Source organism: Rhamphochromis sp. 'chilingali' (assembly GCF_963969265.1).
Source record: "Rhamphochromis sp. 'chilingali' genome assembly, chromosome: 17".
Lineage (NCBI taxonomy): Eukaryota > Metazoa > Chordata > Actinopteri > Cichliformes > Cichlidae > Rhamphochromis > Rhamphochromis sp. 'chilingali'.
The window spans coordinates 5,814,438-5,884,678 of NC_137944.1; the positions used below are offsets into that span (position 1 = coordinate 5,814,438).

At 40.5% G+C, this 70,241-nt stretch overlaps 3 protein-coding genes across 3 annotated transcripts; 2 read left to right on the plus strand and 1 right to left on the minus strand.

The window, feature by feature from the left end:
* The first annotated feature begins 13,464 nt into the window (after positions 1-13,464).
* On the plus strand, positions 13,465-17,648 carry LOC308384855 (uncharacterized protein). The gene is made up of 5 exons (XM_080863488.1): positions 13,465-13,584; positions 15,069-15,137; positions 15,250-15,298; positions 16,298-16,390; positions 16,664-17,648. The coding sequence occupies exons 2-5, from the start codon at positions 15,115-15,117 to the stop codon at positions 16,973-16,975; spliced, it is 477 nt and encodes a 158-aa protein (XP_080719614.1). The 5' UTR covers positions 13,465-13,584; positions 15,069-15,114; the 3' UTR covers positions 16,976-17,648.
* An 18,549-nt stretch (positions 17,649-36,197) lies between these two features.
* Positions 36,198-37,754, minus strand: LOC308384684 (uncharacterized protein). Its single transcript, XM_080863253.1, has 3 exons — positions 37,360-37,754; positions 36,992-37,274; positions 36,198-36,900 (listed from the first exon to the last, which is right to left on the minus strand). The coding sequence occupies exons 1-3, from the start codon at positions 37,449-37,451 to the stop codon at positions 36,253-36,255; spliced, it is 1,023 nt and encodes a 340-aa protein (XP_080719379.1). The 5' UTR covers positions 37,452-37,754; the 3' UTR covers positions 36,198-36,252.
* A 14,939-nt stretch (positions 37,755-52,693) lies between these two features.
* LOC308383939 (uncharacterized protein) lies at positions 52,694-60,081 on the plus strand (the record flags this gene model as incomplete). Its single annotated transcript, XM_080862197.1, has 5 exons — positions 52,694-53,854; positions 57,435-58,457; positions 58,700-58,855; positions 59,173-59,325; positions 59,758-60,081. The coding sequence occupies exons 2-5, from the start codon at positions 57,441-57,443 to the stop codon at positions 60,079-60,081; spliced, it is 1,650 nt and encodes a 549-aa protein (XP_080718323.1). The 5' UTR covers positions 52,694-53,854; positions 57,435-57,440.
* Between the last annotated feature and the right edge of the window lie 10,160 nt (positions 60,082-70,241).

A 70,241-nucleotide genomic window follows, 5' to 3' on the forward strand; every position in this document is an offset into this window, starting at 1 on the left:
TTGTCCAGGGTGAGAAGGGTCAGCTGAGATCCGAGCTGCACGCCCCAGTGTCCTGGAGGTGTACAGGTCCTGCAGAGATGGGAGTCTGCACCCAATCACCTTCTCAGCAGAGAGAACAGAAAGCAAAAACACTCAGATTCTGTTTGATCTTTATATAGAATGAATGAAGTTAAACAAAAAAAGACCAGAATGACATCTTCTCTGCACAATAAAATGTAATATCTCAATGTGTGAGCAAAAGGGTTCTAGATGATAAAGAATATAGAAAGTTTTCAAAATAAAAGACTAAACACGTCAATTTGTGAAGTTCTGTTGATGTGAATTTATATCACAGGCGCGAACTCTGTATAAACCTGTATAGTCCTTGTGCACAAATTCCTCTACCGGTCTTGTAATACTTTGCAGTGTGCCACCACTTTGTGTGCTTGACTGCACAGCTGAAACCAGTAGAGAAACTGGTCCAGTTGTGTTTGGTTTCTTTTACAGTTTTTTACAGATGCTAGGACACATTTCTCAATACTTAGGTCACTTTTGCAAAACTCCTCACACAGTGAGCACAACAGAAGTCTATGTGGGCTAAACTGAGGATCAGTTATCATTGTTTTGGCACAAAATGCATTCAATGACTACATCTCTCAAATTTCATGAATTATTTTCTCACTCAGACACAACAACTGCCAAAAATCTTTGTAAGTACAGGACATTTTGCATGTGCTTACATACTGTTTTCAAAACTGTTAAACTTATGGCCAAAACAATAACACAATGCAAAACTTAAAAAGACAGCAAAATGCAACAGCAATATTTTATTGAAACATATTTTAAATCTAAAAATCCAGTTTAACCAGTCACAGCTGATTCTCATTGTAGATGAACATCTACACAGGTGTTACTCCTTCAATTTTTCAACTCCTTCAATTCTGGCATGCCAGAAGATTCTTTCCTAGGTGTATTGCCCTAGATGACATAAGATGTGATGTGGATGAGAACCTGTGGCCAAATGGAGAAGACCGAGTAGATTAGCATTACTATTGTATGAGTATCAGTGGGTGGTGTGTATACAAATTCTTGTATTTTGGGATTACTTAGTGCAAAAAAATAAAAATACATAAACAAATATTAACCAATTCTGCATGATGTCTGATTCATTCCAGTAACATATATTGAAATTATAAACAGAGATGTGTCCTTGTTTTACACAAGAAAACACTGTGTAATGCTACATGTTGCTAGTGTTTTTTAGGTCATTGTTTTGTGGGTGACAAAGTGTGTTTGTCGGCTGTCAACCTTTGCTAGTGTTCTGGAAGAATGAGTTTATTTGAGACCTGAATAAAGTGTTTTGGTAGTTGTAGTGCATTTTGAATGTGAAATGAACTGCTTTGCCAAGCTGAAGGTCAGTTAGGAGGATTGTGTGAAGAGTTTTGCAAGAGTGGCCTAAGTATTGTGAAATGTGTCCTAGCGGCTGTAAAAAACTGTAAATTAGTGACACACTTGGAGCCTTCTGGACAGCGTTGAAGAGATGTGCTCTCTTAAAAAAATGTGTATCTTTGTCATATCTTAAATATGTCTGAATGATTCAATGTTACTTATGTTTTTCTTACATCAGAAGTAGAGAGTGCAAAGATGTCCACATTAATGCTGTAGTTACATTAGGGAAGACAGCGGTTGAAGACCACAGCATGACCAAAGTTATTGCGATTAATAAACTGCTGACTTTGAAATAGTTGCTTCCAAAATCTGGACCACATCTGCAGCCTGCCCCAGTGAGTTCTCATCTTCAAAGCAACTTTGGTGCACCAAGGCAGTGATAAAATGGCAATCACACAGTCTTATATTCACTCGCTGGGCCCATTTTAGGTTTGACAGCATTTTAGTAGGTAAAGGTGAATGGCTTGGACATGAATTGAGCTGTGGTTTGGGGAAGACCTCGAAGGGGACTGGCGACGGCTCCCGGGCCTGGCAGGTCCCCATTTACTAAATAGAAGTGAAGAAATAAAAGAATTGAGAACAAGGAGGGAGGGTGGGGCAAGCAAACGAGAATGAACAGCTTGCAGAACTGAGGGAACCTATATAGATGACAACCAGAAGGAGTGTGTTTGGAGGCGTGGTCCTGCTCCTGAAATTCCGATAGATACAAATCTCCAATAATATATATTTTATATAATATAACCCTGATATATATTATAAGTCTGCCTTCAGTTTGCTATTGAACTGAATTAGGTTGGTAATTCCATGCAATCTGTTGGTGGCGGCACAGCAAAACTCCAAATCGGTCACTGCAAGTCACACTGCAAGTGTTTGGAGACAAACTGCGCAACTGTCTTGTGATCAAAAGTGGTCACACAGAGGTTATGGGTGTGGCACACTTAGCCTCTGGGTGACCAGCCAGGTCACTGCAACTACTTGCAACTGATCACTGAAAGTGAAAATATTCAATGTGGTCACTGAACAAACACTGATTTTTTTGCCAGTCACACGGTGGTTACCATCCTATTTTTAATCAAATGTGACTGAGGAAAATATGGAAATAATGTCAGGTTGACTTGAAACACCGAGTTGATTGGATCACAGAACAGCAGAATGCTGCAAAGTCAAAAAGTCACATTTTCCAGCTGACTGTCAAATTTAAACACTTTTAAACATTCTTACGATTAGAAGAGTTCGATTACTTTGTGGTTATCTGTGGCTTGAAAGTGGCAAAGGATCGAGCTTTGTCAGGAGCTGACATCCCCATTTCTAATCCCACCTATTACTGTAAGCTTTGAATGCTCATTTGTTTCTCTAATTAAAGGAATCAAAATCCAGCGTGCATCAAGTCTACTTGAATAATTTAATCATTACATCGTTTAACAAATCATGCAATTAAGGAATTACCAGTCCAAAAAAAGGACAACATAGATTTAACTTGACCTACTAGAGGCATCTGCACCTGGAAGCAGATGTCTGCCCCTCCCTGATACAGTTGACCACAACATATTACTCAAACGACTGGAGAACTGGACAGGTCTTTCAGGAACTGTACTAAACTGGTTCAAAACATACGTAGAAAACAGGAAATACTTTGTATCAATAGGTAACTTCATATCTGAGCAGACAAGTATCACATGTGGAGTTCCCCAAGGTTCCATCTTGGGACCCCTTCTGTTTAACATCTACATGCTCCCACTGGCACAGATTATAAACAACAACAAAATAAACTATCACAGCTATGCAGATGACACACAAATATATATCACAATGTCACCAGGAGACCGAGGCCCTGTACAGGCTCTTGGTAAATGCATTGAGGAAATCAATGACTGGTTGTGCCACAATTTTCTCCAGCTAAACAAAAACAAAACTGAGGTAATAGTCTTTGGCGCCAAAGAAAAACGATTACAGGTCACCAGAGAACTTCAATCTATACATCTAAAAACCACAAACCAGGCGAGAAATTTGGGTGTAGTGATGGATGCAGACCTAAACTTAGAAAAACACATTAAGACAATAACAAAGTCAGCTTACTATCACCTCAAGAATATATCAAGGATAAAAGATCTGATGTCTCAACAGGACCTGGAAAAACTAGTCCATGCATTCATCTTTAGTAGGCTTGATTACTGTAACAGCATCTTTACAGGTCTACCTAAAAAATCAGTCAGACAACTACAGCTCATTCAGAACTCTGCTGCTCGAGTCCTCACTAAGACCAAAAAAGTGGACCACATCAGTCCAGCTCTGAGGTCCTTACACTGGCTGCCTGTCCGTCAGAGGATAGACTTTAAAGTTCTGATGCTGGCCTATAAAGCTCTGAATGGTTTAGGACCAAAATACATCAATGACCTCCTGACCCAGTATGAACCATCCAGATCCCTCAGGTCATCTGGATCCGGTCTTTTATCAGTTCCCAGAGTCAGAACCAGACACGGAGAAGCTGCATTCAGCTTTTATGCTCCTTATATCTGGAACAAACTCCCAGAAAGCCTCAGATCAGCTGAAACACTCAGTTTATTTAAATCCAGGTTGAAGACTCACCTGTTCTCAGCTGCATTTGAATAAAGCACCAAATCCACACTTTAAGCTTAAATTTCAAAACTTACATTTAACTACTGATTTTATCTACTGTTCTGATTTTATCTGTTTTGATTTTATATACTGTTTTGTTTGTTTGTTTGTTTGTTTGTTTGTTTGTTTGTTTGTTTGTTAATTAGTTAGTTTATTTGCTTGTTTTAATCAATTTTAAATCATGCTTTTTATTTGTTCTTGTTTCTAATGTCTCTGTAAAGCACTTTGAATCACCTTGTTGTTGAATTGTGCTATACAAATAAACTTGCCTTGCCTTGCCTCCCTGAGCCTGGTTCTGCTTAGAGGTCTTTTCCTGGTAAAATGGAGTTCTTCCTCCCCACTGTTGTTTATGAGTGCTATCAGAGTTTTTTCAGTTACATTATAAAGCAATTTGAGATGAATGTGTAAATTCAGAATGCATGAGAAATGACAGACTTAAGTAGAGACTTGAAGGGTGAAAAATAGAAACAGAGGAAAACAGGTGGGGAGGGATCAGCAACTACTCATGCAATCAGCTGGCAGGTCCAGTATCATAGCTGTCGGTTAGAGCGTTGATTCTTACCCTCCTAGTACATGACCCAGAAAATTTAGCTGGGATGGCAACTCTTGAGAAATCTCCTCGAAGTCTTAGGATTGTTTATCCAGGTTTTGGCACCATTAGAAGTGCCAATCCTCCGGTGCCCTGATCCCTGATCCCTGTTCTGACTCTCACCAGGCTCCCCTAAGATCAGCTGAATGGATATGAAAAACAATGGAAGCTTTTTGTACACAGTAGCGCTAACTTGGCAGACGGGGACACAAACGAGTAAAGGGGATCGTGAACAGTAAGATATGGCACTGCACTCATCTATCGTTTCTCTGTGTGTGTGTGTGTGTGTGTGTGTGTGTGTGTGTGTGTGTGTGTGTGTGTGTGTGTGTGTGTGTGTGTGTGTGTGTGTGTGTGTGTGTGTGCGCGCGCATATGGGCGAGTCTGCATCCTACAAATTATGTACAAATTCCTAAATCCGCTTTACCGCATTCCCAAACGCGACCCTTGTGCTTTAAGTTAATTTAATCATCTCAATCCGACTTGCTTTCATTTGCTTACGTGTTATAATTCACTTTTTCTATAGTCTATTTTGAAGTTTTTCATTTGGCATTCTTTGCTTTCTTTTCTCCCCTGCCATTCTTCCTGTGTGGGATTTTCTTTCCTTTTTCTTCATCTTCTCTTTTTCCCTTTCTGTTGTATAAATTCCATAAATTCCGTCCTGTTTCCCAGTGAGGTTTGTTGTGTCCTGCCAGGGGGATATACAGACTGGACATTCCACAGGAGGGGGAGGAAGGAAAGATGATGGGATGTGTACTGAAAATGCAAAAAACATTTCTTTCTTTTTTAACCCTTTTCATATATAAATTAAAAAAAATATAGCTTTGCTTTTCTTGTTTTTTTATGGGATTCTTGTAGCTCTCCGTTAAAGTGTGTTGTTGTGCTGTAAAGCACAGATACTACTATCTTGTGTTCTGAGGCTGACAGGTTATTGCTGATCTTTGAGACAGCGGGGCAAAACAGTCTCAATTCAAGTTTTAGTTTTCTTAATTGGGAGCTTTTGGCCATTTCACACATAGCAGATAGAGGCCGCTTACCCAGCATCAACACAAAACAAGGTGGGTACATTTGTAAAAGCATCTTGTTCTCTATGTTTTAGCACTCCCTCCAGACAAAAAGGGCAATTTTCTTCCCTAAAAGCAAATGTTTCTGAAATACTGAGTGGTATTATATGTTGTGTTGTGTATGAGGGAAAAGCAGCTCTATAGAAACACTGTCACTGTCAACAAAATGTGGCTTTAAATTTAGGTTGATATCTGGTGGTTCTCCGTGGATTTGGTCTGTTATTCATTCACTGAAATCGTTGTGCTCTGCTGGCAATAAATAATAAGAATCAGAATACTTTAATAATCCCTAAGAAAATAATATGGGTTACATTTCATCCAAGACAAAATGCACTCATGATATCAATCTATAGAGTAGTCACTTCTTCTTCTATGGTTTTCTGTGCCCGGTTTGCTGGCACTAGGATGAGAGTTACCCATTGTGGCGTTTAAATGTGTCTAAGCGTGACCATCAACAGTCTAAAAGATGGATGCAGCTACTGTGACGTCATCCACTGGTTCCTAAAGATGAGCATTTTCACTGTCACCATCTTGGGCAGTGAAACTGCCTGCTCATTGGCTAGCAGCTTTCCAGTCTCCCATAGACTTCCAAAGAACCAGAAGACTTTCCACAACTAGATAGGCTGAGCTTTTAAGATACGTCCACATTAGTTTAATTTTTTCTACCCAGAAGCTATGTCCATGTTTTATACCGTTTATGGTGGGTGCACTGCAGTTATGCAGTTTGTCCGAGGACATGCAGATGCACTAAGGAGTGGGTAATGCTTTCTAAGATTCCCATACAGCTATGGGAAAAATATATGGGGCGTTTGCCTCAAAAGCTTTCTGCCTGTCTGATAAGCAGTTCTAATAAAACATACTGGCAGCTTAAGAAGACCTTGACTTGATATCTACCAACTGCTATCAGAGATTAACTCAAAAGCTTAACACTTTACTTAAGGTCCTACAAAATCCTTTAATGAAAAATTCCAACATGCTTACAACTTAGCAATCTACTGCTATAACAATGGACTGTACATAAAAGATGGAACTGTGATCTCACCAAACTTATTCTCAGTGCTTTTGATAACAAAGAGTATCAAATTTGTATACATTTAGCAATGCGAAGTTTTTCACTTGCCAAAACTGAAACATAAATTTCTTGTTCAGGCTGCGTTATTGGCAGGAAAAAAAATTTCTTAAAATGGTTCTAAATACACTTCAAAGACTGTGGATAGGTCAGATTTAGTGAGTCAAATGAACAGTGGTTAGGTCTAATAGACTGACTAATACAATGGCTACAGTTCCCTGTGTCCAGACACCTGTTGGTCAAAGCATCCGGTGCTAAAGTGAGGCGATGCTTCTAGCTTAATTTTTCCATTCTAGCATCATGAGAAAGTTGTCATAGACAATAAAACATATATGAAAGATATAAAATACAACACAGAAAGACTGAAGCTATCCTTTTGGTCATTGTTTGCAGAGTTTGCAGACAAATCAACCTCTTCCATGTAAACTATGGATGACCTCATCAGTCTTCTAGTGTTTTGTTGCAACCCCTTCTTTGCGAGTAATTTTACCCAGTGAGAGCGAGGGACCTCCACCACTCATCAACTACTCAAGGAATACTGGTTTTCCCCCAGCAACTGGAGGCTTCCAGAGGTCACCAACCAATCTCTAAGTCTGTGTGACTGAAGCCAGAGGGACTTGGGGGGGTTGAAGCTTAAATATACTGCCAAATTAGAAGGATGAGTTTGATATGCGACATGAGGAGGGTAAAACAGTGCAGCTTACAGTTTTTGCCCGTTGCCTGAACACATTTTGCAAAACTTTGCTCATTGTGCCAAAACCCTAAACACAAGTACACATGACACAACACTGGGAAATATACCATTGACATCTGCACCAAATTGAAACTCTACTCTCAAAACCTAAACTCTGCTATCAAAACCTGACATTCCTTTGTCAAAATGTAACTCTGTTGACAAAATGACACATACTTGCATCATATGCAAACACTTACAGAGCAGGGGGAACACACTAGTCTACTTTATATAAAGCACTGCAGTCTTTGATTTCCATTGTTCATTCAGAAGGCATATTTTCAGGAGACACATTTGCAAACAACCAAAAAAGCAAATAGGCCTACTCAATATTGTACATTGCAGCACTGTACATTGCAGTACCATGAATTCAGATAAAGCAAAAAAACAAAACAAAAACAAAAAACCCATAATACAGTAATAGAAAAAACACTATACTGTAAACAAAAAATCATGACAATTGTGCATACGTGGGCTCATGGATCCCGCCGTCTGTTGGGGTCTGGCCACAGGACCTCATCAACATCGCAAGCAATGTCTTCTCCCGCTAGGCACTGGGGAAAATATCCTCTTCCATGTCAAAACCATCCATGGATTGCTGTCACCTGAATGTCGCCGCAGGCCTGTTCCATTGCCTGCAGAAGAGGCATGCAGGCATGTAGTTGGCGGTCATATACACGCCATCTCCAAGCCTAAAAAAATTCCTCTATAGGGTTTAAAAATGGTGAGTAAGGGGGCAAGCATACCACTTCAAGTTGACTGTGGTTGGAGAACCAGGCCTGGACCAGAGCAGCCCGATGGAAACTGACATTATCCCATATCACCACAAACCTGGGCTGATCTGGTCTGTTCTGTACAACTATATCATGGAGAGCATCTAGAAATGTGAGTATATGTTGCCTATTGTATGGACCTAGTTTTGCATGATGATGCAGAAGCCCTCGAAGGCTTATGGCGGCACACAATGTGATATTTCCCCCGCGCTGCCCTGGAACGTGCACAATTGCCCTTTGGCCAATTACATTACGACCCCGTCGTCTTGTTTTGCACAGGTCGAATCCAGCTTCATCAATGAAAATGAATTCATGAGGCTGTGCAGCTCCATCCATGGCCAAGATTCTCTGTAAAAAAAAAAAAGAAAAAAGAGAACATATTACTGTACTACAGTGCTACACATACAGAACCCTCACCCATCACACAGGTACCTGTGTAGCTCTCAGAATGTATTCATGTGGTACTGATATGGTACATATTCAGCTCGAAGTCCTTTGACCCTGTCACTGTTCCTCTCAAATGGGACTCTGTAGAGCTGCTTCATGGTGATGCTGTGTTTTCCCAAGATGCGTCTGATGGTGGTGATGCTCACATGGTTTATGTTGTTGAACACTTGCCTGTCTGCAAGTATTTGCTTTCGTAGCTGGTGGAGACGCATAGCATTGTCTGCCCTCACTAGGTCCACAACGGCAAGTTCCTGCCGTTGTGTGAACAGGCGTTGGCGTCCTCCCCCAGAAGGTCTTCGAGTCATTCTAGAGAAATACAACCACATATTGTCATCGGTTTGCTTATTTTTCTTACAGTACTTTACTGTATATACTGTATCATCCACTGTACAACACTGTACTTCAATATAAGTAATCATGGTATGTTTCACAGAAACTACCACTTTGGCTGCAAAAGGAGCATTAGCACCCTGCAGTACCCTGCACACTTGATATGGTAACTGTAGAACAGTACTATAAAAACCATCTGAGTAGAGTAGAAGGCAGTGAGATGAAGACAGACCTGTTTTCTAGTCGGAATTTTCTTATTACAGATGCCACTGTGAAGCGGCTTAGATGTGGGTGGACTCTCTGCCCAGCTTCCCTCATAGTCAGGCCGTGGTTGATGACATGGTCCACCAAAGTTGCTCTTATATCATCAGAAATATAGGTCCGTGCATGGCCTCTTTGACCTCCTCCTCCTCTTCCTCTTGCTCTCCCTCCATCCATGCTTGCAAAGTTCTTGAAATGGCTAAACTGAGGGCTTTTTGCGGTTGGCTAATTGGTGTTCAGTTTTGCAAGTAAGTGCCTTCAGGTGTATATTTGAGTGGTTGCAATTACCCGATGTGTTTTGTATTTTGGATACATGTGTTTTCCAAATGGCACCCTGAAATTTCATTTTTGAATGAAGTGTCTTATGTATGAAATAGAGTGTAGTATGCAGGACCATGTGTGTTGCATAAAGGAGTAAGTGTGTTGCATAATTGCAACCAGAGTGCAAAGCAGCACTTTTGTTTAAGGTATGGGTACATGTGTTTGGGGTATGGTAACAAAAGCTTCAAGTTGTGTTACTTTAGTCTAAGCATGGGTTTATAGTGTTCAAGCAACGAGCAAAAACTGTAAGTTGCCTGCCTTTACTAGCTTGGATCCTTTGTCCTTTAAAAATGCACATCTCTGTTTATTTAATCAGCAGTTATTGATCTGATCTGATCTGATTTGATTTTTCAGATGCTGAGTGAGTTGTCTTACATCACATCAAACACATTTCATTGTGATCTTGGTCCTGTGTTACAGTTTTTTCTGATTGCTTAAGCACATTTTTTGTAACTATTGGCTAATTTTGCAAAACTCTTCACACAAATAAGAAAACCTGTCACCCAATCATCAAAACATTGTAGTTCTCTTGCAAAAGCAAACACAGCTAGATTAACTCTTCACACCTTCGTAAAAATGGTGTTTCCGTATCAAACAGTACACACAAGCCATCATCTACTAAGCACACAATGCGCCAACTGCACACTGATGGTATGAATACAAAACACATCTGGCTTTTGCTTTCTCTGTGCACAAGGTAGGCTATGTCAGTTTGAGCTCATACTTCTGTCATAGATCCATAAGCATAGAGGGATCCAAACTTCAAGTACTGGTGTTTATTCAAACACATCAAAACAAACACAAGTGTTTATTTCCAAGTATAGGATTATTTTCAATCGCCATAATGACTATATGGGTTACTTGGTCTGCAGTGAACATGCTTCCTCTGCCCCAGCATCTGGTCATCTAGCAATTCTGTAAAGTAACAATTTCAGTATTTTTACATCAATGGTATTGGTGTGTTTCTCATTGGCATATAGCAGTGCTACAGATCTTTGTGAGAAGTGACTGTACTAACCAATTCTCATTTCAAGATGTCCTTATGGTACTTGCTACAGTGTAGCGGCTCGAGTTAGGCTGGACCCGTTGGCCAGCTACCCTCAGGGTCATTCCACGGTTGATTACATGGTCCACTATTGTAGCTCTGATGTCATCAGCAATTCTATTTCTTACTCTTCCTACCCTTCCTCTCCCCCCTCCTCATCTTCCTCTCCCCCCTCCTCGTCTTCCTCTTGCTCCTCCTTGTCCTTGTCGTCCTCTTCATCCTACTTCTTCCCCTCCACGTCCTCTTCCTCGGCCTCCTCTACTTCTCACTCTTTCTGCTCCCTCCATTGTACTCCGCACACACAGCTTACCTGTATTATAGTGCTTAGGCTGATTGCAAAGTGAACTAATTATCTAAAAAAGTTTTCACATGTGAAAGTGTGCCAGACAGTTGGCAAATTAGTGTTACAGTTTTTCTCAAATGTTAAAACACAAAAGCCAATCCTGTAACCCAAATGACCAGTAGTCTAAACACATTTACTATATGTAGCCACCATATTCCAGTACCATAAACACATGTCACATGAAGACACAATTCACAAAACACAACCCTCTGTACTCATAAATCTAAACACATTTTTCCTTGCTAAAACACATGTTGCAAAACAACTCTGCTCATATCCTCAAATGAAAGCCCATGTGATGCAAAATGCTTGCCACAGTCACCAATCTTTGAACACAGGGAACACACCTGGCGTCAGTCACTACACACAATGACTCAAAATTGAAGACACTTGTTGCTAATGCTGTACCCACATGTAAAAGCAAGTTCAGAGTGCACAGTATGCTGAAGGTTCCAAACAAACACAATGGATGAAGGCAGAGTCAGGGGAAGAGGAATTTGATGCAGAGGAGGGAGAAGAGCTGGCCCTGGAAGAAGAGGAGCAGGCCAATGAGGAAGAGGAGTTCAAATGAGAGGAGGAAGAGGAGCGACCAACGAGGAAGAGGAGAAGGCCAACATGGGAGAGGAGAAGGTCCAGGAGGGAGAGCAAGACAACCTCGCACCATCATTACGGACGAGATGCGAGCAACAGCTCAGCGACATGATGCCGCACAGTGATTGTGGTGTGTGTGTGGTGTGAATACAGTTTTTCCCAAATGCTAAAACACATGTCACAAATGTTACCACCATGTTCCCCAATGTCCAAACACAACACCCTTCTCTAAAGCTACATAAACACAACCACACCTTCCCACTGCAAAACTCAAACTCCCACACCAAGAGAGCAGCTCGAAGCTGTCAAAACTGTAAACACTATACACAGCATTACACACTACAGCAAAACAATTGAAAACACAATGCTCAATTTGTGAGAAGGTTCTTTGTTTCATAACTGCCAATGCATATTTTAGAAACTATACAGTAACGGATCGTCGTAGATCTCTGCAGAGGATTAGGCATTTAGATTTGTGAGTTTCATATGAGTAGTATAAATCTATAGAAAATCCTGCATGTACGTACACTACTGTAACACAACTCAATGCAAAAACAGAATCAATTGCACACAACAGTAATCTTGAAAACATGAACAGGGTGTGAAGTTTTTTTTATTTACGTTATTCACACCACACACACCACAATCACTGTGCGGCATCATGTCGCTGTGCTGTTGCTCGCATCTCGTCCGTAATGATGGTGCGAGGTTGTCTTGCTCTCCCTCCTGGACCTTCTCCTCTCCCATGTTGGCCTTCTCCTCTTCCTCGTTGGTCGCTCCTCTTCCTCCTCTCATTTGAACTCCTCTTCCTCATTGGCCTGCTCCTCTTCTTCCAGGGCCAGCTCTTCTCCCTCCTCTGCATCAAATTCCTCTTCCCCTGACTCTGCCTTCATCCATTGTGTTTGTTTGGAATCTTCAGCATACTGTGCACTCTGAACTTGCTTTTACATGTGGGTACAGCATTAGCAACAAGTGTCTTCAATTTTGAGTCATTGTGTGTAGTGACTGACGCCAGGTGTGTTCCCTGTGTTCAAAGATTGGTGACTGTGGCAAGCATTTTGCATCACATGGGCTTTCATTTGAGAATATGAGCAGAGTTGTTTTGCAACATGTGTTTTAGCAAGGAAAAATGTGTTTAGATTTATGAGTACAGAGGGTTGTGTTTTGTGAATTGTGTCTTCATGTGACATGTGTTTATGGTACTGGAATATGGTGGCTACATATAGTAAATGTGTTTAGACTACTGGTCATTTGGGTTACAGGATTGGCTTTTGTGTTTTAGCATTTGAGAAAAACTGTAACGTAAATACACTTCACACCCTGTTCATGTTTTCAAGATTACTGTTGTGTGCAATAGATTCTGTTTTTGCATTGAGTTGTGTTACAGTAGTGTATGTACATGCAGGATTTTCTATAGATTTATACTACTCATATGAAACTCACAAATCTAAATGCCTAATCCTCTGCAGAGATCTACGACAATCCGTTACTGTATAGTTTCTAAAATATGCATTGGCAGTTATGAAACAAAGAACCTTCTCACAAATTGAGCATTGTGTTTTCAATTGTTTTGCTGTAGTGTGTAATGCTGTGTATAGTGTTTACAGTTTTGACAGCTTCGAGCTGCTCTCTTGGTGTGGGAGTTTGAGTTTTGCAGTGGGAAGGTGTGGTTGTGCACTCAAAAAAATCAACTAGGGCATGTGTTTGATTAACAAAGTAGTAATATGTTTACATCACATGAAGAAATCATTTTTATGCTCATTAAATGATTCATTCTTTTTTGTTGAATATAAATCAAAGAAAACTTTGATGAGTTAAATTCGTTCACGGCAATCCAATGAGAATGAGGTCCATCAAACCAACGGCTCTGATAGCGTCATGTATTGCGCATGCTCCACGCCCACCGGATGCGGAAAGGTCCGTTGAGAAGTTAACGAGCGCACGTGGAGTTACTTCTTTGGCATACCTGATAGTGAGGTAAGTAATATTTCTTGATATATTTATTTAGGTTAGTGGAGTGAGAGATAAATACTATTAGTTAAATTTTTTTACCTGTGTAGTGTGGAGATTTAGAGGAGTTTTATATATAGCAGGGAGGTTGTAGACCCAAGCATTTTTCAAATGTAAGTCGGTGAATTTAATGTTTTTTTAAAAACTTAACCGGAGTCGCTAATTGTTGCAACAGAGCAAAAACTGATGAGGTTATTTTGGTAAGTTCGGTTTTTTTTTTGTTTCTGTCGACTTTGAATGAGGTTTGTTTCATGGTTATCTGCGTTGGTAGGACTGTTTTTCTTCTCTGGAGTTAGCTAACTTTGAAGAGCGGGAAAGCCGCGTAGAGCCGTTACGTCTTCGCATATAGCTCCGTGAATGACAGGTTACTTTCTGCTTAACCGGAGTTGGTGATTGTTGGTAGTAGTGGTAAGACTGACCGACATGGTTTTGGTGATTTTATGAGTGTTTTATGATGCTCTATCTAAAATTCCTGTTTTTGTCAGTGGAGTTTAGTCGCGGGCAACCGCATTAACTGGATTGATGAAAGGTTTAATTCAACTAAACCAGCGTTTAGGGGGGTTAATAACAAGGAGTAAGATAAAATCTGTCACAATAATTGCATGTGCATTTTCTTTTTTTGTAATATATTCACTTAGTTTTCGAATTCAGAATGATTTAGGTGGATAATTGTTCGGGTTATAGTTTCTCTGGTGCTCTGCATTAAGGCTGACTAACGGTGCGTTCACACCGAACGCGATAGACGCCCCTAGCTGATCGCGTGCACATTTGCACCTCGAAGCGCGTCCAGCATGAACTGGTCGAGCTTTATATGCAATTTTCACGCGTATGAAGAAGAGATCTGGGAGGAAGTAGTGCCAGACGGTATGTTATTAAAATGGCAGCTGTCAATCTAGCGTTTGAAGAAAGAGTCTCCCTTCTCTATTTGCTGTGGAGAGCAGAGCAGTGCCTAAAGGACGTCCTCACCGTACCTGGGTCCATCAGGTCTTCCACAAGCGTGAGCAGTTTGGTGAGTTTCACCACTTGCTCCAGAAGCTCCGTCTGGATGACGGCCGCTTTCAGCTGTACCACCTTCTGTCCCTTGCCGAGTTTGAGGAGCTGCTGTCCCGCAGATTTTACCAGCTGGAGCGGTAGACGTGATAAGCGCGAATGCACAAAATGCACCACACAAACTGCAGCGCGTATTTTACTTCGCGCTTCAAAGGCGTCAGTCGTGTGAAGTAGGCAGAAAAGCGTTTTCTCAATGCAAATCTGCTTCCGAAGTTTAGCTGGACCTCCAGTCACGCTTCATCGTGCTCCTCCATTGACTTTACATGTAAACCTGAAGCTCTGGTCGCGTCTATCGCGTTCGGTGTGTACGCACCGTAACAGTCTTCACATTTCACAGTATGTAGATATTAACACAAATTTGTCAGAGTAATAACTTTGTTTTAATTAATTTCTCTCCCCAGAAATACATCACAAAATAAAGCCACATTCCCATGCTCTGAGATTCTTATGCACCTCCTCAACAATACATGGTAAGTTCATGTTTGCCTTATTATTATTATTATTATGTTATTTATTTTTTTTGGATGATGCAGAAGTTTAATCTCCTTGACGTTTTCTAATGCATATTTCATTTTTTATCAGTGACGTGTATGTGGCAGTGCAAGCATTGTGTTACCAGAGAGAGCAGCAGGTACAAATTACTTCAACATTATAAACTACATCATCATTACGGAATAGGTCAACATTATCTGTGCATATATGTTAATTGTCCGTGCACATTTAAGACTTGGAGTGGACTGAACACTCATGTCTATAAAGCTCATTCATCTCAGTTTACACAGACAGCTTCAAGTTCAGTAACTTTTAAATGTGAGTTATGTGACTGCAGTGACGTCTTCTCTGAGAGAGATTTTTTTGTCCATATTGGAACACATCTGCGAAGTAACGAGACAGTTAGTTGTGTGTTTCTTGGTTGCCCTTTCAAGACAAATATTTACAATACATTTTATACACACAAGAGGAAGCATCATCCACACACACTTAAAGATTTTAAAGACAGGGTAGTTACACGTGTGGACCCAGTTCAAGTGATAGAGTCCTCTGATAACGTAAGGGCTAGCTGTTCTGAAGATGTATCCTATGGTGAATTTGAAAGTGAGTCAGTGACAGAATGTGATAATAGTGCTGTTGAAAATCAGCCCGAACTAATTGAACGGAAATTAGCAGTAATATTGTTGAAATTGGAACACATATTTCATGTTCCAGCAAAAGGATTAGATGAGTTCTTAGAGGAGTTAGTTTTTCTGTTGAGTTCAGCTAGTGTACCTCTGACAAAGCGTACAATTAGAGAAATTTTTAAGAGCCTTAACCTCCATATTAGTCAGGCTGTTATTGAAGAGCTTGCAAATTCTGTATGTGTTTCTAACCCTGTGGCTAAAATATTGGGAAAGTGTGGCCCTCTTGCCACTCCTTATAAAAGAAAACTATACTACATACAAAATTTTAGGGTTGTAGAGCCTGTTTAGTATTTTTTATCGATAGACCAAAGGAAGTCATTTCAGTATAAACGCTATATAAGAACCAGTCTATTTACCATGTGGCCTTTTGGACTCTTCCAAACTAAGTATTCCTTTTTCAAACTGCTGCCTAAAAGCTAAATATTGTCATTATGGATTCCCTTTTTTCTTAGGATGACACAATACATACAAGACGAGCATGCATCCTGAAGTCCTTGTGTGTCTACCTGAATGAAGACCATGAGAAACTTGTGAAGGAATATACGGTCAGTTACATTCACAAGTTGTTCTGTGTTATGTAATTTGCTCCAGGAGTTATGGGTAATTTCAATATATGAAATGGTAAAATGTGACACCACGTGTGAATAAAAGATATTGCAATTGGTCCTTGTTTTGTTTCATGTCAAATTTCTGAGGTGTGAAACCAGAGACATAGAATTTAGTAAATATATCAGCATATATTCACGCTGATTGCTGAATTCCTTTATTTTTTTCATATCTAGACTCAAACAAATGTATTATTGTATTTTACGTCACAGAACACTGAGGCCAACACTGAAGCCATGGAACAAACTGTGATGGGAGTGTATGTCATACATCAGGAGGGTGCGGAGCCTGGAGATGACCCAGGGAACATCGGTGTCCTGATTGAAGGCGTGGAGGTTCTCACTGGTTTGAGGAGCATTGCAATTGCTTGTGCTCTGTTATTTGGACTGATATACTGTCTGAACCTAAGCTACCCACCGGAGCTCAAATGCACTTTTGAAGTCTTGCAAAAGATTATCATGAAGCTGGATGGACAGAGGTTGTCATCCAAGGCACAGTTTCTAAAAAACAAGCTAATGGGGTGAATGAGCTTGAAACAGACTCAGGCAAGCCAGATATTTTTTTTTCAAAGTTTTTGCAATGCAAATATGTGTTTACTGTTTTAAAGTTTAAAATTGTAAGTTATAAAATGTTCATATAAACTATGTGGTTTGCTCTGCGGCTATTATACAAAGATTGTTTGTTCATAACTTAAAGTCTTATACAGTTTAAGTGTAAACACTGATTTTTGCCAGATGGCAATTGTTACAAAGGCAAATGCACACTGGTTTTCACAAATTGTTTGAGTGGAGCAGTTATACTCAAAATTGAATGTTTTCTCCACACGTTAAATAGCATAAAGTCACTATTAATGGATACAGCCTGATTAAATGGAGGACTAATGTATGCAAGCAACATAGTAATGTTGAATGTTATGTCTGAGCTTTAAATTGTGTTAAAATTCATATTGTTGTTTGCAATGCATATTTTACTACATTTTACGAAAGTTGCTTTGGGGATAATATTTTTTGTCTGCAAACTATTCAACAGACTTATTTCATTTTTATTATTAGGGTTAGGGTTATTTTATTGTATTTTTTCTTTCAGTCAGCATGTCTTGATCTGGAAGTTCTGTGGTCTTAGTATGAGATGGTTAAAGGGGAGAAAGCTAGGCTGAACTGGGATCCTGCCAACTGTTTTAAGAATGTTCAAGCAAAATAAAAGATGGTTTTGCAAGTTATCATTTATGTATGTTTCATTAATTTAATTAAAAGTAATGTTTACATAAGCAATACAAACACTAACTGAAACATGATTGGTGTAAGTACTACAGACATAAATTACATTTGTTCATTCAACAAGATTAACATTGGTGTAACAAACAAATATTTTACTAGTTCATGTAACAAGACTGACTTTTGATGTGCCAAGGTGTTTAAACAATATAACATGAATTTAAATTAATTAGACTAACTTGGTACAAACATGTTAACTGAATAAAAATCAAATTAACTGAATGTTAATGTTTAAATTATGTTACACTTACAAACATATTTAGTGTTGAAACAACACAATCAAGATGGATTGATATAACATGATTTGTTTAGATGGAATATAGGTGGCAAGATGAAATTAAGTTCATCCAATGAATTATTTTTTTGAGTGTGTTTATGTAGCTTTAGAGAAGGGTGTTGTGTTTGGACATTGGGGGACCTGGTGGTAACGTTTGTGACATGTGTTTTAGCATTTGAGAAAAACTGTAACTTAAGTCAGCATAGCTTGAGCTCAATTAGCACACAATTAACCAGGTGGAAACACTAGGAGTCAAAATTTAGCACACACCAATCAGAACCTGCGATAGATAGATAAAAGGGCCAAAGTCAGCTCATTCAGGTTTGAAACAATGGATCCAAAGAGATGCAAAGGAAGAGGACGTGGTGGAGAAAGAGGACGTGGTGAAGGAGGTGGAGAACGACGGCGACAAGGAAGGGGAAGAGCAAGGGCAAGAAGACAGTCAGTCTCGGATGAAATTCGAGCCACTTTAGTTGACCATGTCCTTGTCCATGGGATGACTATGAGGGAGGCTGGGCAACGAGTACAACCAAATTTGAGTCGCTTCACTGTTGCCTCCATCATCAGAACCTTCAGGGAGGAAAACAGGTAGGTGTACTTGCAGTAAGACTGCTTTGTACAGTAACGTTTAAGTTACTGAACTTATGTGTCTTGAGTTTCAGTATGTTTCCATTATTTGCCTGTAAAATGACTGTGTGACAGTTACAGTAATGAGTGCTTCTATTTTTGTAGGACACAGAGACGACCACCTGGTGGAGGCAGGTTAAGGCTTTTGTCGGAGGAGCAAGAGAGGGAACTTGTAAACATGGTAATTGCAAATAATGTAATCCGCCTGCAAGAGATTCAAAGGAGAGTGATTGAGGATGATCATCTTTTTCGAGGCATAAATGCCATCAGCCTCTCCACAATTGACCGCATCCTCCGAAAGAATCAATTCCGGATGAAACAGGCATACCGAGTCCCTTTCGAACGAAACTCTGACAGAGTGAAAAACCAACGTGTGGAATATGTTCAGGAATGAGTTTTGATACTGTATAAAGTATTGTGTACCATCACAGCATGGCAGTTTATGCTGCCATTTCAGCACTCTTGAACTGTGGTTCAGGGTACCGATTGACTCTACTGTGTTATGTGTTTTGCAGAGAATCTTTGAGATTGAAGGACGGCCTGTTCCCCATGAAATAATCTTTGTGGATGAGGCAGGTTTTAACCTGACCAAAAGAAGGAAAAGGGGGAGGAACATAATTGGCCATCGGGCTATTGTAAATGTCCCTGGTCAGCGTGGGGGGAATGTCACTATGTGCGCAGCCATCAGCCAACGAGGGGTACTCCACCGCCATGGCGTACTAGGACCCTATAACACTATGCTTCTCCTTGCTTTTCTTGATGGTTTAAGACAACATATGTTCCAGCTGGACTACAGGGAACCAGCACAGCCAGAGCAGCCTCACTACGTTGTTGTGTGGGATAACGTCAGCTTCCATCGCGCTGCTCTGGTTCGTGATTGGTTTACCAATAACCCAAGGTTTTCTAATATCTTTCTGCCTGCATACTCTCCCTTTCTAAACCCGATAGAGGAGTTATTTTCGGCATGGCGGTGGAAAGTGTATGACCGAGAACCTTATGTCCATGTTCACCTCCTTCAGGCCATGGAAGAGGCCTGCCTAGACATATCAGTAGATGCATGCCAGGGGTGGATCAGGCATGCAAGAGGATTTTACCCCCGCTGCCTGGCTGGGGCCAATATAGCCTGTGATGTGGATGAGATTCTCTGGCCTGACCCAGACCAAAGACAAGATGCTGAGGTGGGATAATGTTTCTGGTGTGTGTTGTACTGTATAGTACATGAATGACAATGTGCCACTGTACATACATTGGTTGCGTCTTTTGTGTTTATCATGTGACAAGGGTTTTGAAGGGGAGAACCATAAGCAACCTATTTGTTTTGGAACTATTGTTTTGAATTAATTGTACCAGTGTGCAAAACTCTGTTGTAGTGTGTGTGTTTTTGAGGGCTTGTGTTTGATGTCTGTGGGCAAAGTTTGGTTTTTCAGCAGGAGTGAATAGTTTTGGGTGTAGAGCTTCATTTTGACCTGGAAATAGGATGTTTGGGAAATTGAGTGAGATGTTATGGATTTGTGTTTACTGTTGTGAGGATATGAGGCGTAGTTTCAGGAAATGTGTTTTAGCAATCGAGAAAAACTGTAATTTAGACACAACCGATGTAGACGAGACCAGAGAAAATAGCTGTTGCATTAATGTTTTAAATGCTTCTAGTGCTTCAAATGATAACTTTTTTTTCTGGAGGAATGAATTAGTCTTTGAAAAAATAAGAAACAAACAACTGATCTGACCTACTGCACTACAAAAATACTACTTAAATGCCAGTAGTACCGAGCGTGCTTCACTTTCCCCCTAGACTTCCACATCTTTGACTGATACTTACAAGGTCTGTTCCCTCCAGCTTTGAAAAACACATTCCATTTTAATGCAGCCGTCGCTCACAAGGTCATTTGTCACTTGATAATGACAAAGCAAACCCAAGGGCATTTCACCGCTAAGTGTGTGTATGTGAGCGTGCGTGAGAAGGAAGCAGGAGAGGTGAGGGACTGGCGGCATCCTTGTGAGCCCATCTATTTGTTTAAGGTTTAAAGACATGAAGAAATCCTGTAGACTGCTCCTGTTTTCATGTATGTGGAGAAAAACATATTACAGTTTTTTCTGAATGCTTAAACCCTAACTGTGATTCCTGTAGCACAATCTCTAAAACTATTCAGACTTATAGCAAAACCACTCACTGAGTTTGCAAAACTAAAAGCACAAAAACTGCTTTGCACTCAGTTTGCAATTTTGTAACACACACTTTGCAAAACTGTAGGCACAATTCACTGCACAACACTCAATTACCAAATTTCCAACACACTCCTAGCAAAAGTATACACATGTATGGCTATCATTAACACTAATTTGCCAACTGTCTGGCACACTTTCACATGTGAAAACTTTTTTAGATAATTAGTTCACTTTGCAATCAGCCTAAGCACTATAATACAGGTAAGCTGTGTGTGCGGAGTACAATGGAGGGAGCAGAAAGAGTGAGAAGTAGAGGAGGCCGAGGAAGAGGACGTGGAGGTGAAGAAGTAGGATGAAGAGGACGACAAGGACAAGGAGGAGCAAGAGGAAGATGAGGAGGGGGGAGAGGAAGGGTAGGAAGAGTAAGAAATAGAATTGCTGATGACATCAGAGCTACAATAGTGGACCATGTAATCAACCGTGGAATGACCCTGAGGGTAGCTGGCCAACGGGTCCAACCTAACTCGAGCCGCTACACTGTAGCAAGTACCATAAGGACATCTTGAAATGAGAATCGGTTAGTACAGTCACTTCGCACTAAGATTTGTAGCACTGCCATATGCCAATGAGAAACACACCAATACCATTGATGTAAAAATACTGAAATTGTTACTTTACAGAATTGCTAGATGACCAGATGCTGGGGGCAGAGGAAGCATGTTCACTGCAGACCAAGTAACCCATATAGTCATTATGGCGGTTGCAAATAATCCTATACTTGGAAATAAACACTTGTGTTTGTTTTGATGTGTTTGAATAAACACCAGTACTTGAAGTTTGGATCCCTCTATGCTTATGGATCTATGACAGAAGTATGAGCTCAAACTGACATAGCCTACCTTGTGCACAGAGAAAGCAAAAGCCAGATGTGTTTTGTATTCATACCATCAGTGTGCAGTTGGCGCATTGTGTGCTTAGTAGATGATGGCTTGTGTGTACTGTTTGATACGGAAACACCATTTTTACGAAGGTGTGAAGAGTTAATCTAGCTGTGTTTGCTTTTGCAAGAGAACTACAATGTTTTGATGATTGGGTGACAGGTTTTCTTATTTGTGTGAAGAGTTTTGCAAAATTAGCCAATAGTTACAAAAAATGTGCTTAAGCAATCAGAAAAAACTGTAAGCAGTATTATATGATATATATATTTTTATGCTAGTATGGTGGATACTCATTTTAAACATGGCCAAGTTTCAAACATTTAGGTCAGAGTGTTGTCAAGTAGCCAAAAGGTCATCCTTTGACCTCTCCAGATACTCCTTTGAAGACAGTTTTCTACTTCTCACTCTATGATGTCAAAGACAGTGGATTTCTACGGTGGCCCTCTAAGGTCAAATGCTGTGCAAACGCTCCAAAAGCACACACATTACAATGGAAGGTGGATAAAACACAAGAAATCTTCACTGTTGTGAGGCAGAAAAAGATGCAGGTCCTGTGTGTTTTAATTAATTAAATTTTTTTGTTTTATTCTTTTCCTGTAAGCTTTTGCAATGATTATTCCCACTGTGTGTGTGTGTGTGTGTGTGTGTGTGTGTGTGTGTGTGTGTGTGTGTGTGTGTGTGTGTGTGTGTGTGTGTGTGTGTGTGTGTGTTTAACTTCCGTATTCTTTTGACCCTAGATTTCCCTAATTTGGTCAGCTCAGAGTCCCTGCTATGGTTGTGAGCGCAGAAGCTCCACCCAACTGCTGCTCAAACCTTTTGATTTTCAAGGAGAGCCAATCAGAAGAATGCTGACCTGAATAAACAGTAAAAGAAGCTGAACTCAAGCTCATTTCAGACAGTGGAAGGTAAATAAGAATTATTTTTGAACTGGGAATCAGTTCAAAAATGTGTGTTGAGGGTCTTTAGCTTCTGCACATAACAAATCTGCATATCCAAGCTTGTAAGAAGTAGGTGTCATTACAATCATGTGTTTTTAGCATGCAGAGGATTTGACATCCACGAGCCAGGTCTGCTACTTTTAAAAGTAGAAAACCAAAGAATTTACAAAGAAAACATCTTTTTATGCCTTTATTGCATTTTTCGCGCATTTATCCTGAGCGTGTCGTTCCACTGCGTCCTGATAACTTACATAACAATGCTGAGGAGAGAGATGTTTATATTTAGACCATAAGGCCTCCAACCTTCAAACTGTATCCTCTAATTCCTTGGGTGCCCGATGTTGCAAAACAGTGTGTGAGATTGTGTGGGCGGCTGTTTGTGTTTGATCATGAGTGAGCCTGTGAAAACAGCCATGTATGAATTCCTGGTGTATTGGTGCAAGCATCATTAAGTGCATGAGTGTGTGTGTGTGTGTGTGTGTGTGTGTGTGTGTGTGTGTGTGTGTGTGTGTGTGTGTGTGTGTGTGTGTGTGTGTGTGTGTGTAGGTCTTATTATGTTAATCCTTGCCAGTCCTATTTGCTGGCCCTTCTGGTAAGAGGGGTATGTGGATGGAGGGGACCTTGGTTGGCAGGACTGGCATAAAGACAGATTACAGTAAAGCAGAACAGTTGCCACATGGCCTGAGCTGCTCTGAATATGCCCGCTGCTGCTTATGGGCACTGGCTTGTTTGTACAGGTTTGGGCTGGTCTGGCTTTTTTTTCTGGCTCTGCTATTAGCTGGTCAAATTTGGTTCCGGTTTTGGGTTGATGCAAAAATTTAAATGTCTATCTTTTTTTCTGAGTGAGGTGTGTTTAAGAGGTGATCACAGACAGGCAAGAACTACATCAACTCTTTGAAAGATGTTATAAAGTTAAATATTAGAGTCTCCTTGGATAGTGAATCAAAAATTTCCCACCTCCACCACACACACACACACACACACACACACACACACACACACACACACACACACACACACACACACACACACACACACACACACACACACACACACACACAGAGACTGTATATAAATGATACATGTGTCATCTTTCAGCATATGAATCTGAAAAGAGAAGACAAAGTTGTAATTGTCGGAATCCTGCATTCTCTTCCAAGGTCAGCAGTAGGGGACTCCTCTGGTTGCAAAAAAGACTTAAGTTTATAACTAGGGATGTTCCTGGTAACTACGTTTTTAGAAAACTTAGTCAGACTGAGTCGTAGAAACTAAGATAGCAAATTTGAAAACTGTTTAATGTAAAATGTCAGAAACTAAAAACAAAGATATTTTAAACCATTTATCAAATTCTTCACTAATGAATTATGCCTCTTAACTGTGCAGCACCACGAATCATGCATTATGGAGATTACCCCCTATACTGCAGACAAACCGATGTTAAATATGATATGAAACCATGTGTCTAAAAAAGATTTTCACGTATTACTAAAATATGACATATCAACATCCGAAAAACTAAAACTGCGATCGAGGAATGTGGCGCGTTTTTCCGTGCACTATGAATGATGCATGCTGTTCGAAAACGCATGACAGCCACTCCAATAAAAGTTAAAATCTAAAACAGCAAAAAAATAAATTATCCAGGGGCAGCAGCAGAGAAGCCCAAACCTCCCTGTTGCCACATCCTCCAGCTGATCTGGGGAAACACTGAGCCTTTCCCAGGCCGTCGGATAGATCTAAACTCTCCAGCATGTCCAGGTTCTATGCCCGGGCTTCCTCCCAGTAGGACAAGCCCGCCCACCTTAGCCAGGAGGCAAAAGCCTTAGTTGTTATTTTTCAATGTGGAGCTCTAATTTAAACCCCTTGTGAATGACTGAACCTCTCAGCCTCTCAGCTAAGGCATCCACCTTTCAGAGAAAGCTTATTTCTACTTGTGTCCGTGGAAAGATGATGCCTAGATTAGGATTGCGATGATGCGCAGTCTGGTGGCAGATGGCTCCATAATATTTAGGAGTTAACAATTTAGCAGTATTGGGCACTAATTAAAAAATTAATAACTGGATTAAATAACTAGTAAGTCTGTATCAAATAGTGAAAATAGCAACAATTTTTCAGCTAGTCGACTAGCCGCACACACCCCTATTTATGGCATAGTATAAACACTTCCCTGATGCCTTTTCAGGCTAGCTGGTAGCCTGACTAATGTGTTGTTAATGACCATTAATTAACCAATAAGCGTGATGTGACCCTAGAAGTCAGATCCATACCAACCTTGTGATGGCAAAAACACTCAGCTTGAGCCTTAAGTCCACATAAAGAGTGATTGGTGTAATTGGTGTACTATACTGTAAAGTCTCTTTAGTCACTGGTGATGGCCAGAGGGGCCGATGGCGCGAAATGGCAGCCTCGCTTCTGTCAGTCTGCCCCAGGGCAGCTGTGGCTACAACTGTAGCTGCCTCCACCAGTGTGTGAATGTGAGAGTGAATGAATAGTGGCATTGTAAAGTGCTTTGGGTGCCTTGAAAAGCGCTATATAAATCCAATCCATTATTATTATTATTATTATTATTATTATTATCACAGTCAAAACTACGGACATCAGCACAGAACCGCTTGCTCAACACGTGATGCCGAAACTGTTGGATGCAAGCAGACGTATAAACTATAACACCCTAAAAACAGCTCAAATAAAAGCCAAAAAGGTGATTAATATATTTATATAGCTAAATATCAGCTTCATGAGTTTTAAAATAAAAGAGACAAAACTTGAATTAAATTTTATGTGTAAACTTAGACAATCAAGATGGAATTAAAGTTGTTTACCCACAATGTTATACTGCCGAACTCAGATTTCCAGGAACCAAAAAGGTTCAAAATAGTTTTTCTTTCTTGTCAAAACCTGTTGTGTTATGATGACGCTACAGTCACACTATGGTTGCTTCAAAGATTACATCAAAGTCTGTGACCACTTGCAGTCAGTCGTCTTCAAAGCAACTTTAGTCCATCGAGACAGTGGAAAGAAGATAGAGTCAGTCTGTTTGCAAGTGAATAGGATCAAGTGGGCAATTACATGCAATCTACAGTATTTGTCATAACGTGACAACTGACTATGAGAAATCGGCAAACACTGCAAAATTTTCCTGTCTATGTACACAGAAATTACATTAAACATGAGCTCTAATTTAAATTAACTATTTAAATGAAGAGTGCAGCCAGAAACTCATTGGTATGAATCAAAAATTCAGAAAAAAGACTGAGTGAGATTGAGTGCAATGTGCTGGCAATCTCCTTTATGAATTAGATGGTAGTTATTTGCAAACCAAGCTGGATAGTGATAGGTTGCCTCCCACCAGATGATCAGTGCAACTGCCTTGGTACCCTAAGCAACAATGAGGTTGGGGGAGTTGACCAGTTGGTCACCACAACTACATCCAATCAATCTCTGATCTAAAATTAAAAATTAATGAAGTAGTTGGACTGAGCCATTATGAAGTAAACAAACCTGGGTTCAACAAATAAGTGACACTTATCTTTAAATGCGAAAGCCTCTTTAGCCTTATCTCCAGTTTAATTAAAGAAAACTACAGTTTTCCTTCCACCTAATCAGAAGTGTAAATGAAAGGGTAAACAACAGCCAAACGAATGAGTCAGTGAAGACCGATGTTATTGAACCTGGTCTAAAAATTCTGAACTGAAACTGAAAAACAGAAACGAGGCACAGAAAACGCCACTTCCATTTTAGTCACTGTTCCACCAGGCGGCCCGTTCGGTGAATGAGCCATACTCGGCAACCTTCATAAAAAAAGGCACTTGTTGTGTGCGTGTGTGTGTTTTTAAATAACAGTTATTGCCTGGTGAAGTGTGAGACTTCTCACTACAAAGCAGCTGCAAAATCTGAAAGAAAACTCAACGACAATAACGTCAAAATGAGCGGATAAGATAGCAGAGCTTCTTGGAGTTCACTTTTAACAAGTGCAATGTAGGAGTATAAGTGATGGAGACTCCCACATTTCGCAGAGGCTAACAAATGTGCATAATGAAGATGATCACACAGATATTCCCTGCAAATTTACAGTAAGCTGTTGCATGCGCAGTGTAGCAAAGAAGGATTTGGGAAGCTGAAACATTATCTTTCAGTCACTGCAGATGGTTTTTCCTTTTGTTGTTTTAAGACAAATTACAAAACATATCAAATCAGATGCTGAAAAATCACTTTAAAACACTATCAGATGTCTCAAATAACTTTGTATGAATCCTAAAATATTCTTGAGCACATTTTGAAATGGGAAGTGAGTAAGCTTGTTCATTTACATTTAAGAAATGTAAGTTTTTTAATCTGATCCTTTTTGTCATTAATGTGATTTTTCATGGGTTTTTGTAAGAGGTTGTGAATTTCAAGCAACGTTTAAAACAATACATTATCAATACAACTCCCACCATTTGCAAATATAAAGATCCTCCACGGCTGAAAACAATGTTGTGATGTTTGAATGGAGACATTCCTTCAAACACACACATGCACACACACACACACACAGTGTATTAAATGAGGAAAAGTCTATATCTATACCAAACCCCCTCCCTGAGAGTTTCAGTCCCTAGATACGTGAGCGCCATTTGAAGCGCTGCATCCACACAAGCTCACATCCGCCTGGATACGTGAGCGCCATGTCGAATTCATGACGGTTGTCATGGTGCCCACATAGCAACCAGCTATACATGTACTGGCTGCTGCCTCCGGTCGACTCAACGATGGGGTGGGGGAGGTAGGGGCACAGAGGGGTGGGAGGTTGGGGGACACAGAGAAGAGAAGGGTGGGAAATTGGGGGGTGTGCATGTCAATTTGTGCTTTTTTTTAGTACGTGTATGTGTCTGTGTATGTGTGTGTTTTTTCGTTGGAAAGGAAGAGGCAAAGCAAAAAAAAACAAACAAGACAGACAGACAGAAGAAAGGGGGATCAGCTGGTCTGTAAACCTCAGAGAGATGGGGAAAAGACTGAAGAGAGGAGCGAACTTACACTTGACAGCTCTCTGAAAAGCCACGAGGCTTATATGAAGAGACAGACACCTAAAAAAAAAAAACAGCACTTACTGTTTCACTGTAACAATAGTGTCTGAAAGACTGAATAAATGTGATTGTGTTGAAATGGGAAAAACCACTGATTGAATGTTTTACCGCAAAGACATGTAATCTATCGTCAAAATGGTGCTTCTCTACAAAAACATGGCTAAATCGAAATCTTCCAACATACTCGCACGTGTATCAAGATGATTCAACTGCTGCTTTTGTATTTTGATTTTCAAAGTGAATATGAGGCCAAAAAAAGGGATATCTGTAAGAGGCAGAGTGCACTGCATATCATTAGAGAGGAGAAGAGAGAAGCATGTTCCGCTAATTCCTCCTCCTCGGTGGGTCGGTCGGTCATGTGAGCGTGTGCAGAGCGTTTCATGGGTAATTGATGTGCTGAGTTTTATTTTGGGAGCCGAGTCAAACGACAGGGCTGTGTGCATCACCTGGCAAAAAAAGAGAGAGATAAAAACAAAACAAAATGCTGGACATGCATAGCTGCATGCAGAAGTATGCATCCCAACATACAGAACTCTTTACGCACAGTTCCACTTCATCCTAAAGACTCACATATGTAAACACGGACCAAGAAAGGGTACACGTGAAGTCGCGCTCACACAGAGACACAGGCACACATACATGAATATTTCAGTTTGATTCAAAACGTGCAAAGCAACCGCTGCCCATCCCCCCCCACACAAGGCTTGGATAGCAGTGCTGGAACAGGCCATCAATGATAGAGAAAGGCAAGGAATGAGGGAGGTGAGAGGACATGAGGGAGAATATAGACGTCAGAGTAGAGTGGCAGCTCTGACAGCTCAAGGGGAGCAGCGGAGGAGGGTGCGTTTACAATACAATACACCCTCTTTTTTGAGGAAGGTTGTGGTGTTATCTTGTTGTTGTTGGTGGTGTTATGCAGGGAGAGTTTATTTTTTAGAGCTCTTTCAGGTGAGCGACCATGTGTTCATCCAGTGTTTCATGATTTAGTTGATCCCATAAAAATACTCATCTCCTGCAGAGTAAAGCAGTTCCTTCTCTGCTATCAATGCTCTGACTGACCAAGACCTGAAAAACTATTTTTTAAGTGCAGAATACAGTTACCGATGATGGCCCAGGTCTAACAGGGTTAAGAATATTAGTGCACAGTCCATGGGTGAACTATGGTGAAGGCACCATTAATGCTAAATATATTACTGTTTGATAGACAAGATTTGGAGCACCATGAAGTGCCCTCGTTTGCAAACTGAGTAAAGTCTTTTTTTCTAAGAAGATCTTGCTTATTTTAGTATTTCAAACCACATTCTAACTGCACAGCTCCATAGCAAAATAGCCTGTGTGCTAAATGGGCCTGCCTCTCACTTCCTTTAAATTATGTGGCACAGCGCGATCTTAAAGTGACTCTGTTTGCACTTGCTAGGATGTTTCTTTGTAAAAGGGGACATTACTCACCTAAATCAGCTAATTAAATGCTGATTCTTAGTGAAAATTGGCTAACTTGGCATACGCATGTTATAAGGCATCAGTATGCCTTGAACTAAGTGCTTCTCAAAAACATTCCAAAATTTTCTTTCTGCCTTTCTGACATGAAACTGTATCTGAAAGGCCAGAAAAGGAGACCAATTAAATCCCAAACAGCTTATTATGCTCTTGTTTAGTGTCATTTATTGGATTGGATCATTCAAGTCTGATGAACCAAGTCGTATTGGTGATTTTAAAATTCATTTAATAAACAGGGGCCTCAGTAGCATGTGGAAGAACCATACACAGCCACAACAGCCTAGCACCTCCTCCTCCACGCTGGTCACCAGCTTGGTCACACCCTGCTTTAGGCATGCATCCCATTCTTGAACCAGCACTTGTAAGTCAGCCAGTGTGGTTATGTTGGTCACTCGGACACGAACAGCAAGTTGATCCGACGTGTTCAGTGAAGCTGAGGTCAGGACTGCAGACAGGCCATGTGATGCTATGCAGTTCCAAGTTCTGGAGGTAGTCTCTGAAAAACCCTGCTCTGTGGAATCTCATCTGGATATTTCTCTGGATAGAGATTACCTCTAGTATGACAAGCCATGTTTGTCGAGTGAGATACTGCTCCAGACCATCACCATGCCTCCACCAAAAGCTCTTACACTATCATTGCAGCAATCACCACTGCTTTTCACTTCTTTTGCACACTTTTACCCTTCGATCCAACTGCTGTAAGTACAGTCTGGACTCATTGCTGAAGATAATGTTCCTCCATAATAGCAGGTTTCACTGCATGTGTTGCCGACACAAGTGCAAACAGGGGAGTTGGGGCTGGCCTCCTGGCAGTCCTATGAGACCGGAGATTGATTATGTGCATTTGAACTCTACCCAGACAATGTGTTCCGGGTTGTTTGGGTAGAGTCCGGCCATGTCATATCAGCCAAATCTGCAGAACAGTGCCTTCAGTTCTTAAGTGTTGATAGGGTAAGAAAATGGCCCTGTGGTGTCGTCTTCCTGGGACGGGACTAGGGATGGGTACCGGTGTCCGGTGCCATGATGGCACCGGTTCTGACATAAACGGTAGTAACCAGACCGAAAAGCAGCGCACATTTCAGTGCTTTTTTTTCCTGAGCTGTGATACACTTTAGATTCTAGCCAATCATTTTACATTTCCAAGGATAGTAGGCGGGGCCAGGTACGTACGTTCTTTTAGAGCAGAGCTACAGATTAAAAATGACCAAGGCAAAGCGGTCAAAAGTCTGGCTGTACTTCACAGCAAAATATGCAAACTCAGCAGCCTGCAACAAGTGCTTTAAGCTGATACTGTGATACTGTCAAAGGAGGTAACACCTCAAATCTGATGAAACACCTGGCGACGCATAGCGTTTTTTTTTTTTAAAGCCGAGAAATGCGCCGTATTTGATAGCTTGCTGCGAGACCTCACACCGGGCACATCTAGTGCAGGTGGGTTGCCTGTTATCAGACCCGGAGTTAGCAACATCCCCCAAAAACCCGAAGAGGAGAGTCCTGGCCCCTAGCCCTGCCAGTGTAGCAGAAATGATGACGGATGATGATGGCAGCAGCAGCTGTTCTTCTCTGCGTGAGTAGCTTAATGTTGTTCGTGTGTAATTTACGTTGAGTAGGCTAACCACGTTATTACATTAATGCATGTAAGATGAACTAGCAAACATCATCATAGCTACATGCGGCTGTCTTCTTGTTTGACGGCAGATACTCCCTTCACCCTGGCCAAAAAGGCTAAAATGACCAAAGACAAAGTGGAAAAAAGCTAAACATGAGAGGTTTTTGGACAAAGTTTGTGTTTTTTTCCATTGTTTAAGCACTGCTTCCAGCCAAGAGTGATACCATATATGCCCCATAGCTGCAGAAAAGGCTAACATTGTTATCTTTTTACAAAAAAACAGTTGAATATGAGAGGTTTTTGGACCAATTTTGTGTTCTCCATTCTTTAAGCACCGGTTTGAGCACCGTTTAAGCACCGGCACCGTTTCAAAAGTACCGATTTGGCACCGGTATCGGATAAAACCTAAACGATACCCATCCCTAGACGGGACCTTTGATGGAACTAGATGTTAATAGGGTTCACTCCAAATAATGCTGCAACTTGATGTTGCAGACCACAAGCTTGAAGTTGCTATATGGCCTGGGCCTTATCCAAATGTCAAATGAGGCATGCTTGGAGCAGATGCCAACTGGGCGTTGTAGCAGGGTTCACCCTCACAGGTGCTGCTAATCAGGCACCTGATTGTCAACACCTGGGTACCAGATGCTCAAAACAAGAGTCAATAGCAGTATAAGAAGTTTGGCACTGCCAGAGAAGATTTGGCAAGTTTTTAATGGGCGTAACCGACAACTCTACTTAACCCACAAATACATTTTCTTACAAATGTGGCACCATTCTAGGAGAAACAAACATGCTTTAGAACGGCATAAGATTTATTGCCAAGATGCATTGCAACAACAAAGAAATAATCAACCAAACACAAAATTAATAAGTTTACTTTTGGTGGCTAAACTTAACCAAACAGTCACATATAGCAACAATTTAAGAAATGGTCACTCCAGCCTCAGTGTAGGTAGTTTGATATGCCTCTACTCTAGCTCCCTGTAAGTGTGGACTCAGGGTTTATCAGACACTACTCCAGAATTTGAGAGTGTATAGAATCACGTGCCCTGTCTGCAGTCCTGACCTCAACCCCACCGAACACTCGGATCAGCAGGAGAATTGTAAAAACTCCTGTCATTGTCATTTTAGGAATCCTTGCATTACATCACATTGGTTCCTTGGGTTTCCCTACATGAATTATTGTTTGGTGTTTACCTTACCATAACTACTGTTAGTATTTACAAAGAGAGTGCAGTGACAAGACCACAGCATATGTATTTCTAGAATTTCCATTCTCAAAGCACGAGGAAGGAGCATATTTAAATCGTAAATTTTATTTAATTCTATTTGCGACATGTGAAACTTTTTTTGTGTGTTTGACATTAAATCAACTGACATTGAATCACTATGAGAGCTATTTGGGGATTCTGCTCGCATGTGATTTTGTCCTGTTTAGTAAATCTGGCTCTTAGTTGGACTTGTCACTAAATCGGGCAGCTACAAACAAAGTACAGTCACGTCCACCTATTTCACGGCAAACGCTCTGACTTGTCATAGAAGGAAAACTACAAGGGGAGGAAATCACATTATCAATAGCTCAGTCCCATTAAATTTTCTTATAAAATATGTGCTTGCTTCAGAGCACAAGTGGATATTTTGCAAGTGAGAATTCTAGAAACATCTGAAACCTTACCACACATGATGGTTGTGGAACACCTACTTGTGAACTGCAGAGACCTTTATTTGCGAGTAACCCATAAAAAGACCCTAGAACTCACTTAATGGAATGATTATAATTTTTATAAAGCATACCATACTCCTGTGGTGATATGCTTGGAAAGTGGCATTAACATACAGACATATCACTAATTCAGTGGTGAATACCATCACCTATACTTTGCTTAGGACTTATATATGAGTTTGATACCATGAAACTTATTATATAAAACGTATGCAGATCCATTTCCAAAACCTTTCCTGGACTGATTTCCTAAAATCTTGCTGTGTTCCTTTAAGATGCTCAGCTTTGGCAAGCGAGATATTTCATTTGAAGAGGAGTGTGTAGGCCTACATGTGTGGGTGTTCATGATGCAAGCCCGTGACAGCATGAGCTAAATGATAAAAGCCAGCAGACCCTTCAGCCGTGGTGGCATTTAACTCACACACCATGGATTCGGATGGATGGAAGTGAGCTTGTGGCATGAACGGGACAGCTGAGATTCAGTTGGCGCGCACAAGACAGAGAAATGTTTTTTAAAATGTACTCAGTGTGTTTAGAATGCAAATATCCACACATAGACTCATTAGCCCCCTGGGGGAATTGGTGTTTCTTCCTGTGAGGTGCTCGGTATGCGTGGGAGGAGGTCAAAGTTCAAGGGGAAGTCAGGGTGCGCGCATGCACACGATCTTCCTCGCAGAAGACAGAACGACCCATTCCAAGACATCTCACTCACACATGTGCCGGTGAATCCACACCTCATTCTCTGTTGCATGGGTGTTAATCTCTCGCTCTATTTGCACTCATCAGGAGATAACGGCATCATTAGCACACATTAACATGTCTGTATTATCATTCCCTCAGAGGCCCGTAGTCCCTGTGCAAACTATACGTATGTGTGCGCGCGCGTGTGTGTGTGCGTGTGAGTGAGTGAGAGAGAGAGTGAGAGAGAAGACAAAGAGCTGTGAATGGGGATGAGGCGTGAATATGGCTTTTTCAACAATTTCAGTCTCTCACAGTCTGTCACTGAGATACGAATGTGTAAGCCAACACATCCATTTACACATCAGCCAAGATTTTCAACAGCAAAAAGTACTTGCTAATTACACCATTATGTGGACGGTTGACATAAGCTTTTTGTCAATGTTGGAGTGGGAGAGATTTTCTTTTTTTAACCGAATCATAGTGGGGAAGTGTTTATTGGCGCTTTTTGTTTTCAAGCGTTTAGAAGTTAACAACGTAGGAGCTATACAAACGTCACATGGATGTAAGAGCCATTTTGAACCCCTCAAACTGCTTCGTAATTTCATGTTTGTGAATTTTAAGAGTGCAAGGAAAAGAGAAGGACTAAAAAATAATTTTTACTGTTTTTTTCTTTGTTTTTGGATTTTAACAGTTTTCTGCCTATAGCTGCTTTGGATTGATCTGTCCAGCTTGTAAATATGTTAGAGGGTTAGGCAGGAAACCAAATCCTGAAAGGTCTGCTAGCAATCTGCAACAGGACAAGCAGTCACCCCCTGTGGACGCAGCATAAAACTTAACAAAGTCGGGTGAGTTCAAGAAAAAGTCACCCGCTGAAGTTGTGTTTTGCAGAGAAAATTAGCTCTCGAGTCTAAATTACCCCCTTTTTTCCACAAGGCTTTTTCCTACTTTACAGTTTTTTTCTGATGGTTTGAGCACATTTTTCGTAACTATTGGCTATTTTTGCAAAACTCTACACACAAATAAGAAAACTCTTCACCCAATCAGCAAAACATTGTAGTTTTCTTGTAAAAGTGAATAACCCTTGCTTATCTCTCCACACCTTTGTAAAAATGGTATTTTTGTATCCAACAGTTAACACAAGCCATCATATTACAGTTTTTTCTGATTGCTTAAGCACATTTATTGTAACTATTGGCTAATTTTGCAAAACTCTTCAGACAAATAAGAAAACCTGTCACCCAATAATCAAAACATTGTAGTTCTCTTGCAAAAGCAAACACAGCTAGATTAACTCTTCACACCTTCGTAAAAATGGTGTTTCCGTATCAAACAGTACACACAAGCCATCATCTACTAAGCACACAATGCACCAACTACACACTGATGGTATGAATAAAAAAACACATCTGGCTTTTGCTTTCTCTGTGCACAAGGTAGGCTATGTCAGTTTGAGCTCATACTTTTGTCATAGGTCCGTAAGCATAGAGGGATCCAAACTTCATGTACTGGTGTTTATTTACACACATCAAAACAAACACAAGTGTTCATTTCCAAGTATAGGATTATTTGCAATCGCCATAATGACTATATGGGTTTCTTGGTCTGCAGTGAACATGCTTCCTCTGCCCCAGCATCTGGTCGTCTAGCTAGCAATTCTGTAAAGTAACAATTTCAGTATTTTTACATCTATGGTATTGTTGTGTTTCTCATTGGCATATGGCAGTGCTACAAATCTTAGTGCAAAGTGACTGTACTAACCGATTCTCAAAATGTCCTTATGATGCTTGCTACAGTGTAGCGGCTCGAGTTAGGCTGGACCCGTTGGCCAGCTTCCCTCAGGGTCATTCCACGGTTGATTACATGGTCCACTATTGTAGCTCTGATGTCATCAGCAATTTTATTTCTTACTCTTCTTACCCTTCCTCTCCCCCCTCCTCGTCCTCCTCTTGCTCCTCCTTGTCCTTGTCGTCCTCTTCCTCCTACTTCTTCACCTCCACGTCCTCTTCCTCGGCCTCCTCTACTTCTCACTCTTTCCTGCTCCCTCCATTGTACTCCACACACAGAGCTTACCTGTATTATAGTGCTTAGGCTGATTGCAAAGTGAACTAATTATCTAAAAAAGTTTTCACATGTGACAGTGTGCCAGACAGTTGGAAAAATAGTGTAAATAATGGCCGTAAATGTGTATAGTTTTGCTAGGAGTGCGTTGATCATTTGGAAATTGAGTGTAAAGCAATAAGTTGTGTTTACAGTTCTGCAAAAAGAGTGCTGTGCAGTGGATTGTAGCTACAGGTTTGCAAAGTGTGTATTACAAAATGGCAAACTGAGTGCAAAGCAGTGTTTGTGCTTTTAGTTTTTCAAACTCAGTGAGTGGTTTTGCTATAAGTATTAATAGTTTTAGAAATTGTGCTATAAGAATCACAGTTAGGGTTTAAGCATTCAGAAAAAACTGTAACATGTTAGTCTGTGGGGATTGACTCCCTTTTTCAGCCAGCCTCAAGTGGCCATTTTGACACGTTTGTATTTCAGCTGGTTTCTTTTTCAGGCCCAGAAGTTGATGCTTTATTACAGTTTTTTCTGATTGCTTAAGCACATTTTTTGTAACTATTGGCTAATTTTGCAAAACTCTACACACAAATAAAAAAAACCTGTCACCCAATAATCAAAACATTTTAGTTCTCTTGCAAAAGTGAACACAGCTAGATTAACTCTTCACACCTTTATAAAAATGGTGTTTTCGTATCAAACAGTACACACAAGCCATCATCTACTAAGCACACAATGCGCCAACTGCACACTGATGGTATGAATACAAAACACATCTGGCTTTTGCTTTCTCTGTGTACAGATGTCAATTTGAGGTCACACCTTTGTCATAGTGTCATGTAAACATACAAGGAACCAAACGTCAAGTATTGGTGTTTATTCACACTCATCAAAACCAAGACAAAGTCAGAACACAAAATAGGAATTCCACAAATAAAAGGAAAAAAAAAAGACAATCAGCCTACATCATGTCGTCTTTCTGGGTCCGGCCACAAAATTTCGTCCACATCGCATGCGATATCCTCCAGTCCAAGGCACCGGGGAAAATATCTCCTTGAATGCCGTATCCAGGCCTGACATGATGCCTGGTCAATATCTCCACATGCCTCCTCCATTGCCTGTAAAAGGGCTACCTGTTGATGAGGATGACGGTCATATACTTTCCAGCGCCAGGCAGAGAAGAACTCCTCGATGGGATTCAAGAATGGAGAGTATGGAGGGAGGTTGAGTGCCATGAAGGATGGATGGTCTGTAAACCAGTTGCGGACCAAAGCAACCCTATGGAAACTAACATTGTCCCATATGATGACATATCGGGCCTGCTCTGGTCTCTGAACAGTGAGCATGTCATGCAAGGTGTCCAGGAATGCAATAATGTGTGCAGTGTTGTATGGGCCTATGGTTGCATGATGGTGAACAACACCATTTTGGCTTATAGCTGCACACATGGTTATGTTACCACCACGTTGTCCTGGGACATTGATGATGGCACGGTGTCCAATAATGTTCCTGCCACGTCTCCTGGTTTTACTGAGGTTAAAACCGGCCTCATCTACAAAAAGTAGCTCATGTCCCATCGCATCTGCTTCTAGTTCCATCACTCTCTGGACAAGACAAAACAAATGCAACACATCAGGCCCATGCACAACACTACAGTATGCACTTCCAAATTCAGAACCAATGACACTAGCTTACCTGCACATAGTCATATCGCAGTTGCTTTACACGTTCTGTGTTTCTCTCGAAAGGAACTCTGTAAATTTGCTTCATTCTTATTCTGTGGCGCGCAAGTACACGACTTAGTGTAGAAATGCTTGCACTGTGTATATTTTGAAAGATGGTGTCATCATCCATTATGCGCTGCTGTATTTCACGCAGTCTTATTGCATTATTGGCAATCACCATGTTCACTATATGGGTCTCTTGCTCTGGAGTGAACATTCTGCCTCTGCCCCCAACATCTGGACGTCTAGCAATTCTGTAAAGTAACAATTTCTGTATTTTTGCATGTATGGTACTGTTGTGTTTCCCATTAGAGTATGGCAGTGCTACAAAGTACTTACCGATTCTCATTTCGAAATGTCCTAATGATGCTTGCCACAGTGTAGCGGCTCAGTTTAGGCTGAACACGTTGGCCAGCTTCCCTCAGGGTCATCCCACGGTTGATGACATGGTCCACTATTGTAGCTCTGGTGTCATCAGTTATTCTGTTTCTTACTCTTCTTACCCTTCCTCTTTCCCCTCCCCGTCCTCTTCTTGCTCCTCCACGTCCTCTTCCTCCAACTTCTTCACCTCCACGTCCTCTTCCTCCAACTTCTTCACCTCCACGTCCTTTTCCTCCAACTTCTTCACCTCCACGTCCTCTCCCTCGGCCTCCTCTGATTCTCACTCTTCTCACTCTTACTGCTCCATTGTACTCCACATAGACAGCTTACCTGTATTATAGTGCTTAGGCTGATTGCAAAGTGGACTAATTATCTAAAACAGTTTTCACATGTGAAAGTGTGCCAGACAGTTGGCAAATTAGTGTTAATGATAGACATACATGTGTATACTTTTGCTAGGAGTGTGTTGGAAATTTGGTAATTGGGTGTTGTGCAGTGAATTGTGCCTACAGTTTTGCAAAGTGTGTGTTACAAAATTGCAAACTGAGTGCAAAGCAGTTTTTGTGCTTTTAGTTTTGCAAACTCAGTGAGTGGTTTTGCTATAAGTCTGAATAGTTTTAGAAATTGTGCTACAGGAATCACAGTTAGGGTTTAAGCATTCAGAAAAAACTGTAAAACACTTCAACATACAGCCTAAAAAAGCAGCATTTTTCATTCAGCTGCCATAAGCAGTAGCAGAGAGAGCTCTCTCACCACAACCGAGCAGTATTTCACTGCTTTTTATTTTCATTTCAATCCAGTGTTCTGACCAGACTGCAAGCAAACAGCTTATTTTTGTACTCCAAGCTGTTAAACATTTTTCGTCCATTATATTTGCACAAAAGCAGCTCCTTGTGTTTCTCTTCTCATGAAATTCTTAGTCATTCTGGTGTGTTTCCTACCCCCCACATCCACATACTTGTTGTCACTGTGAAATATCAATGGGACCTGTCTGAATGCTGTAAAAAATATTACTAATAGCTGGTTAGAATAAGGCTCGGTGGAAGCTTATTATTATATTAAAAATGAACATGAAAAAGCCCTTAAATTATTCACATTTTATTCTGTTGATTGTGGCTTAGAGGCCCACTCTAATTGGAACCTGTGTGCTTTGTTCAAGGTCACTTAGAAGCATACATTGTTTGCCCTTTCCAATTTTATCCCTCTCTGGACCGTCCTGCTGCCAAAAGCAAGGTGATTGTATTATATTCTGAATGCACTTTTTGCTGTATCTGTTTTTTCAGGCAGTCTGCATATTTTCTTTAGAAAGATCCTGCCACAGCCTGATCATTTCCAGTGTCAGGGTCCTTGGCCTATCCTGATGTTTAGGAATGAGCACAAATCAGATCCATCTGGGAACTTGAAGGATGGGAATTTGTTGCTAGCTACGGGTCTGTCATGGATCTGGATTCCCACTGGACTGAGAGCCATCTATGTCAACAGCTGATATCCTGTGCCTCAGACACTCACATGTGTGAAAAGAGAAGAGTCAATAAACATAAAGATGGAAGGGTTAATGGATCAAAGGACTTCTTCAAATAGTCTGCAAAAAAAGAACAGATGACTTTAACAGAAAATGTTTAACCAGGTTAACCAGCAGCAAAAGTCACTCAGACAGAAGCAAAACAGGTGATTATTTAGTGTAGTGGTTAACACATTTGCCTAGCACACAAAAGATTCTTGGTTTGAGATGAGAAGGAGACACAAATCATTGGGAGGGTTGCATGTGTATCCATCAGCTTTGCAAGGAACTTTATTTATGCATTTAAAGAAGGGTCTACTTACCAACTAGCCAACACTTGTGTTGGTGTACAGGTGTGCCTTCAGGGTTTCTTGGTAGAAGAGCTCTCTCCATCTCTGGTAAGAGCAACAGATTGCACAAAGAGCAAACCCAGCACACTTATCATATATTAGAAAGTGTTTCTGTTAAAGTCACCAAGAGGCAATGATAGAATTATGTGGAACAATCAGTCCGTGGGCTACTCTTGTTTCCACAAACACTCCAAATCATGGAAATGGCTTCTGTGCTGGAAAAACAACATCAAAGAAATTCCTAAAATCCTGCATTTCTATCTGAAGGCCACCAGGTGGCGATAGCTGCGGTTGCAAAAAGACTTTAGATGCTTGTCAAACAACTTTGTTACTTGACCTCTGTAAACACCTTAAGAACTTTCCTGCATCCTTTATGTTACTAATTTTGGGTCCTTCTGAATAAAAAGTATTTCGTGCAGATTTCGGACATACCGTGTTTGAAATTGCAGGATTATCTATCATACAAAACATTGGCTAAAGACTGCTCCTACACATCACATTCATTCATGTGTTTTGGGGGGATTTTTACTGGAGGGGGAATTCTGTGGACCAACAGGTGATAGCTACGTCCATCTTTTATGCTGCCTATTGTGCTTTTGGTGAAGGTTGAAGCCACAATACACTTATGTATGAATTATGCTTCAGTGGGAAATCTACGTTGTGATCTACAACGTAACTGGAAACCCCTCTTAATAAATGCACCCACCTAACTAAATTCCCCAGCTTTTAAATTACCAAGTTGTTTGTACAGTGATATCAACTGAAACTGGTACTATTTAAATTATCCATGATAGAAGCCCATTTTGCAGGTGCAGCTGATATTGTGGATCTAGATTCAATTATAAAGAATGCCATTATATTTTGGAATTAATGCTATGCTAAAAGATCAGTTTGTGTGAAAACTACATTAATGTTGAGCAGTATTTTCTGTTATTTTCTGCTGAATATTTTCATTTCATCAGCAGCATCTTTTTTCCTCAGTCAATAACGTTGGTAGATAGTGAGCCTGCAGAAAGTAGGATTTCTGTGGCGGCTAAATTTATTTATCTCCTGAATCCTCTCTCAATCCATGATCCATGACGTTCCTCAAAAACCTCTGGCCTGGCCTTTTGGTGCGCATCGTGGGCCCTCAGGAGTGTATGTGTCCAAGCTAAAGCTGCCTCTCTCTGCCTGACCTCACTGTGCCTCACTGCCTGCCTTCCTGGGCCTTAATCCTGATCAAGCTTGTCTAGACCTCTCATTACCAGCACATAATAAGAGAGCAGGGGAAGGACAGGGCAATAGGGCCAGAGGGAGCTGGATGGTTGGAGAAGAGGGAAAGATACAGAGAAAGTGACCCTGACTTTGACCTGCTCCTTCATTCTAGTGTTTACTCTCTCAGTAAACAGACTATATATTCATCCAATACACAGAATGGAAGAAGGATGGCAGGACAGATGCAAGGCTGTGGGGAGAGGGGCCCGGACACAAACAGGGGATTGCTGAGAGAAAGCAAGTCAATAAAATAGATCTTGAAAGTCACAAAATTGTTGAAAATTGTTGCTTACATTCGAATACTTAAGTTAAGCTAGCACTCTCCAAGCAGCTTCATGTGGACTGTTTAAATACAAAGGTGTTCTAACTTGTCACTCTGTACTAAGCATGTTTCCTGATTTTTAAATGTACCAAAATTGCAGTCTAGATTACCAGTTTACAATCTAGGCATTTATTTTGTTGTAATTTGACAGGGAAATTCAGATTTTCCTTTCTTTTAGCGAAAGACCGCTTTGCCAGTGACTATAATCAAACGGGAAGGCGCAGGCTGATAAAAGAGAAGAGGCAAATATCATTGATGTCACTGGATTTACCATCATGAGCTCAATCCCATTTCCACACATACTCAACGTCTGCTAAGCCATGGCTCCAGTCGAGCAGCTGAGTGTGACATGCTGCGATTACTGAACAAGAGTAAATGTGATGAGGGGCTAAACGCGTGAACTAACGACATGACGGGCGTCACTGGCCATCCACGAATGGGAATGACTGCACAAAACCATAAGACAACACAGAGCCCAGAATATTGATTTGGGAGTGTTTTAAGCATACACAGGCTAGATAGATGTTGTGAGTGTGCATATCTTTGAGGTTTTAGAAGAGTTGCATGTGCTACACAGCAGAGGTGTGGACTCGAGTCACATGACTTGGACTCGAGTCAGACTCGAGTCATTAATTTTATGACTTTAGACTTGACTTGAAAAAATGTTCTAAGACTTGTGACTTGACTTGGACTTTTACACCAATGACTTGGGACTTGAATTGGACTTGAACCGGTTTACTTGAAAAGACTTGATATTTTACCCCAAATATAAAATTTAACATGCATATTATATAGAGATTGAAAATGTGACGTCATTCACGGGTAGAACCGCAAAGGATTCTGGGAACTCGTGGCAAGCGGTACTAGCGCACGCAGGCTTTCAATTAAAATCAGTTATACAGCGATAAAAAGAAACACAAAAATGTCAAGAAGCTGTTGTATTATTAACTGCAATAGCCGGTCGCATGACAGCCACGGGAAGCCGATGGGTAAAGAGATCGTTTGTTATCGGATTACGTCGTTGAAGAGAAATTGTTCAAGCCATGTTTCCGAAGTAACAAAGACGCGACTGGATTGCAGCCATTCAAAGATCAAATATAACGTCCCAGAACACTCCAGCTCACAGGTTAGTCTGCTCCAAGCATTTACACGAAGGTCAGTGTTTTTTAGTAGTTAATACGTCATTTTCATAACATAATTGGTGATATAGGTTACAAGCAAGTCTGGTGCTGAACAGAAATTGTCGCGCTATGCTCCTTTGTTTATTGTGCATAAATAGTGAATTGTCCTGACACAATATTGCGTTTCGCCTCTGTTATTATGGTACAGTGACAAAAACATATACTTTTATTCACAGGATAAAACAGTTGTTTTGTATCACTAATTGCCCAGTACGATTACAGCATACAATATTATTGTCACTGCTACATTTCTGTGATGCTACCAGAAATTATTTCCACTACTGATTAATTACCGTTGAGCTCAGAGGTCCTATTAATAAACGGTTAACGAATGTGTATTTATGACGACAATTTGTGAGACTGGTAAACTTATGATACGTACGATGGTCTTTCGTTCTACACGGTGCATTTCAAGGTCCTGCACCCATCTGTCGGTAAACTGTACCTGGGCTTGTTGCAGTGACCTGAAGTTACTAAACTTCATGAGTGTATGCACTCACTCCAAGAACCGTATAATTATAAATATGCATATAAATATGCTAAGATGAGATAGCTGACTTCATCTAACTAGCAAATGTTTTCCAGGCTACGTTGGTGATGCAGTTTTTTTTAATATGTATGATATTTTTGTCATGCGATTTTAAAGCCGGTCCTACAACCGCATCCAAGAATAACATGCAGCTTATCTCAGAACTGTCGGTGAAAATTATTCTTGGAGCTAGGTTTAATTGAGCTGCATTTTAAAGAGGTGCAATTTCACAATTTGTGTATATTTTCTAAGTTCACTATTTTGTCATGTGTTGAGAAAAACACAGATTTAAAAATTACATGGTCTAATATTTACATTTAGCATATAACTGCAACATGCTTTTTTCGTTTTTTTTTGTTTTTTTTTAAAGAATCGAAAGGACTTGAAATTCAAAGTTTCAGACTTGTGACTTGACTCGGACTTTTACACCAGTGACTTGAGACTCGACTCTGACTTGCCTGACATTACTTGAGACTTGACTTGAGACTTGAGGATAAAGACTTGAGACTTACTTGAGACTTGCAAAACAATGACTTGGTCCCACCTCTGCTACACAGTGCCATGTGCAGTAGCGTGATCACATACAAAATTCCCTGCTTTGCACGATGTCTCCCTGCAGCTGAACGCATCCTCTGACTCCCACACACGTGCACAAAATCCACTCTATATATGATCAAACAGAATGCCTAATGTGTACACCTGCACGCAGCCCCATATTCACAGTCTAGGTCCTATAAATGCACAACCAGCTGTGTTACTATGCAAAGTGACTGGAAGCCTATTTCATCAAATTACTGAAACACTGATGTAGGCATGTATTTAGTCTCATCCCAGTATTCCTCTCTCTTTCCACCCCCTCACCCTCGCCTTTCTGCTTCTTCTTCTTCTTTCCCAACCCCCCACTCCCACCCCACCACACACACTTTCTTCTCACACTCATAATTTAGATTCCTCTCTTTTAAACACACGTATATTCCTCATCTTGTCCTACTCTCTCAGCTTCCTAATTGCATCCGCATTCATTTTTCAATTCTGCGCCCGAGACTTTTGCCATTGCTGGCAGCACTTGAATGCTTTCCTGCAAATTCTTAGCCTTATTTACATACGAGGGGGGCTTAACAGTGATGCTCTAATTGGCTGTCTGGACTGTATTCAGTATGCTAACTGCTTGTCTGCGAAAGTGTCCATACAAGGGTCGACCAGTGCCATGGGAGGAGTTTATAGAGTGGGCAGTCAATAACAGCCAACCAAGAATGCTTCTATTGCAATACCTTAAGCAGTGAGAATCTAAAATAAATTGATTGAACCTGAAAGAGATGCAAATATGTGTAATATTGTAAAACATTTAGCACGTGAAATAAGGCTTGAATGTCAGATACACAAAGGCTAAAATGAGGCTAATGTTACTTAGTCCAACAAAAAGCTATTGAAGTGGACTTGTTACGCTCGTTTCCAGCTACACAAGAAATTAACCATGTTACACCCTGCACAACAAAATATTTGATGTTAAAGCTCCTCAATCTGTTTATTACTAAAATACTTTAAAGGTGCTCATTACTTTAGAAATACTTACATATAATTTGATCATTTTTTTTCTTTATAGACTGAGACTCACTGCCTTGTTTTACTGTGTTTACTTGTGAAATATTTCAGATGGAAATTACACCCTAAATTCAAAGAATGATAAGATGTGTTTTCTCAACATTAATCTTAAATCGCGGGTTATATTATGAAGGTAATAAACTGAATGTGAGCAAATGTCCGATTTTAATAAGGTTGCTAAGTCTTATGTCAAAATGAGCTGTAGCAAAAGGCAGATTACTGAAAACAACTGGCTTTTCATGTCCATCCCTTGCGTTAATTTAAATGATCCTTCCCTATCAGCACCATCACGGTGTTGACTGTGTTTTATCTGTAATTTTGGGAATGTTTGCCTGTGAATCCTGCAGCTATTGCACTGTGTGTCCTGTGATAATTTAAGATTAAACGCTGAGAGGCATTTGGGCTGCTGTTGTGTTTACCTTGTAGTAAAAAAAAGCAGCTCATTAACATTCTCGTCATTGTTGTGTGCCACTTCTCAGGCGCTGCGTTGCATCTCAATAGGCTTTTCATTGAGACAGTCCAGGAGTCAATTAGCTTATCTGGCAAATGGCAATATCTACCTTGATGTTGTTGTTGTCATACAAAAGCAAAGAGCCTGTCCACACTGACTCCGAACAGTTCCTTTACACAAAGTCACGTAGCAGCACGTCAGCCACTGATAACACCAGGACCATCTTGAAAGAGACGGTTCCCTCGTCTTCCATCCATGTACACATTCCCCTGGGCTTTAAATGAGAGCAGGGTTTCCCCAACAGATAAACAGGATTTATTGATTCAGTGTAATTTGACTCACTCTGCGCCATAATGACATTATAGGGGAGGACCAGTGACTGTGTTTGTGTGGATGTAAGCATGCATATATGCATGTGCGTGTGCACAGACGCTTAGCACAGTGACGTATTATTCAGCCAGAGGAATTTAGCTGATTGGAAAGTGATATAGAAGAGAGCAAGCCAGATGATAGAAGAGGATAGGAGAAGACTAGAAAAGCACCAGCAAAAGATGGTCTGTGTATGTGTGTTGTATATGAGGAGGTAGCAGTGTGAAAGGCGAAGTAAATTGTGCTGCTCTCACGTGTCTTTTTCCACGGGCACCGTGCCATAAATACTGCCAATCTGTGTAAAACCCCCAGGCGATCAATGAGCCATCGGAATAATGTTTTACTTGCTAATCAAAAGGAGGAGCAGTAAGAGAAAGACACAGTTCAATGGCGAGTTAGTAGATAAAGTCTTGAGCTGAATTCCAATCATTCCCAAATCAGTCTAGAGTTTGACTACAGATTCAGAAATGCTAATCAGCCATCTGTCGATGGCCGACAGCAGATCAAGGCCATTCCCCACTTCTGGTGGATGGACTTCAAAAATAGACACTCATCTGAAAGGCATTTGTTTGGTTTCACTTTGGCGCTTTACGCTTTACAGAACATAAAGATATTGTGGTGAAAATCTAGCAGGGTCAGACGTACAAATATGCATGTTAGAAAATGTTTTGTTTAACAAATAATGTTAAAATTGGATCTGCCAGTGACTTCAATCACAGTTTACACGTTTCTGTTGCTTCCTGTAGCAGCATTTAGCTAATAACACTTGCTTAATAGTAGTGGTAAAATACATGCTTAGTATTGTGAAACCAGTTAAAACACTGGTACTGGGCTCAATTCAGCTTAGGTTAAAAATATATAAATAAAACTCTAATAAATATGCTGAACATCTGTAATGTAGAGTTAAAACGCAGATACTTTACAGCTGTTTTGAAATGCTTACAGAGCTGAACGCTACCAAAAAAGGTCAAAGTAGCATGCTAATATTTAACATTTGTAGTGTTTCCCAATTCCATTAAAGTACAAGCAAGTCTTTTGTGGTGAACTTCACATGTCAAACAACCAGTCTACGCTTCTCTGCTCCCTGATGTGATCATTATAAACCTTTGACGTGAATAGTTCAGTGTCAGTAAGTTTAGTAGCATGAGGCATTTTTATTTAATTTTATTTATTATTATTAACTAGCACCATTTTCATTTTCAAAGTATTTCTCAACCTTGACTAGATGCAGAGAAAAGACCACCAGATGACAGTTAGCCAGTGTCTAAAGAGGTTAAAGCTGCATATGAAGAAAAACTTAATCAGTTTGTTTTGGCTTATTGCCTTAATCGCAGTCAGGATTATTTAACGTCAAAATGTATGCTAGGTTAATTGTCTATTTAAAGATAAGGATTTTAACTTATAAGATTTTGGAAATAATATGGACTGAAGTTGGTCATTAGTATGATTCGGACAAGCATCATCATGGGTGCTGCTTCCTAAATACTCTGTATGAGTATATCTGTCATTGGTGTTTCAGTCATTGTGATGATGTTCCATGATTATTGTTGTTTATGTTTTTTGGGTTTCTTTGGTTCTCTAGTGAAGGTTTAGTTCTGTTTTCTTATTCTCCTCATTTAGTCTCCGTGTGTTGTGTGCTTAGTTTTAAGCCTGTCATGTTCCACGTCTCTGTGTCTAGTCTGTTTTTGTCTCTTGCTTCCTGTTTTATTTTGATATCTTTTTTTCCAACATCACTGTATCTAGTTTTGCTTCCCCTCGTGTCATTATTTCTGATTAGTCCCAGCTGTGTTTCCTCCTGTTCCCCATCCTCTCATTATCCCGCTTGTGCGTTTTAGTCCTCAGTCTTCCCCTGCTTGTTGTCTCGTTGCTCCATCCTGTGTGTTTCTTCCCTCCATGTTCCACGTCAACTCCTAGTTTTGAGTTACTGGTTTATTTTCCCGTCTTTTAGTCTGAATTTCTAGTTTCTAATTTCTAGTTTTGCTTTGTATTTGAATGTGACGTTTTCTAGCATTTAAGCTGCCATTTTGACTTTATACCTCTGTTTATGAGTCCTGCATTTGGGTACTACATCCTGCCTGCCACACAGAAAACCATGACAATATGGTAGTCAGGACAGTGTGAGGCATAATAGTCCCCAATGTGTGCTACATGTAAGAAAAAACAACTCTGAAAAAATGACCCCACCTGATTCTTCTGAAACTGACTGAGGTCAATGTGCCAAAAATGCTTTTGACTCTTTATTGCTGTTAAAATTAAATATAGAAATAGAACCACTGCAGCAAATTTATGGCAAACCTTCCATCTATCTGTATGATATCTCATTAATGCTGCACCCAAACTAAGGAAAACAGCCTTTAGATCTTGGTACGCCCAAACTTATTGCAACTGTGTGCAGTGAACTTCCAGTCTTGTTGCCTTTTAAATGGCTACTTTGTAGACATGACTAGCAATGTGTCCATTCACAGTCATCTTCATACTGACTTTGGCTGATCAAGCCAGTGACAAAACAACAATAAGTCTGCTATCAGTCAGCTTTCAGTTTGTGAATGAATGGGGTCAATTACATGCAATCTGTTTGTAATATTTCAGCAAAGAGCTGTCAGAAATGAGCAAAAGTCTGCATAAACAGTAATTCACATTCAACTTCTTACCTTAAGGGTTCAGTCAGAATGTCATGTTTCTGATTCCTCCATAAAAAGTTATTTAGGTCCTGCAGGATAATGCAATATAACTATTATACAACCAAATGGCAACCAGCTGAGTCACGTCTACTATTACAAGCGATATGATGCATTTAACGTTAATCTAATTTGTGTAGACTGACTCAGACAAATTGCAGGACATTGCCAATTTGTCTTTTTTGATGGAAATTATTTGCAAATTGTTATTATTTACAATAAATTATTTATTGCACTTTGCCAATCAGTCTGAGAGTGATTGCAGTCAACTTGATTTAGGTCCCAACTCTTTGGAGACAGACTATGTCCAACAACCCAATCTGTGCATCTGCTTTGTACGGAAGCGTAGAGCTGCCACCCAGGCAAAAGAAAAATACAAGTGTATCACGTTATAACGTGAAAGGTTTATTGTTCTAACAAGATACTTTTCCTGTTTGTACAATATACTATCATGTTTGTACAATATACTTTTCACGTTTGAACAACATAATATCACGTTATTACAATATACATAATTATCACGTTCGTACAATATAGGATCACGTTCGTACAATATAAATATTATATTGTACGAACGTGATAATTATGTATATTGTAATAACGTGATATTATGTTGTTCAAACGTGAAAAGTATATTGTACAAACATGATAGTATATTGTACAAACAGGAAAAGTATCTTGTTAGAACAATAAACCTTTCACGTTATAACGTGATACACTTGTATTTTTCTTTTGCCTGGGTGGCAGCTCTACGCTTCCGTAGCTTTGCAATCGAAAGTGGTTGCGTAAACTACGTGCAATCAGAAATAAATGCAATTACTGGATAACCTCAGATTTTTTTCTAGTTGCACAGAGGTTACCATACTATTTTTACACTAGTGTGGCTGAGTCATAAAACCACAATGGTTAAAATATTTTACTTTCGTTTATTCCTGTCAGGACCATGAATGTCTTTCCAAAAATTGGCAGTTTTTGAGACATTGTAGCCTGTACTCAAGTGGCAGAGCATGTCACATTTTCCCAGAGACCACATTGTCAGTAAAAAGTCAGCAACATCCTGACACACACAAAGCAACAGATCAGAGATGTGTATCCCAGCCTCAATGAGTGCTTCTAACCCCCCAGTGGTGGATGAAGAAACGTTTCACTGTCATTTTGACTTCCCCTGGCTTTGCTTGCCTCCACTTGACAGGCTGAGACCGAGGTAATTGGTGCCACATATGATTCTGTCAGCTTGGACAGCAGGTAACAAGAGACGGTGAAAGACAAAAAGAAATACAGACAGAAATTTACTTCAGGGCCCCCGGTGTAACTGGGCTTCAGTGAAAATTTGTCTTCCACTGCGACCTTAAATTTAATTCCTCTGTGGTTTGTTAATGCAAAAGTGGCTTAAGTGGCTTAGTGTGGAAAATTATATATGTGTGGGTGTGTGTGTATAAATTGTCATATTTATGCAAATTAGCCAATTTTCCCTGACGTCTTTGCTTTCTACAACCTTGTCTAAATTTCTCAAAAGTCAAAAAGTCAAAATATTTAACCACCAACCCTGAATAAATTGATTTGATTTGTTTTAGAAAATGCACACATACTTTGCAGCACCAGCTCTCTCCCCCATCAGCTACAGCCATGCATTTTTAAGCAGGGTGTCAGAAAACACTGCATCATATTCACACATATTACACACGTGTGCACAAGCTGAACACACAGAAGCATCCTCATCCTCAAGTCTAAATATGTGGCACTGATAATTCTGTCTACTACACGAGCAGCCATCGCACAGAATTAGGTCAATTCTCACAACACCCCTCCTTCTCTCTCGCTCTGTCTTTGCTGATTACCAACTCATTTGCCTCATCTTTCTTCCTGGTTATCAGCTCTCTTTACCGTAATTTATATTATCAGCAGGTTCTAGAGCAATAACTCCCAATCCAAAAGTTGCCATACTGTGCCTATTGTAAATATCACATTTTTTCCCAAGGGTTTCAAAGGTGCACAACCTGCGTTGAGACTTGAAAGGGTCTCCAGCAAAAAATGATCCACCAGGAATCATTTCTGGATTTGCTTAACGTGTGATGTGTATTTCTTTGATATGGAATTTTCAAAAGCTCGGTCTGTGATTGCTTATGGCAAAGCTGCAGATGTTCTGATCTTTGCAGATGAATTATTCGGCACAGTGCACCTAGTTTAACAGTCTGGCTCATATACAGCCTTTAATTTAACAGGAGTGCGAGAGGCAGACTGAGCTGTGCAGCCATCTTGCCATCCCCGAATTGCACACTCTTTTCAGTCTCATCCTTGGGCATGCAGCCTCCCTCCCCCCACCACTCCATGTGCCAGCCTAGAGGGTGTGCTGGGAGGGCATAACCAGTGTGTGTGTGTGTGTGTGTGTGTGTGTGTGTGTAACCAGCGTGCATGTGTGTGAGTGTGTGTTGATGTGAAGGGCAGCCTTGCTGCTGTAGCTTTTCAAGCTTTGCTGCCAGTATGTCAGTGCTGCTGCCCTTTTCTTACACGTCTACATTTTCCCTCCAATACTGCCTTCTTCCATCACCCATGCTTGACCTCATTGCCTCACTGTCATGCAGAGCACATGCTACACAAATTCATCTCATACTGAGGCTGATGCAGATTCTCCACATTCTTTGGAAACGATGTGACCTGTCTGTGGAGCCCTGCTGGGATGTGTTGTGTGTTTTAATGTCTTGGATTTACATAGTATGCCTTTATTCCCCCCTAACCAGCTGACTGTCTTATCTTGTGTAAGCAGCACTGTAGGCTAAAACCCCCATATGGCTGCCAGAGAACCTGTCTCACCTTCCTTGTCTGTTTATTCACACCAATGGAATGATAAGATTTTATGCTGCTTACAGTCACAAATACAAACAAAGACCCTGCATTCACCGCATTAAATGCTCCGTCTGGCCTACTTTTCATGGGAGATGGCATCCCACTGGTGTGTGTTTTCAGCGTGTAAGGTCTCTAATGGGAATATTAAGGGGCCAGTGTCAAGCCACCCTATAAGAGTGCACATCAAGCCAACCTCCTCGCATCGACCTATCATAAGCTCTCAGTCAAATCACATCCTAATTCTCCACACTGTGTATGTTTGTGTGACTCCTCTCCCTGGTGATATGTGTCATCGTGACTCTTGGAGTGTGTTTGTGCATAAAACACATCTATCAGACTATCCTTGGAAAGTGTTGTGCATTTAATCAGATCCATATCTCTTTAATTGAAATACTGTTTCTCCAGTTCTCTACCATACTTATTTACTTGCTACTTTGCATGTCTCAGTGTGTTCATGCTATCAAGTAAGGCTGCAAAAGTAGTCTACAAGCACGTGGATTGTGTAGTAAAAACCGTCAAAAAGTTAAATGTGGAACAAACGTTGTACATTTCTCATAATAAAAGTTCTCCATCTTGGCTACCAAGCAGAAAGACAGGAACCACCAAAGAATTGTGAGACAGTATGAAAGAGGAAGAACTGTCAGCATGACTCGAATCATGTCATCAGAGAAATGCTTTTTTGTCTGTTAAGCCACTTCAAACTGCTCTACAAATCATTCAAGAACTAATCTTGTGTCTACACTTAACAGACAACTTAGCAAATAACCAATTTTACATTCTTTTATCCTTAGGTACTTTGTTACTAGTAACTCGTAACAACAACAATTATAACAAGGTGGTTGCTGAAAATCCGTTAGATAAAAACATGGCGTATCTTGGCATGCTGTGCAGAGTGTCCTTACAATATATGAGGAAACTATACAAGTGGAGTGTAAAGGAAGACGTGGCAGACGCAGGAAACCTCCTACAGCAGATGAACAGTATCTGAAAGTGGTGTCCTTAAGAAAGATGAAAAAGTCAAGTAAATACCTAACAAAGAACCTGAGAGATGCATTGAGCTCTTTGGATGAACCATCTACTGTTTGCCACATCAGAAATATTCTCAGTTGAAGGGAGGTTGTGAAGAAGCCATTCGTAAGGAAGGGAAATAAGTGGACAAGGTTGAGGTATTCCACATTACACTAGATGAACTGCTTTTAGCTTTTAGCTTGGCCACCGGGTGTCTCAGAATTCCTTCTTAACCTTGGTGGCTTCTTTCAACTTCAGTGTCCACTGTCTGGTTTGGAATTACCATCACGACAGGTACCAACTACATTACAGCCACAACTCTGTCCAGCCACCTCAATAAAGGAGATGCACGAGGTTTAGACTCCATGTCCCCAGGCCTTTGGAATACTTTATGGAGTTCTGCTGGAGGTAGGAATTGAGGATACCGACATAAGGGGCCCCTGCCAGAACACACTCGGGTTCAGATCAGGCAGGCCATTCCATGTCGCACGTTCAGGTCTCACTGCCATTGCACACATGGGAAGCTGGAGATGGGACCACCCTAGACTGGCACCAAACACAAAATGCAGCCAATCCCTATGAGGCCTCCTGTGGATGGTGAGCCCATAGTAAGGCAGGGCAATGTCAGCTGTTCACCCGACGCTCTCCTTTGTGCTCCCTCCAGTTCCCTCCCTGGACAAACTGGTCTTTTGATTTGTACTTTTTCATATCAAGCAACTCTTTCTTTGTCTGGCCCCTCACCAAATTTTCCTTGGAAAACCCTACCAGAGGCATAAGGCCCAACATCACTGCGTCTGGATCACTGGGATACAAAACATCCTCCACCACAATAAGGTGGTGATTCATGGAGGGGATTAATTGGGGGCACGTACTAACAAACATATTTTATTACCTTTGTCAAACAGCTTACCAGTATATTAGTCTCCCCAAGTCTGCCTTACTGATCAAGACACAAGAATATTACACTCTAAAAAGTGTATTTCAGCAGTAGTTGAAGTTATGTAAAGTTCAGAGTCAGTTTCATTAAGATTTCTGCTTTAGTGGAGCCAGTCTAAATTTGTGGAGTATATCAACTTGTTATTACGTGTTGTTCCCTCAGTACACATGTAACCTGCTATTCTCATTAGAGTCAACCTGCATCAATTAGGTTTCTCCTGACGCAGTGCATCTGATGTCATGACGTCTCCGCCTTCTCCAGAATTTTCTACTTGCGGTTGAGAACAACAATTTGAGAGGCACTTGGCTGCAGGCAGGACCTCGTGAACAATTTGGTCAATAAGGTAACGAAGATATTACTTTTTCCATAGTCCTTGAAGGTAAGTCAAATGTAGAACACATATTTTAATATATTAGATATAAAAATATTCCAACTGTATTGTTAAGTTTGTTAAGTGTTTAGTAAACTGACCTGACCAAACCGCTATCATTCAGCCCTGCTAACATTAGCGAAATGTCAGACCTGTTGGTAGTTTGTGCTTGGACATGTAGGTTAAGTTAGTAGTTTTCCGGCGGTACTCTCTTGTTTTAATATCGTAACGCTAGCTTAAAGTTGTGTATTCATGCAGTGTGTCGGTGTTGGCTTACTGTTAGTTATTCATTAGCATTAGCACATTATAGCGGCAAGCTGGGCCGCGGTTCTCTTCAGAATACGTTACTTCGGGCGCGCGCATTTATACACGAGTGGTTGTTCGCAGTATGCCTGTCGGCGCGAATAGTTCACGCGGTCACGGCCACGGGTGATGTAGGAGGTAAAGTTTAGCTGTGGTGGCTCCAGGAAGCATGCATTTACTGCCGCTTGCATTGCTTTCAATGTACATAACGTTAAGAAGGCGAGGAGAAAGGGTGCGTGCAGCGCTCGTACACGCACGGATCAGCCGTGTGAGAGGGAGATGGTGTGCGGCAGAAAATCAAAATTAGAAATCATAGAAGAAAGTATTACGCTATTGAACACAGAAAATACAGCCATCAGATTTCTTGTAGACCTAGCACACTTCTGGTCTGTGTCTGAATACATATATAAGTACATAGATGCAGATGAACACTGTAAACATGATGAAAGATCGACAGACTAACTCGAACATATCTTTAATCTTTAGGACTTTGGGTAGCGCTTCCTTTCCTTCCTGTCAACCTCTCCAGAGGGGTGTCTGCTGATGGCAGAAAGATTACATCACCTCTGGTTGGAACCCTGGACAGTGCCACAACCTTTGGCTTGGTGTCCAATGTGATGCCCCATCGCCACCTTCTGACCTAACTTCTTCTCAGCTCTGTGACTACTTCAAGAGGGGCATTCCTGTGTGGAGGCGTGCCAGGCAGCTCGTTTTACCTGTGAACTTGCGTACTTTCAGTTTATCAACAACAAAGGTATGCAAGTTCAAAATAGTAATGTCTCATTTAAACTTAATTCAGTTTTACACTGAACAGGAATCGGCTTTATATATAAAACAATTGCAAAAAAAAAAAATGTACCTATGGGCATTTGGGTTTTGTTTTTAAACTTTTGTTTTGAACTTATCCCTTTAAAATCTAATTAGAGAGGGCTGGCTACATTTGATGAATACATTTTGTGTTTAAATGATTCGCTTTGTGTTGGGCAATGTGGCAAAAAGCTGAGATGAGATCCAGTCTCATATCACCATATTGATATATTGTAATATTGCCCAACTCTCCCTCTGTGTTTTCTCAAATTATTTATATACACCCAGTAAAGCGTGTCTCTTTGTTCCTCCAGTGCTATGCTTCATGTGGAGATGCAAGGACTGTGGGACAACATTAACAAAAAGATCTGAATTGCTCAAACACTACAAACTGATTCATAGGCATTACGGACGAGGCCACTCATATCCATGCACTTATTTAAATTGTGCATGTAGGTTCAAGACTTGGAACGCCCTACTGAGCCATCTATCAAGAAATCACCCTGCCCAACAAGCAGTCTCCAAAGCTGCGTCCACATTCACTTGCCATATTTGTGGCCATAATCAACTCTCCACAGAAAGAGAATATTTTCAACATATCTATCAGCATCTTAAAAATAAGGAGACTGTAACATGTGTGTTCCAAAACTGTGAATATAAAACCAATGTCTATGAGAACTTCAAAAGTCATAAATACAGAAAACACTCTGGTACAGTGAACACATTTAAGCCTGGAATAAGTTCTGTTGATGAATCTTTTGCCAGTGTTGCCAGTGATATTTCAGATGTGGAAATTATAGAGAGTGATGTAAATTTAAATTCTGCTTTTGACAATGGGTATTCTGAAAACTTAGAGAAGGATATTGAGCTTAAAATTGCTTCAGTGCTCCTTAAGTTGGAACACATCTTTCTTGTGTCTAATGCAGCTGTAGATGAGCTTTTGCAGGAGTTAAACTATTTGATTGGTTCTGTTTCTGTGGCGATTACCCAAAAGACTATTAGCCAAGTATTACAAGACAACGGATGCCAATTTGACCAGTCAGTTGTTGAAAAGCTAGCCAGTGTACTCTGTGAGACAAACCCTGTAAAAAAAGCAATTGGAGATAAAGGTCCACTTTCCAGTCCTTGGAGACGAAAAGCATACTATAAGAGCCACTTTAAAGTAGTGGAACCAGTGGAATATATACTTGACCGAAAAAATAACAAGTCATTCCAATATATTTCAATTTTAAAGTCTTTGCAGCATATTCTTGACTGCCAGACAATCTTGGATCAGGCTGTTAATTTGAATACTGTAGATAATCAGCCTCAAAAAACTTATGTGCACTACAAAACTATCTTCGATGGTGACTTCTTCCATGAAAATGGACTGTTGTCCAAGCAGGAAAGCATTTCATTGATATTATACATTGATGAATTCGAAATATGTAATCCCCTTGGTACATCACGGAGGAAGCATAAAATTTGTGGATTGTACTGGGTTTTGGGTAATTTGCCACCAGGCTGTAATTCTGCTTTAACCTCAATCTATTTGGCTGCTTTAATCAAAAGTAATGATCTGAAGTGCTATGGGTATGAGAAAGTGTTAAAACCTGTAATTAATGATCTTGTAATTTTGGAACAGAGTGGGATATTTCTGTCAAAGTTGGGCAGAACAGTAAAAGGCACTGTTCAGTGTGTTGTTGCCGACAACCTTGGTGCACACAGTATTGCTGGATTCTTTGAAAATTTCTCAGGGACATACGTATGTAGATTTTGCACTGCAGAAACATCAGAGTTCCAGACTATTGAAGTCAGAAGTGAAGTCTTTACTTTAAGAACAAAAGACATTCATGCAGATCATTTACGAATTATCGAGGAAAACAAATGGCCCAGTTATTATGGTGTGAAATCAAAGTGTATTTTGTCAAAGCACCTCTCACATTTTGATGTTACCACTGGGTTTCCACCTGATGTTGTACATGATCTTTTTGAGGGAATTGTTCCTTTTGAACTTGCGCTTTGCCTCAATTTGTTAATCAAAAAAAAGTATTTCACATTATGTACATTGAATGAAGCAATATCATCTTTCAACTTTAAGTGGGCTGACAAAACAAATCGACCTAATCCTGTGGCTCTCAGTTTTGCATCCAAAAAAAGTGTAGGAGGGAATGCACACGAGAACTGGAGTCTTATCAGATTTTTGCCTTTGTTCGTTGGGCAGAGTGTACCCTGTGAGGAGCCTGCTTGGCACATCTTAACAGACTTGAAGGACATTGTTGATCTTGTTGTCAGTCCTGTTCATACTGAGGACTCCATTGCATATCTTGGTTTTAAGATCTCCGAGCACAGAATCAAGTTTCAAGAGGTTTTCCCAGATGTTAATCTTAAACCAAAGCACCACTACTTGGAACATTATCCATACTTGATCCGTAAGTTTGGGCCACTGGTTGCACTATGGACTATGCGATTCGAAGCAAAGCATAGTTTTTTTAAAAGAGTTGCAAGGAACATCAGATGCTTCAAAAATGTACTTCTTTCCCTTTCACAGAGACATCAGTATCAGATTGCATATCATTTGCATGCAATTAGCTTTGCCAAACCCCCACTGGAAGTAACAGATGTTTCCACTGTTCACATTGATGTTCTTAACAAGGACATCTCAAATGCACTGAGACAGAAGTCTCCAGATATGGACAATGTGTGCTTGGCTAAAAGTGTAGCATATAATGGAATAATCTACAAGTGTGGGATGATCTTGATCCACGGCTCACTGGGAGGACTGCCAGAGTTTGGTGAAATCATCCAAATGGTGATACTGCAGGACAAACTAATCTTCATTCTGAAAAAGCTTAGCGGATGGTATATGGAACACTACAGAGCTTATGATCTCAAAACATCACCAAGCAAAGAAGTGGAACTTGTTGAGCCACAAGAACTGCATGATACCTACCCACTGGCAGACTACAATATTAGAGGGATGCGTCTTGTCACCTTGAAAAGATATGTCCATGTTTAAATGGTGAGGCCTCAAAATATGATAAAGTATTTTCTTAAGTGGGAAAACAAAACCCAGACCCATACAATACTAATGTGTTCTCAGAACATATTTATTTTATACTGCAAGCCAAAGTGGTGTGATGATGTCATTGGCAATTCATCAGTTATGTCATTTTTTTTAATGCAGGTCGCTGGATTCCAGTCAGTGAATGCTAATCCTATGCTCTCCCCCCTTCTGCTTCTCTTCTCTTTTTCTTCTTTCCTCTCCTTATTGTCTCCTATATTCTCCTCACCTCCTCTCCTTCTCTCTTCTCTTCAATGTCTCCCATATTCTCGCCATCTCTCTTCTCCTCCCTTCTCCTCTTCGGTTTGCCTTCTCTCCTCGCTGCCTCAGCTGATCTCCACCTCTCCTCTTCATTTTCTCCTCCCCTTTCCTCCTCTCTTTGCCTTCTCTCTTTTCCTCTAGTTTGACATTAAATTCTCCTAATTGGAAATGTCAGTGGTTTACATGTTGATCCTCACTAACTGTGCTTGTGCTTTGTTCTCAGACCACCATGGCTGGTTCAACACCTGCAAGACTGAAGGTGATTTTAGGAGAGAACAACATTGAAAAGCTGACTCTTCCAAATGGCATCCCAGAGTCACTTGAAGACCTTCTCAGCACGATAAAGACTACCTTTGGGTTAAAAGGTAACTTCAGACTGCAATACATGGACCAAGACTTTGGCAACGACTTCTTTAATCTGAATTCTACCACCGAACTTCGGAATTTGGGGACAATCAAAGTGATCCACCAGCAAACAAATCCACCTTTGATCAGTGCCGATCAGTCCACTTCATCTCTGTCTCTTTCATTTGAGTCTGATGACGGTATTTCGGTGGCATCAAATGACACAATTATCCTCTCATCCCCTGAATCTATGTCATCTCGAACACAACAGTGGCCAGAAGACTTTGCAATTCCCCAATTTTCATATGACACAGAGCTACAGCTAGAGAGGGGGAATACTGAGTACCGTGTGAGCCAAAAAATGTTGACTTTAAGCGCCCGAATGCTGTCTGATATCCTGAAAAGAGTTGCAGAAGAAATTTACCGTTACAAGGCCTATCCAGAGGATGCACATTTCTGCGCAGCTGCAGAGGCCCTTATCAAAAAGCACCCATGTTTGAAAGAACCTGGATCATTCAATGGCTGCTACGGTTGGAAACAACGACTGAAGTACAAAATGGCAAACTACAGGACCCAGCTCAAATTACAGGGGTGTCCAGAGCTGTGTGTAAACTCACTGAAATCTAAAGCTACTACAGATGCTTTCCCTGCTAAAAAAGTGAAGAAGCCAAAACGTTCTGAAGCTAACTTTTATCCATCCTTTCCTACTGGTGAGACTCTGGACAGCATGGAAAAAGTGAGACTAGAACTTCTGACAGAGATCGGGATAAGGGACAATGAAAGGGTCATCGCAGACAAAATGGCTAACACGTTTGCCTACAGACGACATGAGGTGGTAAACCAAGAACCAAGCATTCAGGAACTGAAGGACAGATGGCCTGCACTCTTCACACAGAAAGAGGTAAGAATGGAACTGAAGTGATCGAAGTCTGTATGCTTCGGGATTTATTGCAGTTAACTTTCATGAATCGGTCATAACTTGATTTGGTTGAGATTTTATAACACTGAACTTAATGAAAGAATTTACATTTTGAATTCCCATATATGTTGTACTTTTTGGGATATAGACATTTTGGCATACAATCAGTTTCAGCATTTTGTTCCATAATACAATATCTACTGTCATTTGTGTTTTGTTTTTAGATAAATACAGAGTTCCAGAGGCTCATGGCTGTTCCTCTTGAGTGGAAGTTCATGGCCCAGTTAGACATGCACTCAAGTCAGCTGATCAAAGTCATACGTGCCAAAGGAGGAGCAACACGCCAAAAGATTGCGAACATCTTGGACACATTGGACCAGGTAAATCTGTACCATCAAACAAGATGCTTCGTAACTAAGAGGGCTGTCAAAATATATCTGAATCCAAAAAAATATATATATATTTAACTGAATCTTTCATAAAGACAATATGGGCAGGCCAATGCTAATCATGGCTTTCATATGCATGAATGTTTTTAGCGACTCCACTGAACTCATCCCCTTTTCTTTCTGTAATGAATCTCTGGGCTTGTGAATTACTGTTTTTAAATAAAGTACATGTAAGTTAAGCAATAAGAGTAAGGATGTCTGTCTTATGAAATTTAGAGTTTAAAATTACTCAACATTTGTTGTTCTAGACTGTGGACATTAATCATCGGAGGGAATGTGTGCTGAAAGCCCTCACCATCTTCCTGGGAGAAGATGCAGATGGCCTGATCAAGGAATACCTTGATCAGGCCATCTGCATCTTCCTGGGAGAAGATGCAGATGGCCTGATCAAGGAATACCTTGTAAGTTTCAACAGTTTGTCAGCACATCTTGTCAAAGGGACACAAAAAAGTTAACTGTTAGAACAAACATAACACGTGAACCCTAGTTGGATTGCTGACATGTATTTATTATCATGACCATATTGGACATTATGTAATTCCCAGCAACAACACATTACATATCGGATTGACTTTGTTTTAAGTAAGACGGGCTTACTTGATTATTTAAGTTCAAAGGAATAGTTTGACATGTTGAGAAATCTTATCTTTCTTGCTTACAATTTGATTAGAGTCAGATTGATACACCTCTCTCTGCTGTTTCTGGTGTGTGATGACACCCAGCCAAGAAATAGCCCAGCACATAACACATATTGGTACATCACCCAAACACTTAATCACAGTAAGAAGTGAGGCTAATGATGATTTGTGTTTGTGTCTTGTACCCCTCTGTAGGACTGTGGAGCAGATGATGTTCAGAGGGACCTGGAGGAGGTCACCATGGCAGTGTATGTGATTCGGAAGGAGGGGGAGGGACTGCAGGAGCCACCTGAAGACATTGGCATTGTCATTGAGGGTGTGGAAGTGTTGCATGAACTAACTTCAGTTGCCTCAGCTTGTGCCCTGCTTCTAGGTTTGATCTATGCACTCAACCTAGCTTATCCAAAACCCTTTCGCTTCACTTTTGAAGTGCTCCAAAAAATCTTCATGCAGCTTGATCAGCACAAGATGTCCCCCAAAGTCCAAAATCTGTATATCAAACTTCAAAGCTCCCAGTAATGGCACAGAACAATGACCAACAAATGGCCCTGTGCCATAATGCGAAGGAACAACTGTGTTTGGACATATAGCATGTAAAATATGTAGTCTCTTTTGGATGTTGGGCCTTTTTTATGCTCCAAGAGACCTCAAACCCCAATTTAATGTGCTTTTATGGTATTTTTATTTATTTTTTAATTTTTTTTCAGACATATTTGCCTTCGTTTCAAGGGAAAGGTTGCATTTCAGGTTTGATGTGCTCAGTTATACAACAAACTGTTGTGACATTCTAAAACTCTAGAGGAGTGTTTATATTTTTTCATCCCCATTGGTCAGCTACACTGTTCAGATATTTATTCATTGGCTATAGCTGAAGAGAAGTTTCTGTATACTCTTGGGGCACTTTTTCATAGTTGACACTGTATGTGTTAAGATTGATATTTGTGTAATACTGTGTTGCACTTTACACTTTGTTGACAACTTTGTGGTCCTACTAAGCATTACTTGCATTTTGTGCATATGTGTTTCAAAAAGGACAAATGTGTAATGTATTTGACCAAAAGCTGTGTTGGTTGCCATAAAGGTAATACTTTATTACATTTATACAATAAAGCATTTAAAAAAAAAAAAACATTGGATTTTGAATTTTTGAAAAATATTTTCAGGCAACTTAAAATTTTGATTTAAGCTTTATTATACAAACTAAAATTTCATTTTAGAGTCACTACAAAAAGTAATTTACACTAAACCACATTATTAGGTTAGCAAAGAGCAATATTTTACTTTTGGGTTATGCAAATTATTGGGTTGGAAAAACTGAAAACTTTAAGTTGAAATGTCTTAATTTTAAGTTGGATTAATGCAAAATGTTTATTTGACAGCAATTAATTTATTAAGTACATGTAACTTAAATCAGTTGTGTTAATTTAATGTATTAACTTAATTTCAAAGAACTTAATTAAATTTGGTGTTACCAATTGAAATAATTCAATTAAGTTGGTTCAACTATTTTCTTTTTTCAGTGTATCACTTGTCTCTTGAAAACGAATAACTGTGTTTTCTAGTGATCCCTTTAAGAACAGTTTCAAAAAAGTCGAAACACTTCCAACTAGCTTTGACATCTTAACATCTCTGGTAGTGCTGCATTCTGCACCTGACAGTGAGGCTCTCCACCTTTACACTGCTGGATCAAATGAAACTCAAAAAGGAAATATCCATCCATGTGATTCACTCTTACTATAAGACCACAAAAGAGATGAGAGTGAAATATAGTTTCATTCGATTGATCCCTCACAGACGTTGGTTACATTGAATCTCATCTTTTTACAGCTAATATTTAAGATTAATTTAGATTCTACATGTTGGAATTATGTTACAAAATATCAAAACTACATTGGCTGTTTTCTAAAGGTCAGGCCTACACTGAACTCCATTATGACGTTTTATACATGAACTTTTGGCATTAAGAACTTTATTTTTTTTAAACATATTATGGGGCTCATTGTCAATAGATTTGCCATGCTTTATGCTTGAACTGAAGTGCCTCTTGCCCACACTGTCATGATACAAGGTTCTGAAACTCATTAGATTTTCAAAGCCAAAAATACATCTGACAGATTTAGAAACCAAGTGTGGGCAAAGCTTGTGAAACCTGGTTTATGTTTCCTGTGCTGGCAGAGCATTACTTCCTCCATTTCATGACCTTTAACTACAGAAAGGCAATGATGTAGCAGAAGTGTGCTCATGTGAGATTTCCTCACTTAAACCAAGCATATACCCAGGAGTATAACAATGGAAATGCACATGATGCATAAGTCATTCAAAAAAAGCCCTTGTTGCAACATAAGGGAGTGTTAATTTCGGTAAAAAGGGCTTAGTAAATTGCACGTATCAGTGTGAGTTTCTGTGTTTCATCAGGCCAGTTAGAGCCACTGGCAATACAGCTGCAACATTAGTGGGTCAGTGTGCCATCAGCCCATTCATCAGCACTTCTTCCTCTCTTCCCTCTGCCTCCATCTCCCCTCTGACTCACCATCAGTCCGCCATTCCCTCGCTACCTACCGCTCACTCCCTCTCCCGCTCGCTTAAGTTGGTGAAGAGTGCATATGCAGAGTGTTTTAAAGCTCATGAATGAATTCCTTTAGACAATTCCAAACTAAGTGTGTAGAGGAACTTTGCTAATAAGGTGCATTTTATAAATGCAGCAAGTATTTGAGAGATAGAAAATTAGACAGTCAAGAAAAGTCGAGATTCTCGAGATTTGTGGCAAAACTAAGATAAAACTAAAAACAGAAACTTTTTTGAGTTGTGACCATGTGTTGGAAGCATTCTCAGTAGTTCAGCCAAATAAAAAATAGGTAGTTAAAAGTGTTCACGGTCATGCCTATAGTGACCTCAGAAACTAGTTGATGACACAGTGATCATCAGTCTTCTTGTGGGGGAGAAGTCAGGCCATGGGCAGGTTGTAGAAGATTTTGTGGCTTGGTGTGATGAGTCCTTCCTTTAACTGAATGTGTCAAAAGCTAAAGACACGATTATTGATTTTAGCAAGTCCTCTTATAGCTCATCACTTACTATTATTAAAACAGCTGATACTGGGATTGCGGAGAGTTATAAGTATTTAGGTGTGGTGGTGCTTAGGTGGTGCTTTACCATAACCTGTGTTTTGAAGCTCATGCTGATGCCACTACTAACAAAGTTCAGCAAAGACTGTTCTTTTTAAGGAAAATGAGATCCTTTAATGTCTCATCTGAGATGTTGTCTTTGTTTTACAGAAGTTGTATTGAATCCATTATGTCTTTTTGTATCGCTGCCTGGTTCGGTAACCTGACGGTGAAGAATAAGAATCGCTTGGGACTTCTGGTAAAAACTGCTAAAAAAATTTCAGGGTGCTGGCTAGACAGACTTTCAACCATTTATAACAAACATGTGCTGAGGAAGGCTCGTTCTATTGTTAATTGTTTGAACCATCCACTTCACAGTGAGTTTGACTTGTTGCCCTCTGGCCACCGTTTTAGAGTACCTGTGAGGAAGACCAAAAGACTCCAGGCTTCTTTTATCCCTACTGCAACCCATCTCCTTAATGGCAAATAATTGTCTTGTGGCTTTTTATTATTGTTATTATTATTATTAATATTATTGTTTTGTTTACTCTTATTGTTGCCTTGCTGCTAAACTAATTTCCCCTTGTGGGACAACAAAGAATTTGAATTGAACTTGAATTGAAATAGTTGGTTGGCTAGTTGATTTCAACCGCTGCTGGGTGAAATTATATTTTACAGAGGAATTCATGGTTCTTAAGGATTTATATCATCATCACCAAAATTTGTATTTATTTGCCAGTAAAAGATTTTGAAATTTCCAAAAACCTTCTGATTGTATTTATTATATCGTAGAATCATATAAATTATTTCTGCTTTGGAATTCTGTTAAAACAATACACGGAACTCCCGATAATGTGGGCCACTCTCGTTCATGTTGTGCTGTTTTTACTCCTTTAGCTTCGTCTCTGCTACACAAAAGATAGGGGTCATAATATACTTCTTTGTAGTAAAGTCAAAATGAGTGTTATAAACAATGGAAACTTTCAATTTTAGTGATTGGCTTGCTTCTTGTATATGCATTTTGATTTTTTTTATGTTGTTTTCAAACTACTTCCTCTTTGTGGTTAGCACTGTCTCATTCCCTTTCATGTTCAGGAGAACCACTCAACATTGTAACTACAGTGTGAACACTGTGAAAAATGATTGACATCCTGATATCTTATTCTTTCTTTCTTATTTATCACACTTAAATGTTTCAGATCGTATAACAAATTTTTATTATTAGACATAGATAACCCAAGTAAATACAAATTACAGTTTTAAAATTATGATTTTATTTATTAAAGAAAGAAAAGTTATAGGTCTTAGGTCATGAAAGCATCTCAGTCTGATTTAAGTCGGGACTTTGACAAGGCCACTCCAAAACCTTTTTGAGCCAATTAGATGTAGTCATGCTGGTGTGTTTTGGATAATCTTTCTGCTGCATATCCCAAGTGAGTTTGTGCTTCAGAAGAAGCACTAATAGTCAGACGTTCTCCTTCAGGATTTTCTGGTAGAGAGCAGAATTCACTGTTTCAAGTCGCCCAGGTCCTGAAACAGTAAAGCAGTCCATAGTACTACCACCAACCTGTTTGACTCTTGCTATGATGGTCTTATGAAGTGGTGTGTTAGTTTTACCCCAAATGTAACAGGACTCTTCCATAGATGTTGTTTTTACCAAGTCTCTTTCTTATTGTTGAATCATGAACTCTGACCTTAACTGAGGCAAGTGAGGCCTTCAGTTTTTTAATGCTGTTCTGTTTTGTTTTTGTTTTGTTTTTTTCTATTTGGCTCTCACTGTGGTTCGCTGGAGTCCCAAAACCTTATAAATGGCTTCACAACCCTTTCCAGATTGAGATATATCAATGACATCTTAGCTGATGTGTTTCTTTTTGAGATCTTTCAGCCTACTTCAAATTGTCAGGCAGCCTCTGTATAAGTGATTTCTTAATTCAACAGATCTGGCAGTAACCAGGCCTGGGTTTGGCTAGAGAAATTGAACTCAGCTTTTTTTGATGAAACATTTAAGTATGACAAATATGCAAAAGACTAAGGATTCAGGAAGTGCGCAAATACATTATTGGGCTACATAGCGTTGGCTTTTTGGATGACTACATACAAGGCATTTATGTTATGCTGTAGGCTAAATCTCCAAACATCAACCTGTCTTGATACGCTATTGGGCACCAGTATCAGAAGTTCATTTTTTCAGGTATCAGATATTAATGGTTTGATAGGTTTTCCTATCACAGATGTCATATTCCAGCACTAACTTGTCTTATCTCTAAAATCATTCCACAAGTACACTTTCTGTTTTGATTTCTGTTAAATTCTCGCTTTCCTCGAAGCTGAATGCCTCGCATGCGTACAAGAGATAAACACAGAAAGGCATACCAGCCTAAGATTCTCAAATTTTTTGGTCCAAATGCGCAAGCCTGATTTCCCTTCTTTCAGTGTGTTCCCATTTCCCTGCTTTACTTTGGCTTTCCCTCCATCTCTCGCTGGATGGATGGTAAAGTAGAGAGGAGGAGGCAGAAGAGGAAAAAGGAGGGGGTGGATGTGTTGTGCAGTTCTGCTGAATGTGCTCACATGTATGAAAGAAGAAGCATTTATTTTAGGACTCTCGCGTGGGTGTACACAGATTTGAAACACACACACACACACACAGACACACACACACACTGGAGAAGTGAGAGCTCGCAAACGCAGAGATAGGCCTGACCTACCTTTATATCAATCTGGTTTTGAAAGCTGCTGGAAGGGTGCTTTTCTCTCCAGCTCCCAGACTCTTCCTTATACCTGAATACTTCAAATGCATTACACATCCCCTCTACACACACACACACACACACACACACACACACACACACACACACACACACACACACACACACACACACACACACACAGCCAGGAGAAGCAGGAAAAATAAAGAGAAAAAAACCCAACAGGACAAGAGGTGAGAGCCAGAGAGCATGAAAGGAAAATAAAAGGCAAGTGGTTCGCCTCTCAGCAACACATCGCACAATAAGTGTCCACGTTGTTGTGTCATATTGTGCCAGCATTGCCACAGCATTATAGTGTGTAGAAGCTGTTGTCATGGTAATAAGGTCGCTGGCATGCTCATATGTCAAAAGGGATTTATAATGGGCTGACACCATTTTCGCTGCTGTATGTGCCAGCCGTGTGTGCGTGCATGTGTGTGTGTACATGCCTGTGTTTATGTATACAGTATGTTAGACAAAGACAGACTGGCATTTTGAGTGTGAGTGTGTGTGTGTGTGTGTGGGAGCGGGGGGGCTGTAATTTCCCCAAGAGCAAGGTTGAATTTCCACATTTAACACAAACCCTACATTATTTCCCCCAAAAATCCAGCCTTATTTCAAAATAAAGCCTTACAGTTCTTAAAAAAATACCCTTTCAGAAAGTCCTCAGCCAATACATCCTTTTTCTCCTTCTCAGTATTTCACATTGTTATTTACATTGTGACACATAACTTGAGGGAAATCCCCATAGGGATTCCCCCTCTGATAATAAATTTGTTTGTAATTGGACATAAAAAGCAAAAGTAAAAGTAAAATGTCACGTGGGCGCTCGCCGTACTTGATTCCTCAGTGGTAGTATTTGGATTGTAAATGGAAAGTCCCTGACATTGGCGTTTATTCTTGTTGTGTGAATGTGTCAAAGTGTAAAAAGAAAGTAAAGAGAACCAAGTGTGTCGCTCCAGACAACATATTAATGGAACCTACTTAGCTGGACTTGTGTACCACACAACACTCCACCACCCCATTTCCTTGCTCGTTGTTGTTTGCCCCCCGGCTCCGAGGCTTTTGACCCTAGCTACTAAGGCAGCTCAAAGGTTATTTTTTTGCTCTGCTCTCTATTTGTCCATCTTGGACATCTGTCAGCTCAAATGCTAGACCATATGCTGCCTATTGCTGCAAAGTCACTGCTTATGTGATTGTGCGAGTCCTAGATATTGACTGGCTGGCTTTGATTAAAATCCTGATTATAATCCAAGGCAAGTGATGCATCCATTTTCAAAAAAAAAAAAAGAAAAAAATTGGCGTGGTCGCCTATAAACAGTTTCAAAAAGTGATGTTCAAAAAATAATACAAAGGTAGGAGGTGTTGATGAACTTTCAGAGCACTCTCACACTCTTCTGATGTAAGACCATAAGCCTCTGTCCCTCATCCTTTCTGTCTCCGTCTCTCACTGTCTTCATTCAGCTCTTCTCTAACCCTCCAGCCAGAATTGTGATGCTCATACATAGAGTGAAACAATGGAGGCTTTAGGAGATCATCTGAACATCCAGGGCTACAGAGCTTCATTGACTGCAAGAAAACAAAAGGACAGTAAGGGGGTGGCATTTGCCGTCACATGTAAGATAAAAGTCGCTGACGTTAACATAAATTACAGCTACCGTGGGATTAAAGGCAGGTAACAGTAACTGGGAGATGTAGTCAGCATACCAAAGCTGTTTCAAGAGCCTCAGGCAATGACCTCAAGTCATGCAATCAAAGGGTGGGGGTAGGGCAGGTCAAAGGGCAGGAAAAACTCAGAGAATTCCCCGAGGCTCAGCTGTATAGCTTGGTTTGATAAGGTGACAGCAAGGAGAAAGTTAAAGGGTATGATTGGGCTCTGTTACACTTTTAGTGATGTGGCTAATAATCCTTTTCTGACAGTTGGAGGAGGTGATTGGCTCGTTCAAGCCGAGGAGTTTGATGACAGCGACACATTAAAGTTCAGTGGTGCTTTTGGCAAGTTGTTTATTTTTGAAGCATATATGGAAACTTGCCATTCACATTCACTGCTTGTGACGAACCAGTAAAAACAAATGATAACTGAATGAACTGTTTTCCCACTCGTGCGTGTTTGCCTTTGTGGTTATGACATCATACTTTCATTTCCCACATGCGCTTAGTCACGGCAGTAATGTTACCTGATTGGAAAGTACCTTTCTCACACTGCTCCATCCTGACACAGTAAAACTGAAAAAGTTAGGTGACTTCCTCTGAAGAAGGTTGAATGCCCTCCCCCCACACATACCAAAGTATTTCCCTAAAACATCTGCTACACGTGAGTCCACGCTGTTGGCTGCTTTGACACTTCCCTTTACTTATCCATTTCCAGTAGTACCTACTCCTAGTACAGCTGAGTAGGTACTAAAAAGGTACCTTGTACCAGGTAGTACCAACTAGTGGAAAACCCTAAAAACCGAATCAAGCCGTCCTGAGAAGGTACTCCCTGAACCTGGTTCTGCCGGCCGTTTCTTCCTGCTAAAAGGGAGTTTTTCTTTCCCACTGTCGCCGAAGTGCTTGCTCATACCATATGATTGTTAGGTTTTTTTCTGTATGCATATTGTAGGATCTACCTTACAATATAAAGCACCTTGAGGCGACTGTTGTTGTGATTTGGCGCTATATAAATAAAATTAATTGGGAAGTTCTCCTTTTCTATCTGGTGCATCTTTATCATTATGCACCATTACCTGATGGTGACAGACAGTCACAACAGTTGGCAGAGAGGCGGAAATGCTTCTGGACATTTGCTACATCTTTCTCTGGATGTAGCAAATGTCCAGAACCATTCAAATAGGCTGCAAGAAGTTGCTGTGAACTGCGGGTATTCATTCCTTTGAGGTGAAGTATTGCTTTGTCTTTTCAGTTATTTCCATCTTCATGTTTACAATTTAAAGCTCCAGATTACTGATATTAATATGAAGATTAAAGTGTCCAAATGTAGCAAAACTGTAGCAAAAGCCATGGCCTTTCCTCGTTTAGTGGCTGTGTTAACATGTAGTTTTAAACACCTATGTAGACTTATGATTCTCAGAATGATCAGCATTTCCAAATAACACAAAACGCATTATTGAATTTTTACCAAATTGAGGAGGTAGAATGCCTATATACTCTAATCAGAAAAATAAATTCTAGGTTTAACATTGTGCTTGTTAGGATGTGGCTAGATCATAGCCAAACAATACCTCTAATCCTAAATGAGGTTTAAATTTCCAAGGTTTTTCTATATATTTTCTGTCTATCATCTTTTCAAAACTCTGTCGTTAAATGTGACTCATTCACGCCCACTTTGCTTCACTTGGCACCATTATCTTGAGTCTTCTTGTCTCCATCCAACCCGTTCTCACTCCCAAAGCGTAACATTTTACGCTAGGTGACAAATCGTCACCATATTACGTTTTCGGCTACCCACCACGTTCCTAAATGACGACCTCGGAAAAAGAGGAAATATGAGAACCGTCTGGACTGAACCTACACATGTTCGCTCTTTTTCTTCAAATCGCTTAGAAACACGCTATTTAACATCATTAAAGTCCTGGTTAAGGTCAGGAATAAGGTTATGGTCAGGGCTAGGGATAAGGTTAGGTTTAGGGCTGGAATACAGGGCTGGAACGTCTATTACCGCGGGAGCGTCATTGCACTGGATTCCAGCCATAACCCGCCGCGTACCATAAGAACGCCGAAGGTCTCCTTTCGCGTTCCTCAGGAACGCCGCGGGACGTGACAAAACGTCGACATGTTACGCCTCGGGAGTGAGAACGCTCTGCTCCATCCCGTCCCAGTCCTGCCTTTGTAAAGGCATTGGAATTGGGGAGGGGTTAACAGCTGTTTGATGACCTCTTGTCAGTTCTTTGCCTGCACCTCATGTTATCACCAAAGCTATCAGCACGTCATTCCAGTGCATGCGATGTCCAAACAATGCGTTGACTGCCTCTACCTCCAGCTATCTTCTTTCTCCCCCAGCCACTGCTTTCTTTATATCTGACGTCTCTGCTCTGACATGCTGATTAGAACCCCCTTTCCTCCTCTTTTCCCCCATCCTGTCTGCATTCCAGCCCTCAGCACATCTATATGAACCCTGTCACAGCTGACGTACCAATGCTTTGTGTGTGTATAATGTGCATCTACGAGTGAAGGAGCACTCCTTTGTGCCTTTCTCCCCCTGACGCTAGTTTGGTCCCATGACAATGCTTCCCTTATATGCACATGAAACACAGGGGCACATGTGCAAACACGCAGACGTGCATTACACAGAGCAAAAAGTGTTAAGAGTGGCGCTGCGGAGGTGAGGAGACGATGAGTCTGTTCTTCGTCACTGGTCTCACAGCCGTCGTTGGCATCACACTGTGTCTAAGATTTCAGGGGAAAAGAAGAATGGAGCAGTTTATGTAGTTCAGGCTGCAGAAGTCAACCATGATGGCGCTCGCCCCCCCTCAAGGCCCCCCACCCCCCGCCCACCACCACCACCACCCACCCCCAATCTCCTCCAGGCGTGAGTTACCTCAGGAGGGGTGAAGAAGCCCATTCACAGGAGAAGATGGCTTGAGAAGACGGGAGGGCCTGCGTGCCAGGCATTCCACAGTACACAGTGGACACATTATTATGACATTTACAAGGGCAGCAAGAGAGATACAACGTGATATGAGAGTGAGAAAAGGTTGTCCTCTCAACATGACTGCCAGAAAGTCGAGGCAAAACCACAAACTAACATCAGAGTAAAGAGAACCAAGTTCAAGCACATTCTTTTGAACCTTTGGATGCATATTTAAATCTCTTCTGCGATTAGGGCGAATGAAAC

Coding starts and splice junctions, on each gene's coding strand:
- LOC308384855 (XM_080863488.1), top strand. CDS start 15,115: ATGCACCTCCTCAACAATACATG. Junction 15,138..15,249: donor CACCTCCTCAACAATACATG/GTAAGTTCATGT, acceptor ATTTTTTATCAG/TGACGTGTATGTGGCAGTGC. Junction 15,299..16,297: donor GTTACCAGAGAGAGCAGCAG/GTACAAATTACT, acceptor CTTTTTTCTTAG/GATGACACAATACATACAAG.
- LOC308384684 (XM_080863253.1), bottom strand. CDS start 37,451: ATGACCCTGAGGGAAGCTGGCCAACGTGTTCAGCCTAAACTGAGCCGC. Junction 37,275..37,359: donor ACATTTCGAAATGAGAATCG/GTAAGTACTTTG, acceptor GTTACTTTACAG/AATTGCTAGACGTCCAGATG. Junction 36,901..36,991: donor TGCGATATGACTATGTGCAG/GTAAGCTAGTGT, acceptor TGTCTTGTCCAG/AGAGTGATGGAACTAGAAGC.